Genomic DNA, 54,248 nt, shown 5'->3' on the forward strand with positions numbered 1-54,248 from the left:
CATTTGTATCAACCGCAAGTATAATTGGAAATTTTAGCGGCATATTCTACAGCTTTTTCAATTTATTATGCTAATAAATTTCTTGTCCCCATTTAGGGCTGTTGCTGAGATACATGGAGCGTATCTGAAACCCAACAAATTATAATCCCTAGATAAACATTCCACTGTATTTCTGCCTGAGCTATATGGGATATGGTCAATAAACCTGTGCATCAGGGAGAATTCATATTCTCCCCTAAAGGCAGGTACCATTGCAAGAAATCGATTCCAAATCATCTGTAGGACAAATCATATTAGATTGGGAGCTCAGGCAACTAGCCCATCGATTTGCAACACTATTCTATTGTGAAGGCCTTTTTTTAATGGTTTTGTGAATTTTACAATTTTTTTGTTAACATTTAAGGGAACCTTGAGAATTTTTTGAATTCGCTATATAGAACATAAACGGAGAATGGGAACACAAAACAAGTCGGAATATCGAAAGCTCGGCTATTCGGGTATAAAGATTTTGTGTTCATCTTATGTGAGGAACTCTGTATGCACGTTTTCTCATGCCTTAATAAGAAACTCCAGACACCTCGGTTGTGCGCCGAGGTCCAGCAATTCAATATCCCTAAAAGCTAGCTGCTATCGGTTGTGATTTTCGACCCTAGATAAGAGAAATTTTCAACGGTCTCAAAGTTGTAGTCTCCTATTTTCATTGTTTTCTCGCGCCGCCTGCTTGATCTGGATGAAGGTAGACTCTACATCTCGGGTTGTTCTTCCCATAATGTCAATATCTTCAGCGTAGGCCAGAAGTTGGGCGAACTTGAAGAGGAGAGTGCTTCTCGCATTTACGTCTGCATCGCGAATCACTTTCTCCAGGGCAGGTTGACGAGGACGTATGTTTTTGGACGTTGTTGACGTCCAATGGTCTCGTCAGTGATCCTGCTGCTGCACACCTTGAGCAGCAGTTGATGAACCTCTTGGTTTAGTTGGTCGCCTCCATATTTAACAAATTGGACTGTAATTCCATCGGCTTCTAGCGACTTATGGTTTTTTAAGCTTGGTGGTGGCAGCATTTGTCCGTCGTCTTCAGCTGGCGAGACCTCTAACTCCCCAATATTTTCGTTGTTGAGTTGTTCTTAACTACGGCATCCATTTCCCCCTTATAGGTGTTACGGAAGGCCTCTCGTTCAATCACCACGTGGTAAATTTGGTTAAAAGGGATCTCGTCTAGAGTGGCCCACGTATGATTGTGGACCGCTTTCCGCGCAAACCAGGTACTTCCAATAAGCATTTCGTGCTATATTGGTAACTGAATAATCCACAGTCCATTATCGTTGCCATTCCTATGTAAGTGGAAGCCGACGTACCGCCGCTGGTACTAACGAACGCAAATGTTCATCTTATGGTTCACTACCCGCAAACTTCATTAGCGCAGACATATAAATACACATGTCTGTCTCCAGTAATTGATGCTGATTTACAAATAAATAACAAAAAAAAGTAAGAAAGTAAAACTAAAATGTCTCCAGGGAACCCGCCGTTCATAGAATTTCACTTTATGTGATTATGATGTCATTCACGTCTTAGAGAGCAATAAATTTTAGGTGAAATGCAACACTTTGACCTATTGCTACCAAATTTTGTATTTCTAGGATTAACTTTTGTTTCACATAAAACCTTAAAAAGGTGCCCTACTGCTGCCATGATTCCGGCCGTCCTGATTATGTGATATCAAAACCCCAAACCCCAATTCAATCCTGAGACTTGAGGTTCTACATGGAACTAGAATTAAGTTATAATTCTAAAACAATTTTTTTGTATGCTTTGGGAAAAAAATTTTGCACATTTTTTAGATCTATTTAGCTGATAAAATCGTTAGCTTTCTTAATGATAATTATTTTTGTTCAACCTTTAGTTATGTATGTACTAAAGATGTTGTGTAAATTTGAACATCGTGAAATCGTGTGTGAGCTTTGAAATGAACAAACTGGGTAACAACAAACCCTGAAAAGTCTCGTCTTCTTATTCCACCATAGATATTGCCCTTATAGACTTTCCGGGCTGGATCATCCACATCCATGCGGACTAAATGACCCTCCCACCGCAACCTATTGAGCCGGATTTTATCCACAATCAGACGGTCGTAGTATCGCTCATAGATTTCTTCGAGTCGTCCGGACTCGCAAGATCATTGTCTTGTACAGTAAGAGCTTGGACCCTATGGTGAGACGTTTCGAGCGAAACAGTTTTTGTAAGCTGAAATAGGCATCCTGGTTTTGCACCGAGGTCCACCAATTCGATATCCCTAAAAGCTGTCTGGCGTCCTGACCTACGCCATCGCTCCACCTAAGGGAGGGTCTACCTCGTCTTCTTTATCTACCATAGATATTGCGGATTTCATCGCCATAGCTGTTATCGGTTGTGATTTTCGAGCACAGATAGGAGAAATTTTCAACAGTCTGAAAGTTGTAGTCTCCTATCTTGATTGTTTTCGTTTGACCAGTGCGATTCGATGTTGTTCGTTCATTCGGTTTTGGAATTAATACCTTGACTGATCATCAAAAAAGCCAAAGTAAAAGTTATCGAAAATATATCAGTTTACCCCGTCAAATATCTGTTGACATGATTTTTCAAAACAATTATATATCTAAAAAAATCTTTATTTTTTTCGCCATATAATCACTACATCGGAATGTAAATAATATGTAGAACGAAATAATAATGAAATATTTCAAACAACTTACACTACGTATTGTCGAAAAAAAAAACAAATTGCTTACGAGGAAATGAAGTAAGTTCATTCCAGAATACGTTTCACGATTTAATTTTTGCCTTTCTCTCAAAAAGTCCAATTCGCAGTTGCCGCTATTTTCCAACTTGTTTCTGTGGCTTACAACCGTAAATCTAATTTATTTGCAATTATTCGGAATGATTCTAAATTAAATTCTAGATAGAATGTTCCCCTCATTTTTTTAATCGAACTTGTGACTATAATTAAGTTCTTCTTTGTTATATTATGAGCAGAAATATAGGTCATCTGTTATTTGGTACTCACGGAAAAAATAAAAGTTTTGTATTTCATGGTGTCCAGAATTAATGTACTGTTATATATTTTAATTTGGATGTTTAGATTAATTATACCTGCGGTGAGGTTTTATTCATGCTTGCTTTTTTTATCCAATTAGGTTTCAGAGAAAGCGTCATTAGTGATAATTAAAAACGTGGAAATGTAAATGGAGTTCACATTCGCAAGAAATTTCCTTGAATTCTGAGAAATTTTAGCTTAAGTTGAAATTTAAATGGCTAATTCTTTGATCGTTGGAAGTTCTTTCCTTGCAGTGGAAATGGTGGGACAGCGTTATCGGCAAGCTGAAATTAAGGATAATTAAAATTTATTTATGTATTTATTTGTTATAATAGTTATTAGTCAATAAGGAAAATGTTTTAGTATTATATACATATGTATCTTTGAATACTTTTGAGAGAATTCAGATAAGTTCGGCATATGTTCCTATAACTGGAAAAAGAAGCCGAATCGAGACTAGCTTGCAAAGTGAACAAAGTTCGAAGATAATTGCCACACATATGCACTTATCCATGACCATAAATATGGGCCTCACATTGAAAATTCAGAAAAAGGCTTACAATATAAAACTCTCTCTTAATCTTTCAACTAATATAATAACTCCATTCCCTGCAAAAGACTAGAAAATAAATAGGATTGAAAAAGGTATTACATATATCAAAACGAGCCGTTCAATAAACCACTGAGTGGAAAAATATTAACTTTTTCCATATCCATCGAACTCCTTAAAATTCTGCTGACATTTCCTTTTCAACCTGAAAAAGGACTGCTAACAATAAAATCTTATTAGGAAAAAATTTGAACTCGTTCCTCTTCTGTTGGGTTCGTTTATTTCGCCCTGCTTTGCGTCTTCCAACGTACTCATCCTAAATTTTGATCGTTTTTTCCGTCCGAACGTTTCCACACACGAATGAACTTAGCTGTACTTTTCCAATCTTTTTTCGGAGAAACCGTAGTCAACAGAAGAGATCTAACAAGATTTCTTCAAGAAATGCAAAAGTAAATTAAACGAAGGTCAAGTTAGTGAGCTGCTTCTCAACTCCACGACAGTACTACTACAATGAGAATATCGTATTATCCTTCTTGAAATAAGATAAAGTGTGATAAGAATTCTTATTTTATAGAGAAGAAGACAGGAAAAGGTTTTCGTTTTTCGACTCCTTGAGTTCGAAGTAATTCGTTTAAAGGTGTTTTACTGTTTTCAAATTTCCAGATAAATTTATCCTATTTATCTTTTATTATATCCATATGACCCAGTAGGCAAGGTACAGGTTTATAGAATCCTTATATGTATGCTTCATACGCATAGCACAATAGTTTCATGGGCAAACATATGTACCGAGAAAAGTATTTCAGGACAGGTACAATCACGATATGAGAAAAGAGGTTGAGCAGGGTACTTTTACATATGCAGAAAAAAACTTGATGAAAACGCAAGGAAATTGATTTTCAATCTAAGGGGATAAGTGAAGTGCGCTAGGAAAATAGGTTTTATGTGGAATTAATGCAAATGTTCGGAAGGAAACACATACTGTTGATATGAATTGCAACCAAACCACGCGTAGAGGTTCCATTGTTTTACTGCTTACATATGCAGTATTTAAAGAACCATTAGTCTTCTACTTTAGTAAAGGTAAAAATTAGAAAAATGAGTTAGCAAACTCACTGCATACATGATGGCGATTATATCTCCTAATTCTCTCGTTTATTATATATAAATAACATCAAAATAACTAACTGGAAACTTCAGGAATGAAATCTGCTAAGCATAGAAGTGGATATGTGGAGCGAATTTCCCAGAACAGGAGATAAATGAATGTGATGCTGGTTGCACTCAAAACAAAAACTATTAAAATTCATCACCTGTTGCTCCTGCTCGTCTTTGCTGAGTAATCCTTCCTTGTTGGGCAATTCTCCATCTACCGGTGGTGCCACTGGTATGTCACACTCTTCCGTTGGCGGAACAACACATCTCAACGAGTGTCTGTCGAAAACGAGCTGAGCAGGACACCTCTGTAATCGGGGATAACCGCCTTGACATTGCCAGTATCGGTTACAGGACTTTCCGAGTGGTACATTTCCATTTGGATCATCGTTACATAACGCTACCGGAAACCAATTCAAATTAAAATTTCATTAATCTCAAGTGTCATTGTACATTCAATTTTGCCAACGAGAACTTACGGTGTTTTTGGCAACCTTCAACATTTTCAGGCCAATCACAGCTATGTGTGTCCTCGTTATAGAGCAATCCTCCACCGCATAATTGTTCGGTCGCTGTTCCATTCCAACATGTCCAGTACCGGGTACACGAAGTCTCATGTCCAAAAATGCCATATAGCCAGTCGCAGTGTTCAGTTGAAATTGGTCCATCTGTTCAACAAGATAGTGGACGAATGAGGAAATTAAATTTGGATTTGAACTTATCCTAACCTTATCGACTTTAGCTAACACATTACTAAATCCACTTTAAAATAGGAACAAAAGCCTTTTGTAAAGATCTGAGCGAGAAAGGAACCGTTTCTTACGTTGAATCGCTGTGATTCTAATAAATTTTTGAACTCAACGTGGATTATCAATATTTCTCAGAAACAAAGAAATTTTAATTTGGAAAAAGTGCATTCGTTCGAATCACGCTAGATGTACGCCTTTCATTGCTCTAAATAGCTCAGAGGTCGGTAGTTACTCTGGCAAAGTCGAGAAAGGTTTCAACAAGCGGTCAACCAAATACTAGCTCCATTTTGAGGTTGCATTACACTCACTTGCAAGTTGTTTTCCCTCGCAGTAGTTGGATCTCCATGGATAGTCGCATCCTTCCGTTACGCCATGCCGTTTACCAGCAAACACAAGTCCGTTCGGACAATCGTAAAGTTCAGGCTGATTGTTGACACACTCCCAATATCTATCGCAGTAGACCTCGTCGCCGACGACACGTGATTTAGTTTTACAAGGATCCTCCTGGCCGCCCTTCAATTGTTGAGCTGCTGTTAAACAAGCTGCAAAATTTGAACAGAACATACACATTTTCCGTTAGCTAAATATGTAAGGACATTTGCAGAAAGCTTTGCTGGGAGAAAGGCATAGAATTTAGTTTGTCAGGTGATTAATTAAGGGCCTGAACAAATGAACTAAACGGGGAGGAATCCAGTTCAGACGGCTTGTTCCATTGTATCCCTATATGAAATGCTAAAATGTGTCGAGAGTATGTTAATGTATGTCTTTCGTTTAGTTTACCAATCAAGTTAGAAAGGCTTAATTTGCTAGCGAAATCGTGTGCTGTTAGCAGAGTAAACGTAAATCTAACACAAATGGAGGAAATGGATTTAGCTGATGGTAATTGGATTTACTGATGTTTTCATTTAACCGCAAACATTTCGTGCGCATTTATAGAACGCCTAAATAAAAAATCAATTACAAACACACTCAACCGAAAAATTCCGCGGCCATGAACAATTTTTAAGTAAACATTAGTTTCATGTTATTGATAAAATATTGCATCAAACTGGAATCTCATTTTCCACTCATCCTGGCAAATAAAAACAAGGTAATTAGTTTTCAACTGGATTGATGCTATGAAAATGTTACCTTTTATATCTCAGGTGAACAAACAAATAAAGTAGATTTAGCTGCTTGAATATAGCACAATGAATTAATGATCACGAATGGGCCATGGCCGAGATAATATTCTATATAATCTGAAAATGAAAGACCAATGAAGTTGATTTGAAGTAGAAGTGCATGTGTTTCCATGGCTGAGATTACTTCATTCAGCAGATATGGTCATTACTCTTTAACATATGGACTATTACAATGATTGAAATATTTGCTATAGGCGGACAGAATGGCAGCTGGCAGCTCAGCAGGACGTCTTCTCGATCCCTGATGTTACCGAAGAGGAACTTTGGGAAATCTGCAGACGTATTGAGAACAGCAAGGCTCCGGGTTTGGACGGAATTCCGAACAGGACTCTGAAGGTGGCGGTCAAGGCCAGACCAAGGTGGTTCGCAAGCACATTCGAATCGTGCATGGCGAAAGGAGTGTTTCCCGCCCAGTGGAAGAGGCAGAAGCTGGTCTTGCTACCGAAGCCCCGAAAACCACCCGGCGTGCCCTCTTCATATCGCCCTATTTGCCTCTTAGACATCATGGGGAAGATGTTGGAGAGGGTGATATACAACAGGCTGCTCCCGTTCATCGAGCTTGCGGGTGGTATTTCAGAGCGGCAATATGGGTTTCGGCGAGCCCGTTCTACGGTCGATGCAGTAGCAAAGGTCGTGGAATTGGCTCGAAATGCAATGGTCATGGGCAAATGCTGTGCTCTGGTGACGCTGGACGTCAAAAATGCTTTTAACTCAGCCAACTGGGGCTGGATTAAGGGCGCTTTGGCCAAACTGGGTGTTCCTAGCTACTTGTCTCGGCTCATCGAGAGTTACTTTTCGGACAGACTTCTCTGGTACGATACGGACGACGGGCCGAAGGAGTACATTGTGACAGCAGGTGTGCCTCAAGGTTTTGTATTGGGACCGCTACTGTGGAACATAATGTACGACGGAGTGCTTGACCTTCGCGTGCCGGAGGAGACAACGCTGATTGGTTTTGCGGACGACTTGGCGGTAGTTGCAATTGCAAAGCATCCCGAGGACGTGGAGCTTTATGCAAATGAAGCCATTCATACCATCAAGTCATGGTTACGAATGGTCAAACTGGATCTGGCGGACGAAAAGACGGAGGCGGTCCAAATTACCAACCGTAGGAAGAACAACACGGTTACCATCCGGGTTGGTAATCGTGAGGTCATCTCAAAGTCGGTTGTTAAATACCTGGGGGTGATGATCGATGCCAAGCTGAGTTTCAAGGGACACTTGGATTATGCGCGAGAGAAGGCGGCAAATGCCAGCTCATCCCTTGCAAGGATGATGCCTAACGTGGGAGGGCCGAAGCATAGCCGCAGGCTACTCATCGCGGGAGTGGTGAGGTCGATCCTGCTATACGCGGCCCCTGTCTGGGCGGGAGCGTTGAGCCACGCTGTCAACCAGAGGAAGATATGTTCGGCATACCGGCCAATTGCACTAAGGGTGTGCAGCGCATTTAGGACGGCGTCGACGGAGGCAGTGTGTGTTATCGCAGGAATGATCCCTATAGATCTTCTAGTGAGCGAGGCACACTGGCTCTACGAAAAACGGAAGGCAAATCCAGCCGAGGTGAATGCGAATTTCCGAAAAGCCATCAGGAGAGAATTGTGTGGCAAGTGGCAACAACGATGGGATAACTCCGACAAGGGCAGGTGGACCCATACATTGATCCCGTGTATCGAGGAATGGGTCAACCGAAAGCACGGAGAATTGAACTACCACCTGACACAGTTCATTACGGGACACGGTGGCTATAGGAAGTACTTGCATCGCTTCAAGTTGGACGAGTCTCCCAACTGTCCTGAATGCGGTGCTACTCTTGAGGACCCGGAGCACGTTATGTTCCATTGTCCCAGATTTCTGCAGCAGAAAAGGAGGTTGAACAGCATCTTAGGGGCGGACATCGAGCCCTCCAACCTGGTGGAAGAGATGTTGAAGTCGGAGGAAAACTGGATGGCGGAGTTGGATCGAGCTCGGAAGGCGGCGCGACGGAGACGTGACATGGACGAGCTGGTATAGCGAACCAGAGCCTCCCCCGCGAAGTAATACTTCACGGTGATCCCGCGGGGAGGGGCGGAAGAGTGGGGGTGGTTTTAGTGGGTGTGAATCCCACACACTGCTGCAACCTGGCGCAGCAGCGTCTTTCTAAGATTTCCACCTCCATCCATAAAAAAAAAAAAATATTTGCTATAGGCAATAACAATATGTCAAATTATCGTGGATTGGTATTCCACTAACAATAACCACCATATATAATGTCCAAAATTCGAGGAGGCTTCAGTTATGAAATGTTTTTGGCTTTCTCGTGGAACAGACTCGGCAAACGGCGATTATATTAGTATCGAATTTTTAAAAATTTCGCAATACCTTATTTCAATGTCTAGATTTTATTTACCATACTAATTGTGTGTATATTTGCATAAACTGCTGATTTTCTTCAGGTACCGGAAGAAAATAACCAATCTGGAACAGCACAGACGGGGTATTCCTTACTGAAACTTCAAAGCGCGACAATGTAAACACAATATAGCCATATAGATCAATGAGGAAATCTGGATGCACTTTGAAATCGTAATATTCATTGGAATTGAATGCTGCTTTATTGGGATCGATTGTCAATTTTGATCGATCTTGTCGTAAGGGTTCATGTTCAGGTTATCTGTCTTGCTCTTCGAGAATTCCAGCAGTTCTGAAATTATTCGCTTTTGGTCAACGATTTGTGTAGGTTGTTGCGATGTTTCGGCAGCTCGAAAGCTCAAATTTGCAAGTTGTCAAATCATGCATCGCGGTTGTCTGATTTTTCAGCGGGCCTTAAAGCTCTGATCCGTTCATGTTTTTGTCGTGGGTATCATTCTTCCCATGTTCAAACAGCCGTTGAAGTAAAGGCTTTGATTCGTTTTGTCTCCAGTCGCGAATCTTGTTCTTCAAATATTTCGGCAGCTCTACCTGCCTGCTTGGTTGATCTTCTAACGTTCGATTTTTTGGATGGCATTTTCAATAATTTTCAGAATTTTATGTTTCACCAATAACGAATCACAATCAGTCAATACTTGTTATCACGACTGGCTTAAAGGTTTATAGCGCTACGTAGTGGTGAGCTGCAACTTAGATAGAACCGAAATGTTTTTCATAGGAAAATACATATGCAGTAGGATCCCGATAATTCGTATACTCAAGAGATTGACGATTTGGTACGTAATATTGGGATTAGCAATTATCGGGAGTGCAAAATAAAGGAAATTAACTCTGGCACCGGCAAATTTGTAGGAATTAGTCAGAAGTGTGAATAATCGATGTACGAACTATCGGGATCCCACTGTATACACCTTTTTTCATAACCATCGGGTGAACGGTGTAGAAGTTGATCTGTCACATCCCCATCTACCAGCGAGCTACAACAACGTGGATGGAGCCAAAATATTTTCCACGGTTTCGGAGTCTAACAACGACAAACGGAATATCGAAATCCATTTTTACATAATAAATAAGAAACACCCATCGTCATCAACGATGCAAGAACACTAGACATTTCAATTTTGCGCCAAAGTCCATTAATTCAATATCCCTGAAGGCTGTCGTTGACCTGGCCTACGCCATTATCTATCTGACCCGGGGTCTGGCACGTCTTCTTTTTTACCGTAAATACTGCCCTTAGAAACTTTCCCGGAAGCGTCATTCTCCCCCATATGGATTAAATGATCCGCCCAGCGTAACCTATTGATCCGGATTTTATCCACAACCAAAAAACAGTGGTATCGTTCGTAAATTGCATCCTTGTATAGGTTATGGAATCGCCTGCGTAGGAGTCCAAAAATTCTTTGGAGGATTCTTTTCTCGAACGTGGCTAAGAGTTCATAATTTTTCTTAGTGAGATGCTAATTTTCTGAGGAATACATAAGACTGGCAAGATCATAATTTAACTTGTACAGTGACCTTATGGTGAGACGTTTCAAACGAACAGTTTTTGTAAGCTGAAATATGTTAGGCTCTGTTGGCTACCAATAACCGTTTGCGGATTTCGTCATTATAGCTGTTACCGGTTGTGATTTTTGCTCCTAGAGAAATTATCATCGAATCCAAAGTTGTATTCTCCTTTCTTTATTGTTCTCAGTTGACCAGTGCTATTTGATGTTGTTCTTTCCTTCGTTTTTGATGCTAACCTTGCGCATATATTTTGTCTTACCTTCTTTAGTGTGTAGCCCAAGATTGTGCACCTATTGTCACCTGCCCGATCTGGATGAAAACGGTTTGAAATTTAGTAGCGCAGTTGGGCGGAGTTAAAATGGATGGTGCCTCTCATATTTACATCATCATCACCGATCATTTTTTTTTCAGAGTCAGGATAAAAGGGTGGAATTATAGGGCATCTCCTTGTATTAGATCGTTGTTGATGCAGAATGATCTCGAGAATAATCATGTTGTTGTCTGTTATCTGGCCCGCACATTGGTCAGTATTAGCCTAGTCAGTCTTAACAAATTAGTCGAACTACCGAATTCTCTCATGACGATGTTTTTCCCTGGATACTTGCATTGGGTTTTTTGGGTTGGGTTACTTCTAACCACGTGGCCGGTCTCACTCTGAAGCCTTACAAATACAAATTTTACAATGTTTGCAAGTGCTATTCTCAGACCCCTTGTGTTACCTTGCTGCCTTCTATGTTTTATGACTATGATCGCTCATAGTGTGGTCATGGTTTACTTCTTTCGAAACAAAAGAAAGCGCTTCGCCGATTTGGGCCTGATTTTTTCGTGATTTGATCAGAAGGTACACTTTTAATAATTGTTTGAATTGACACCTTTTTTCATCCTATAACAGGGGCATCTCAAAAGAAATCAAAACAAATATTTGTCATCCGACTTATATGTATTCTTTTAGTATGTGAGGACCAAGAAATCGATCATTGTTTTTTTTTTAATAGACTAATTGGAGCTAAGCTTGGCTTATTGTATAACAAATAAAAAAGATAAATTATATTGGCCTCTATAGTAGCTCCTAGATTTTTGTTGAGGTGACTTCCACCATGAAGTCAGTGGTAATTTCCGTATTAACTTCCACCTCTACTCATACAACATTTAATTATAGGCTAGCGAGTTGATAAGAGTCCATCGAATTGCAAAATCACTTAGCTTAAAGCAGAATTTGCTCCAAAGTGAAATAGAAATACCGGAGTAGATATCTACTACATTTACGAAGCAATTAAATTTATTATTTTAGAAGGCAGCATAAAAAGAGTATTACTAATTACATCTAAGGCGGCAACAATTGAGAGGCACTCTATATTCCGTCATCGTATAAATTAAACACAGCTTGGACTGATCTTATCTATTAGCATAAAGTTCTATACCGTTATTTCCAGCTGAACCTACACCCCTTATTTTTTCTCCCCCAAAGAAACGAAGTTTAGTTCGTTTTCACCTTCACCCGTAGCTATGTATATTTGCCAGCCGCTGCGTCTTTAGGTGAAGTGCTAAAAGAACTTTAAATATGGCTAATCTACTTCTCAAGTATTCAAACCATGTAGGACACTGATAAATCGTGAAGCGAAGTGAAAAAGCGTTTGAATGAAAAATTCAAAAAAAAAAATAGAAAAAGGATAAAATGCTAAAATATCTCTCTGGAGTCCACGAAACTCTTGAATCCAACAATCCAAACAATAGATACAAGTCTGTACGTAGCGAAACGTTTCATAGATACAAGTTAGGTGTTTAAAAGCACACGCAGGGAAATCTGCGACTCATTTAAATTCAAGACAGATCGTCAGTGCTAGGGAGTTTTATTTTTAATGTTCTTTCAACCTGGCCCTGCACTGTGTATTTTTGAGTGAATTGTGACGAGTGCGAGCACCTGAATTGGACAAATTGAACAGTCATGACGTACTTTTATTTCATTATAACTTTCTTATCTGAAAAACCTGAAAAATTTGAATAAATTTAGGAAAGAAAACATTGCTCTATGGATTGCCAATGAGTGTTCGCAGTTGGAAAAAATTACTCAGGTTTTTCTGGGTAATGGGCAAATTTAAATCTGGAATTTACTTTTTATTCATTGGAAGTGTCCATAGTCTCGTCAAATTTACAATTACTCTTCTCATCGAACAAATTTCTGTTCTCTTGTCCCAACATAACTCCTGCCATGCACAAATTAACGATAATCTTCAATATATCAATCCGAATCCTTTTATTGCTTACTTCCAACGAAAAAAAAATTTGAACAAATGCTATTTTTGACACTGCGCTTTTGGTCCTTTCTCCTAGTGTGTTTCCTTTTTTTATTTTGGAAATAATCCTTGGTATTCAACTGCACATCAACTGCTTTTGTGCCAACAAAAACGCATTCTTGCAATAAACGCAGTCATACCGTTCACGACTGAAATTCATCACAGTCTCCGAACGTGTCAAAATGGCCAGCTGAAGCAATTCTTGCTTTTATTTAGCAATTCGTGGTGAACTGACGTTCTTCATTGTGCATATGAATGTGTTTTATTGTGGAGCGTGAAGCTCCAGCTCTATTGCTGTTCGCGCCCATAGGTCGTGTCTGAGCATATGCAAGATAAAGCCCTAGCCCGGAAACAGTTCTCCCCGATTAGTGTAGAACAAGTGCTATGTTTGCATATTTCCTTCTTTGCATCTTTCACGTCCCGTACGTAGGCATATACGTATTTATGTGCTCTGCTGCAGGTCTAGTGTGACAATGGCTGTTTTTATATAGAAGCCTCGGAATACAGGACTGCGCTCTAAACTGTTGTCGCTGCTATTACAATTTCCCTCATCTACAACCGATTTTTCATCCTCACGTGAAAGGCGAAATGAAATCCAAGCATCATGTAGTATGTGTGCTGTTTGGAGGTCTATTTACCAGGTGGCATAGTTTCCGTTCGTTCTACCTCAGAACATCTGTCAGGCGGCAGCTTAGAACATCCATCAGACGATACAGTCTCGAAAGTTCCCCTCATTTTCAATTGTGTACCTCCCTAGGACGCAAAAAATCAAATTCTCAGGATTACATTACTTTGAAAATATTTAAGAGGCATTCATTATATATACATTCATTATATATACATTCATACATATAGACTTTCTGCTATATTCAAAATAATAGAATATAGACCGACAAAAATAAGAAATGAAATGGTCCTTCTGCTAATAAAGCTGATGGAATCCACGATGACAATTCGTAGGAACTTTAAGGTTTGAAAATAGCTGTTTTCCCAATGGATAACATTTTGAATAGTATCAATTTTCTGAGCCATGAATAGAAATCATCCACAAGGATTTTGCTTTCATATCCATGGTTTTTCTTCGTTGTGGGTCTAATAAGTTTTTTTCGTTTTCACTGGAAACCAAATGATGAGCTGACCGTCAGATCAATTCATTATGTGGTATTTAATCTTAATTGTTGTTTTCTAATACTATATTTATTTTACACTATTACTATTTAGAGACAAATAATCGTATAATTTGGCTTGAGTAAATTCAGAATTTGTCTTTGTAAAAACTGACAATTTAGATTTGGAATAAATGCATTCCATACAGAAACATACTTAGGAAAAGAAAACAATCTTTGCAAACATAAACTAGGTTCAGAAACTTGAACGTACATATGTATGCATATGGTTGCCAGATTAACCGAAGAAAGAGAACATCTAAACGAAAGTCTAGAGAAATAATGTACTGGTATTCTCTGGAAATGTAAAAGTGCAAACAAACCAAGGAAGACGAGCTGCTCATTGTTAATACGACCCTGTTAATATCTGACATGCTCTATCTCAAAATTACAAAAAATAGACTCTCCGCCTTATTTTCACTAATGACGAAAATCACTTCTATGTGCAATCTAACAAAACTCTCAAAGAGCGCTTTTGAAAAAAGACTTTTTGAAATTATCAGCATTTTGAATTTCAACCAAGTCGCGTCAAGAAAATTCAGGAGACCGGCACCTGTCAGTTACTCATCAAAATATGAAAGGGTCCAAATTAATTTCATGTATGAAATGTCAAAGGGACGGTGAAATATGATTTCGTGTCTTGCCACACAAATAACTCCACGAAAACCCCGCTGAAAGGAAGATAAAGGAGATATTCAAAAGAAGTCGATTGCCATCGCCCGGCGAAATCCGGTTTCTTTACCGTCAGGTTTATATTGTTGGGCAGATCATTTCAATGTGAGTTACCATTTAATAAACAATCTTAATAATATACATATGACTGAATTTTAGAATTAGAATTTAGAATTTTGTATCATTATTATTCAAATATGAAAAATATTTGAATTGAAAGAAGATCTTGGGGATTTTATGCAGTTCTCATTAGATCCCACTTTCAAAACCTCAGAACGGCTCAACCTGAGAAAATTCGACCTGCAGCTGCGAGATGGCAAGGGAAGCAGAAGATAAATGAGCCTAATTCAAATTAAGTCACAGAAAAAGGTCCCACAGAATATTCAACCGACCCAAGGTCGGAATCCCGCTCAGCGCAAATCCACTTTTTTGCGGCCAATGAATCTTTCAGAAACGTTCATTTCATGGCCGTCCAGGCAGAAATGCCAGTGAAATTTCTTGTACCTCTGTATTCGGGCATGATTTCCAAGAAAGGCTTGCAAGCATTGTCTGTTTTTTGGCTATTTTTAAATCAGACACAGTTATATAGATAATGTGGGGAATATCCAATTCAGATGCATATACATATATCTGCGTTCTTAATATGTAGCGATATTCAATTTCAATGTAAACATATATAAGTACGCTGCGTATGATGTGGAGCAGAAATATCCAGATGCGCATATATGCCCGTGTAAAGAAAACCGGGTGCTCTGAGATTACGAGGAAGACGGGACAGCTGTCGACCTGTCGACCAGACAAATACCAAGTGGTCGAGGAGATCTTCCACGCAGTGACAACAGGAGACGCTGTATTCACTTTGACTTGCTGGCCGTGATCCAGTAAGGGAATGTCCCAAGGTTCATTTAAGACCATCACACTCGAGTCTATACAGGGACTCATCTGAAGTGGCTTTGGTCACAAAACCTTAACAGGGATATACTGGTACCATGGGAATCAGGGTAGCCCGCTAAACTTACATGTCTCAGGAGAATTCGAGGCTCATGTACTTTCAACTCTGTTGCAACCCCTTAGTAGGAGTTTCATGGGGGTTGTTGTTACGTCCTAGTGGATGAAAATACCTTGGAAGCTCAAACGTGTATTTGTGTTTCAACTCGAATGCCGTACTCCTTAGTTCGGTAGAGATTTAGGTATGTCATGCATTTTCCAATAAGAATGCAGAGCCATACACTGAGTATAGACTGGTGCCGTTGTTGCTTGTCACAGCGTAGCTGTGATTGTGATCACATAATCAATTTGTGGCTTAAGAAGACGTGAGGTTAAGTCAATTTGGCAGGTACTCACCTTAAACCATCAAGCACGTAACTGTGCAGAAACCTGCGATGTTCAATTTAGATGAGTATATATAATGACTTGTGCTATAACCGATAATGTGCAACGTTGGTTCTGCATGTATACCGGGGAATTTAGAAATAAAGGAAGAAATATTTTGAATTTTTAGCTAAGTATAAGTAGGAAAATATCAATCTAAAGTTCCTTGCATAAGAAAAACACTATTGGATTACTATAGAGAAGTCATATATTAGTTTGAAGGCATTGCATTGCTCTATGAACAGTTTGAATATGTTAAATTCATATTTTATCAGAAAGTTCCCTTACATTGTTTCTGATAAATATATCGAAAAAAAAAAAAACAGGAAAAGAAACTGCAAATACAATCAGAGATGATCCTTTGTAAAATTCAGGAAAAATAAGTTTATAAGTTTTGGAGAAAAAGGAAGGGCAAGAGAAAATGCTCGAGTTCATTGTCATTTCGACTCATTTATTTCCGTAAACTAAACAGCAGACCCCCTTACTCAAATCCAATTTAATCTTTTTTCGTGAGGTATTTATTGTCCAACATGCACTTGAAGTTACGGTATGCCCATGTACAATCATCTTCATCGTCATGTTTGTCATCGATACACTTCTTAAGATCATCTTTGTTCGTTGCAACTACGTCTCTAATGACAATTTGATCATAGAGTCGGTCGACATCAAATCCCTTAGCATTATTCCAAACTCCGATCTTTTCCGTTGTACATTTGATATGGCAACGGACAGATTCTTCATCTTCATATTCGAATTTTTTGATTTTCTCAACCAACGGTGCTGGAACGTTATTCAACTTGAAACATTCGTCACGGATTTGAAAAGCTTCTTCTTTGGGTTTTGGTTTCCAGTCATCTGCACTACCCTATTTATTTATAAATAAGTAATTTATAATTAATTATTCTTATATCCCTACGATGAAGACTTATTTTCTACTTACGAGAATGATGCAAGCGAACAGGACGATGAAAACTTTCATTTTGATATATGTGCTCGTTAGTACTTGCGTTGATACCTTCTGTATCTCTAACAATTTCTGAATTTAAACTGTTGCACTTCTTCTAAAGTATCTAACTTTTATAGGTAACTGGCGCATTATTGGGATTATTCATAAAAGAAGTGCTGTCAATCAAAATATGAGAAATTGTACCAGAAGATTGTTAGGAAAAAAATGAATTCTTAGCCACTATTGATAATGACATAAATGCGCGTCTTGAAGAAAATACACTATACTCGTATATGTGGAGGTACATATATTACATATACTATAAATTCTAAACAGAGGTAAGAACGGATTATGGAAAATTTTTCGACGGATCTTTAACTACTTTGAACGGTTACTGACCAGTATTTTCAAGGTAGTACACTGCATGATATAATAACCTATCCGATGTGCATACGCATGGCGGCTACCCGTTAAAACGAATAATCCGTTTTCGTTTTTAACTACAATACTTCTTTGTCTATGTTTACAATGGGTCTGCTTTTGAAACGCAAGCTTATATAGTATTTAAAACAAATAAATAATGCTTTTAATTTGCATCCGTGTGACATTGATGAATTCATAATCCTCAGTTCTCTTCTTAACTTGCTAAAGTGGGTTCGGTGGAAATATACTTTTAACTCATATTGTATCCCCACAAGAGTTGAAATACGATGGACGAGAACACAGACTCTACATGCAATTATTCAAAGCTGCTCAATACGATAGAATGTAGCTTGGAAGGAAAAAAAGTAATCATTTTGATCATTCCACTTGTATGCGTCTCCCAAGTTTAAAAAAATTGATTTTTCTATAGAATCGCCTTCCCAAAATAACCTCAAGCGCTTTAAAAGTAAAACTCGTGTTAGAGACATGAGGTCCAGAGGTTACTTTTGTTGGAAAGTGCAAAAAATATTCAGAAATGGCATATGAATAGATTAAACATAAAGTGGCCAAGGCCCGTGATGTATAAGGAACTAATCGGGGGATCAGGAATCAACGTTTTTCAAAAGTCATCACTTGATTTCATGAGCATTTGTTCCAGTACACCTCTGTTTACAAGAGGCTTAAGTTTTTCTCATTAGTTATTTGCATGTCATGTTATGCAATAAAACCCAGAAAAAAAATCGAATGTAAATTAGCCGTTACAGTCTTTCTTAGAGCAACTCTAGATTCTGCAGAAGTCATGCAAAGAAAATCAATTTTAACTTTAAAATCCTGGGAAATATTCTGCTAGCAACTTGCCATATGTTGCTGTTAGTGAATATACACAGTGCATGTCTCCCACATATTCATCATCGCCAGGGTGAAAATCTGTTCAAAGATACTCATTTTCACTTTATTGAAAAATTATTAATGAAAAGCTTGATTATTTTCGCACCTTTTCTCGTTGAAAAAAAAAAAAACAATAAAAGCAGAGCAAGTTAATATATAGATTAAAGCCCTTTGTTCCTTCTCACATTCGATGCAAAGAATCCTTTGTTTTCATTAAAGAAAAATGAAAATGAAGGAAAACCTAAGCATTTTCCTTTTTGCGTGACTTGAATTCACAGCATAATTTCTTCAACACGAGAAGCAATGACATCCCAACTTGCTTCAATGCCCTAAGACTGCTTTGTTACATTTACCTTGGGCTGATTTCGCACCGTAATAACGAAAAGGTTGTACCACCCTTGCTGGATCCATTAAGAAAACGAAATTCAAGTAATGTGCCCCTAATTTCAACTCGCTGAGGATTTCTTGCAATTCTGAATTTTAAAGTGGCAAGGACAAGATCCCACGGCATTTCGTTCCGATGTAGATGACACGTAGGAATTGTGGTCGCAAATTATTTCGAAATGTGTTAATTGAAAATTCTTTTGAAGATGAATTTGAGCAAAATGGGAATTCAGAATGTTAAAAATTAGAAAAATAAATTTACAATTTTTATTATTTTGAATAAGACTTAACTGAATCTAGTCTGAGTTAGGATCAGCGCATTATACAAATGTAGAAATTTCAATAGGCAAATTTACATTATATTAGATACTCGTATATTTCTTTCTAAAGTTTTATATACAACAAAACCAGGAGGTGGTCTTGATTGAAATATTGTCAGAACATCAAAAACACAAGCGAATCCGCATGGCTCAGTAAGATTCTATTCCAGGAATATAAGAGCCCATCCTTTTTTAAAAAGTCGGAAGGCTCCTGGGCGGCATCTTCTTGGAGCTGCTGTTTCAGATGTACTTTCTCGCCAGCGAGGAGAACTATGAGTCAGATCTTTTCTTGGAGGGTCTGCGGTCACCCCAGCCGTGCGAGAAATCAGCAATTACTGAGGATAAGATCGGCTGGGCTATAAGCAGCTTCTCCGCATATAAATCTCTGGGCCCAGATGGCATAATGCCAAAGACAAATCCACAGAAGCCGCTCTCCACGAATTAATTGGCAAGGTTGAGCACTGCACTCACTGCAGTACAAGCAGTATACCCTAGCTGCCTTCTTGAATGTAGAGGGAGCATTCAACAACGTTAGTACCACCGCCAATAAGGAAACCTTGATTAGTATTGGATTGGAAAGACATCTAACCCATTGGAGGCGCTTACTTGACCAGAATTGTGAACAAAGGCACGCCTCAGGGTGGCGCGGTGGAGGTAGTGGCTTATGTCGACGAATTGGTGATATTAGTGTCCAATATGAGTGACATCATGGAAGGAGCTTTGCAAAAGGTATGCCTGTGTGTCGCAAGATTTGGCTCGGCATAAACCCTACCAAAACTATTTTGATGCAATTCACCACCAAGACAAGAGTACCTGGATTCCATCTACCACGGCTGAATGAACAAAGATTAGTTGCGCGAACTCCTACGGCCCCAGTAACATCCTAGATGAAGTACCTCGGGAAATCTGTGCACTCCGCACGGACTATGCCAGGCGCAAGTTGAACTTGACGAAAAACTTTGCTGTGGGTTTTTCAACTAGGAAGACCGGCGGCCTGTTATAAGGTTTTCACAGATTATGCTTCACCGATGGATCAAAGATGGTCTGTTGAGTTAATGCGGGGGTTTTCTCGATTACAAACAGAGTATCCGAGTCGTATAGTTGTATGGAAGTTTGTCAAAGGCTGGAGCATGATCCGAACCCCAAGCGTAACATAGCCATTCCGACCGACAGTCAAGCGGCCATTAAGGCCTTGTACTCAGCGACGCAGCAGTGCAGAAACGCGCTGAATAGTCTGGGCGGCACGCTCAAGGTCACCCTCCTCTGGGTTCCCGAAAAGTTTGCAGATAATTCTCAGTGTTTGCTTTCCGATTTATTCTACTTTCTTCCATTTAACGGAGAAAGTTATTGATTTAATAAAGAGATGCGAATCTATACGTTTTTTTATCGGTTGAATTTTTTTTATTAAATTCGTCTTCTACTAATGAACAGTATGGTTGAATAATGATACCAATAACTATACAGACGCGCTTTTATGCCTTTATTTAAACCTAGTTATGTTCGATCCAACATACCACTGAAGAAATTTTTATATATTATGATGGCATTGTATGTATTCCATCGAAAATTGTATCTATCATCACATATTAAGCTTGATATCAGAAACTCAAATGTTCAAGTTGTTAGATATATTTTTACTTATATATCATTATGAAACTGTTGTCGTAGAATGTTTATTCTAATCATCATATCATAATGGAATTATGTTTCATATAGCTAACCTGACGCCTAGTTAATAAAACGTGAAAATAATAGCCCAATTTATGGCCACAAGACTGCCACTTTGGTTTCGATAAAATTTTCATTGCCTGTCATGACATATATACTCGTATATTCGGGAGAAGAAAATCCATTGCTATACTCGTTCGTACATAAATTCCTACACATATCTTCTACATACAGGAAGTAAGGATAATCATATATAACATCGGCGCCATATGTTCAAAGACTGGACAATGAAACGCTGTCACGCATAAAATGTTTAAATCACAGACAGGAGTTTCTACACATATTCCATGAACCTTTGGGCTTTCGGCCGACCCACAGTAAACATGCATTCCAACTATGTCTTCACAAAAACTTATTCAAATGATTCAGTAGTCTGAAAATACCGTACCCTTTTGATTGGTTTTATAGCCTGACCCGAGAGTTTAGCCTTATAAACGAGCACTTGTATGAGTATACCATATTTCCCAGTCCGCATGTTAACTGAAGAAAGGAAAACTGAAGTGTTCGGATGGACGTCATAAGAATCGGTACTTATTCTACAGCTTGGGATGGACAAAGTATATTCTTTATGCAGATATTTTATCTTGGTAAAATGTGTACATAGACCATCTTAAAGATAATAGCGTTCAAGCGACCTACATGCATCACAACACATCACATTTTTTACGGTCTATGTCGAAACATCGAACCGGAAAACGTTTTTAGGCCTCTAGGTAACTTCCCGTTTTCACTACGTCCTAATCTAATCTATAGAAAAAAAGCATCGGCCGCCAAATTACTGTATAAAATTTTGTATATATATATATATAATATATTACTATTTTGAACTTATGTTGATGATAGAAATCTTTCAATTGTCATTTCAGGTGATTTCTTCAATACATAAAAATATATTGTGAAGCAAATTGGTAAGTGACTTATCACTTGATTATTTAATTTAAAGCGATTTTCCCAAATGTTGAGAATAATAACAAAATACAATGTATCACTATTTATCTCGCGGTGTGATGGGTTATACGTATAACCAATGGTGATTTTCAAATTAAAAAGGAGGTACCTCGAGTTCCAATATATAGTGAAATCTACAGGGAACTAGAGTGCCTCAATTTGCTAAATGTAGTTCTAAATAACAAATAACTGCCAAATTGTCTCCCTTCAGCCTCTTTATTCAAACTTCAGTACAGCGTTTTCATTACCTAATGGATTTTGTGTATTTCAAGTGGAACCCACCCAGCTTTTCCGAATTAATACAAACAATAATGAAAATTTGAAATTTTAGACACTTGTTCAAGTAGGTGAAGAAAAACATCAAAAGTTATGCAAATTTCTCTCGTTTTGAGTTTTGTTTAATAAATACCACTATCATCATTAGAATCCCTTCATCGTTTATCAAAAACGTCGCAGCTACGTTCAACATGATATTTCAAGGCAGCTAAGTTTAATTAATCGTGAAATATTTGCAATCCTCGAAAGGAGAGCTTTTTGCCGAGAAAGGAAACTAAAGAATAATTTTAGCTCTGGGGGAAAGTAAGGAAGCTATTTGGTAAATAGAGTCTTGAAAAATTAACTCACTGTTGACTTCATTTGTCCAAACCGCAATAGCATGTAAAGTAAACCCTTCAAATAGATACATGTATTCATGCGAGGCAACCTTTTTTTATTAAATCAATTACTGGATATTCCTTTCCTGTGACACATTTTATTTAATTTAAGTCTCTTTTGAAAGATACGAAAATATAGTAGAAGTTTGTAGCCATTTTTCAACACAAATGACTTTGACAAATCACTTTATACCCTATGTTGACATTTCCACATGTCCTTTCTGCAACCAGCCTCGCAAAAAAAAGTGAGAAATAAAAATAAACCTATCCGTCCCACCATCTATTTTCGATACGTATCTCAACTGAATTGCTTGACTTAAAATTTTACTCAATACTTAAATATTAAAGTTCTGTCCCGCTAAAATATCAGATAGCAACCCCGCTTGAGCTCCAAAGCAAATGTATCAACCCTAGGCCAAAAGAAGGGAAAGAAGGAGAGAATCATGAGTTGAAAAAAGGATATGGATGATCCGAGCATAACTTGATTATAAAGTATGCCAAAAGCATCCTTCCTAGCGAAGGAAGACCAAATAATAAATAGCCAGAAGGAACAATGTCCGAAATGAAAGACGCTATGTCAAGAGAGGACAGGAGCGAAAGATGGAAGTATAACTCCCACTTGTTTTTTAAAGAGAATAATAGGCTAACTTCATTTCATGATTTGAAATTCGAGATGAAATTCTTCCAGTGTACACCGTGGGACTTGGAGAGAATTTCGCGCGAATCATCTCTCTTCCTCATGAAAGTTTCAAATTGTAACCAATTTGTAATCTTTGCATTTGCTTTCGTAAAACGATAATTGATTACATTGAATCATAAATATAAATCACCGGAGAAAAAGGTAGACTAATGTGATAAATTCGGATGCGAATACAATGGCACATAGTGCAGCTAAAATAATCAAACTACGAACCATTGTGGCCTTTTTTCCAAGTTTGAAGCGTATTTATGAATAGAAACTATACAACGCTTTTCAATCGACCCGAAGAAAATGTAAAGAGAAGAATTCCACAAGGAAAGGAGGATCTGCATGTAGATGAAAGTTCTTCGAACAGCATGAGATAAGATTACTACGTATAGAATAGAAACTCTACTTGCAAGTCACGTCTGTTTCATAAATTATAATATTCGAATGTAATCCATGATGGGAAAAATGTATAGTGTGATTAATGGATTGAAGTACATTAGTGAAGGATTATTCAGATTTTTTAGGCTTATACACACAAGCTTCCACACCCAGATGTGAGTGAAATAAATTGAAATTTTCATGATGCAGTGTATTTTTGTCAACCGTAAAATAAGGATAAGATTTCGGAGTAGTGTTAAGTTTCGAATGATCTTGCAATTTAATATGTCAGATTTCACGGCATATAAAGGAAATTGATCGAATAGTCAATAAGGTTCATATGATTAATCTTAACGACGGAAACATCGAACGATTTAGGTTGATCTGCTTCTACACGAAATTTGTTTCAAAAGGAATGCGTATCTTCACTGCTGCATCACAAGTAAAAAAAAGGTTTTGTACCAGGACAAAGGCTGCATCACCTTTGCCTGGGAGCAGCGTTTTTTACGGTTGACAGGTGGTATCCATCCTTTTTTAATTCGCAAAACACAACGTGAGTGCGAATTATATCGAAACCTAAATTGGTCAGGTGATATTGCTGGTGCTGCTTCAGCCAACAGTAATTATCTAACCCTAGATTACTAAATTATCGTTAAATTTGACAGGACAAAATTACGATTCCCAGAAAACAAAGTTTGTATCACTCCCGCGTCGTCCCCTTCAGAGGGAGTCAGAAGAATTCAGATGTTCCTTTATCTCAGTTTCGAAAAGGACAGTGGCAGATAAGGTTTTATCCTTCGAGCTTGCTAGCTAGTTAAAACACTACAATATGACCTTGGAGTGGTTATAATAAAAGAAAAATAATTATTCGAGCAAAAAAATGGACTATGAAAGTTAGCAACCAGGAATGCGACCTACTTCCAGAAATATCTTATATTTCACCAAGGGTCTTCAAGAAGAAACTCGTAATAACTCTAAAGTGTCTAAAGTGTATATTGATGAGCAATTAGTTGAATCTAGAGGTCGTTGTTCCTTTGTTGTTCTACATGCTATTAGGCATGTAGGCTCAAAAAATACAATATCAAAATTATAATGGCAACTGATGTAAACCTTTCTTGGGCAAAGAAAATTCGCTATGAAAGAAGCTTACTTTTCGGTTTGGGATATCTTAGACACTGATTTCTTATAAACCAAGAAAAAATAACACCGTATTTTATCCATTGTTTTAACAATATTGCGATAAATACTACTAATTCAGAAAGCTAGAAAGGAAGCATAAATACTTCGACATTGCGACAAAATTTCAAAGAGCTTTTAAAAGGTATCTAACGTATTGAATCAGTAATTTTCCAAGAACGAAATCAACCTACCCTTGTTACATGGAAAAATTCCACATCATCCACAAGAACTGGAACTTCATCAGATGTTATACGATTCAGAATCGTGGTGAAGTGTTCCTTCCACCTTCTCAGCTGCTCATCATCATGAAAAAATTGTTGCTATTCGCGACAGCTTCTGCTTACCGCACTAACGCAATGTACAAACTCTTTTTGTCAAGGCGTACGTTACACAGCATTTTTCGTACTTCATCACTTTTTTGGAGTTCCAGAGCGTCGTATTCGCCCTCATTTTCAGTCAGCCAAGTTTTGTGGCGTTCTTTTGAAGCATAGCCGAAAACTTCACCCACACCGCTAGTAAAGGCACTTTTAATGGTGGTCTTGTGTTTATCAATATTTCCAAGCAGGGGTTCAAAACTATTGTTGTTTAACCTTGCAAAAAAGTTTTCCCACTATTGAATGACATCCGCATCACATTGACTGGTCGCCTTCCATTTGAGACTGAGATGATGGTCCCTTCCAAGGCCGAGGTCAACAACCCTTTTATTGTGCACATGCGAAAGACAACTTCTAAATTTACTGCACATCGCGATATGACCCAGCTGGTTACGTATTCGTTGTCAATCATTCAAAAGCCCAACCGATCTTATGGCAGACCCTGTGCTCGACCATCGACCGATGATGAAGCGGTAAAAGTTGCAAAAGTCTGCAAACCGTTTATAGCAGTTATCCGTTCAACCAAGATAATGTGTCCTTCGTGCCAAAATAATTTGTTGTCGTACCCAATCAGCCAGTCAAGACTATGAGAAATCAGCTCCCAGGTCGTAAGAGAGCGTCTCGCAACAACATTCACTATTAGATTGACGCTTACTATCACTAGAGTTTCCAGAATACAAAAGGGAGAATAGCACTCTTAAAATTCCCACGATCTAACTTTGCTTAGACGCAGGCTGGCCAGCTTACGCTGCCGGAATTTTCGTTCGAATTAAGGAAGGGTTTTCAATTCCGTAAACGAAAAACCGATCAATAGCCAAGGCTAGTAGCTATGAGATAAGTCCCAATCGGAGGCATTGTTGACGTTTCGATAGCAAGACAGTTTCGAAATTTGCAGGTTGTCAGTCCACAAATTTATATCCCTTCTTGTCACCTTGCAGAAAGTACTTTGAGTGTATGCTTAGACCCTAACCCAATAGGGGAAGCATGCAATAATACCCATAATCCCGCTTCTTCATTTCACTATTCCTACTAGAATCTTGAGGATACAATCAGTCTAGTGGAATGGTTTCCACTTTCTACAAATGTGTGGCGAAAGATGACTTCAGTGGAGAAGAGGTTTTAAATTATATTATTTCTTCTGTAAACTTAATTCCAAGGATAACATTTTCGATTTTTGAGTGGACTCAGATGCCCTGATGAAAACTGTTCCAAAACTAACTGCGCTTAAACTTTAGGAATATCATTCAATGATTTAATGGTGTCCAGATATACTGAGTGATGGAGCACAAGGCTATCATACGGACGATCGCGGTTCAAATCTCACTGGTGGTAGTGGGATTTGTATCGTGATTTAACTTTGGATACCAGTCGACTCAGCTGTGAATGAGTACCTGAGTCAAATCAGGGTAATAATCTCGGGCGAGCGCAATGCTGACCACATTGCCTCCTACAATGTACTGTAGTGTACCGTTACAGTCTTAAATGAAGTGCTCTAACACACTTCAAAGCTCTGATCCAATATGGATTGTTGCACCAACGATTATTATTATTATTCAATGATTTCCTCAGACATAGATTTAAAATGATAAAGCCTGTCAAATCTTCGAAATACTTCAAGGGGTCGGATGTGCAATGACTTTAATTATTCACATAATCATAAACAATTATGTACTGCTCGGAAATCTAAATACTTAGAAATCCACTTGTCAGCTAGCGAAAAATCTTAATTCAACCTATTTACTTTCATTTAACGATCATTATAACAATCTCAATGCTACTAAGCAAATTAATTTTCGACTTGCTGGAAAGTAGATAAAAAAGGTGCTCTAAAGCAAATTGAAAGGTGAAAGATCCAGGAAAAATGTTTAGTCATCAGAAACAACCAACCAAGTCTACCAGAATGGCTGGTACATCAAACAAAAGTAAATTACAACCTCCTTTTTTCCTTATCGATAAAGAGGACGAATTTACTCTACTTCAAACAAAACGAAGGGAAATTACAACCCATAGATATCTCCCTATTGTACATATATTTTACTTGCTGTGTCCTTTTAACTTTTAATGAGCTTAAGCAGTGGAAACTTTTAATTATCTTCAAGAGTAATATCCTTGACCTTCTTGTCTCTGTCTGGAACTAACAAATTTTCTGTTGAAAATGAGGGAATCCGCCTGTCACTGAATGGATAGGTATCTTGTTGTTGTTTTTATATCGGTGTCATTAAGGTACTTCTATCATTAGTTTCTAATAGGAAGCAATCTTCCCCTATTTAGACTGTACAAACAATGTAAGTGGCATTATTAAAATAAGGCCCAACACTGATTTTCATTATTTTAGATGATGATTATTTTTGTTGTGAGCCAAACGAGGCTCAGATGCAGCTAGGTTGGTTTGATGTTAAGTCTGTTTTGTTGTAATAATTCCTGGATTTATTGTTCTACCTCGGATGCGTAACAGAAACTGAATGTTGTAAATTCAAACAAATTTAGGCTTTCTTGCCTAATCAAGTTCGCAAAACTGATGATATGCGCCCAACCATGTAATGTATGTATGTAAATTATGAACTCAAACCAACTAGTAATACCTGCCATGCGATTTGAAACGGTTATAATGTTTTAATAGAATAAACTACGATGGCTCGATAACTGAACTTTGCAAGTTGATATTCAGGAGCCGTAAAAATTTCTCATAGGTAAATGACCGCTTTTCTCATTTCTATGTGCGGCACGTAAGTATGTGATGTGCGTACTTTTAATTTTGCACAAATTCCACTTTGTTTTCAAGTATGTAGCCAGCTAACAGTATTCGTGAAATTTTTATTGATGTTTATAAACAATCGCAATGTAAAACTACTTCATTTGGGGAGTTATATTAAAAATGTACACAGATGGAAGTAGCCAACTGTCCTATAGATAAGAACAGAGAATTGCAAAAGCTGTTCCAGCTCCCGAATTGAGCGTCAACTGCAGATAAGTGGGTACTTCGTTAATTAACCAATTTGAAATTCTAATGGGATCGGAAAAGGAAAACAATCACAACTGAAACTAAAAGTCTCATGTGAGCAAACATTTGTTTAAGAAATTTTTCACATCAGAGATCCACATTCTCATTCTGCTTTGTCATATTTTTGTTATTCAGTTAAGTATGGCCAAGTAAAAAGGGTTATATTCATCCTCTTGTTAAACGGACTCTGGCTTGTCATCAAAAATTTAATGAGGGCTACGGGCTATCATCATCTCGATATAATGAACCTAGACGGTGCCTAAACGTAAAAAATGCTTCTATACTTTGTACTTACCCCTAGTACGAGTTCTAATGGTACTTTTTCGTAATTTTCCGGTGGTAAGCATTGGAAAATATGAACAAGAGAGGAATATGGAAGGCTTGCTCCTCGTATTCGGAATTCTACCAGATGGTACTGAACAGAGCCCGCTTTCAATTCGTGTTATCCTCTGGAAAGCATATGCCATTACACAGAGCCGATTATAGCCGTCAATGATGCCGGCATTTCTTCGTGCTCTACATGCAATATGCAGAGTATTTTAAATCTGTTGTCTGGGATTGTAGATTGGCCAGATAACCTTTCTAATCCAGGTTCTTTGTGCCCGTTCTAACAAGTTCAAGAGACATAAACCAATCAGTCTTTCTGTCGGCTCAATTTGAGAAGATATTACAAATTCATGAAGGTCATGTGTAATTTAACGCTTTCAACGGAATCACTGCACAATTGCCAATAGATACCTTATTTCCCACAGGACAGTACAGATTCTCCCCATAAGTACCCCTGAAGAACGATTTACCCAAATATAATTACTACATATGCACATACCGGTATGCACAGGTACGTTACCTTTTATGAAAGTTTTTAGACGAGCCACTTGTTTGACTAGGAGCATTTCCACTTTTATGAAATGTCTAGTGTTCACTGGAAAATGAAAACGACTGAAAATTTTGAAACATTAATCGTTTGTACGTTTTTCATACCAACCCGGTCGACAAATTGAATGAAAGGCAGACGCTTCGAAAGCAACAGACATTTAAATATTGTTAACTTTACCCGTACAATCGAGCAGCAGCTCAAATATTTCATTTATGCAATCAAAATTGTAATTGTAACTTAATTTAAATTATTTACAGAGTTGATTTTCAAGTGTCTTATAAAACGAGCAGCAGAATATTCGCATAAGCTTTCGTTACACATAAAATGGAACTTGTAGTGAGTTATTTTCCGAGTTATCACAATCTCGGCAGATGCCGGATTTTACCTAATACTAGCACTAAGTGCCAAGCATTTAGGCTCGGACGATCCTACCTACTTAAAAACTAAAGGGGCGCTGGTGGTGGTGGCCGGTGGTAGGTCAGTGGGAGAATCCGTCGAGTACTCCCCGCAACATCGAGCACGTATGCAGAATGGTGTACTTCTGCATGGTTTGAACCAGACTGTGTGAAAGTCCCAGGACATCAAGGGAAGCCGTCAGGGATTTAGGTACAATACCTATAGCTGACAATATTATGGGAACTACAACCACCCGCTCGAGACGCCAAATTTCTTTGATTTCCCGAGCCAATGGCTCATAGTTCACCTTCTTCTCCACGTATTTCCGTTCAATGTTGCTATTATGGAGGATAGCAACATCAATAATATACAATAAATGGCTGCCAAAGACAATTCACGTGTTTACCGTGCATTGCCTTCGACTTCCATTCATCGATCCGCTCTTGGTCCGACTTCACCCCACTCAGAGGATTGAAGGATCGATCCTTCAAGTTAAGTGGAGTCAGTCCACAGTCTGCCTTACAGACAGCCGCATGCAAGGGACTCGTCTGCTCTTTGCTGTAAAAATAAGCGCGCAGCGAGTCGACTTGGCGATGATGTTGTGCCGCCACGTCAACCACGCCCCTACCTCCGATGTCACGAGGCAGGTTCATCCGCTCCACGGCAGACTTTGGGTGATGCATTCGGAATTTGGACATAGTTGTTCGTATCCGCCGCTGGACGTTTTCCAGGTCGGTCTTCGTCCACGGCAATATTCCGAATGCATAAGCCAGTGAAGGGATAGCGAATACATTCAACGCGCTTATTTTATTCTTCCCCGAGAGATGCGATTTCAGCACCAGCTTTACACGTCGCAGGAATTCGGACAGCAGAGCTTCCTTCAGATCACCAACTCGAGCATGGGTTCCTTGCAGAATTCCTAGGTACTTGTAGAAGTCTGTCTCGGTCATAGCTTCGATGTGGAGGTCACCAATGCTATGTCCGGCATGCGGCTCGTGATGACCTTTGCGGATGGCTTGGATTCGACATTTGTCTAATCCAAACTCCATCTGAATATCACGGCTGAACATGTCTATTATTCGCAACAGACTTCTAAGATGGTCGTCAGTATCAGCATACAGCTTGATATCATCTAAATACATCAAGTGTGTCAGTTCGAACTTAGCACGTAGGCCATACTTTAACCATGCCCTCTAGCATCATTCAGTAGCCATGAAAGGGGGTTCAGTGCCATACAAAACCAAAGAGGACTCAATGAATCCCCCTGGAAGATGCCCCGCCGTATACGGATGGGCTCTGAGGTATTAGCACCCTCAGATGTACGGACTGATAAGGTGGTATGCCACCCTTCCATGACTGTCGCCAAAAACTTTATTAGTTTCGGATCAATGCGATACAGATGTAGGATGTAGATTAGCCAGGTGTGCGGAACGCTATCAAAAACCTTGGCATAATCGATATAGCAACTGAAGAGGTTTCTTTGGCCTCTAGTTGTTTGTCCTACAACTACCGAGTCGATAATGAGTTGCTCTTTGCAACCCCTTGACCCAACTCGGCAGCCCTTCTGCTCCTCGGACAGAATGTAGTTGGTGTCGAAGTGCGCATTGATCCTTCCACTAATAATGGACGTGATGAATTTGTAGAGGGTTGGTAAGCAAATGATCGGTCTTGTGTCTGCGGGGTCCTGCACCGTGTCCTTCTTAGGGATAAAGTAGGTAATCCCTGCAGTGAGGAAAGGTGGAAATTCCTCCGGCCGACTCATGACCTCATTTATACTGCGTGCCAACCGACTGTGTACGCTGGTAAATTTCTTATACCAGAAATTCTGCACCCGATCCAGACCTGAGCCCCTCCAGTTCTTCGAGTTGTTTATGGCTCGTCGAACTTCCTCTTCGGTAACATCCGCGAAATTCATGCCAGGTGTATTGCCATGGCGGGTGCCTTCGGCGGTGATCCACTCAGCATGCTCAGCATGGTGGGCAGGTAACCCCCAAAGTTCACTTGTAGTGAGTGATTATTATTGTTTTTTTTTTATTTTCACTTTGAGTAAAGTTCAACCTGTTTATCTAAAAAGGGTTCTGTCCAGGCAAAAAACTGTAATGTATTAGCGTTTACTCCCACTTTTGGGGTGCCACAAGTAAAAGTAATAAATTTTCTCTTAAGTAACAACAAATCTATATTGAAGTTGGGTACATGTGTGTATCCACTAAACTCCACATAGGCCTTCAATGCATTTTTTACTGTCATTGAAGAGAATCCCAGACTTAATGTCTTCCGTTATATTCCACCAAAGAGGAAAAAAAGATATCATTGGCACCTTGTACAAAGGAAATCCACGGAAAGTATTGCAAGTTCATGTTGTAGTCAATCACTTTCACTTTACAACATCACAACTTTAGTACATTATACATTACATTTATAGCCGAGGCCATCATCTCTTCGAATTCCGAACATTGCCAAGGAAGTTTCCTCTGTCTTTTCTCTCTTGTAGTCAGTCAGCAAGTCAATGATCGAATAGCAGTCGCTACAAGCAAGCCTTAAGGCTTATATATGAAGTTTGTGGAACTTTTATTATATCACGACGGAATTTGTCGATAGCTTAAAGAAAATTTCACATCTATAGCACCATCTTCCAATTTTATCATAAATCTTAAGGTCTATCGTACAAAGTATGGTTAAGCGGAAAAAAGTAACGTACCAAAAATTTGTCTTGCCATATTTTAGAGCTGCCAGCTTTTTAGAGAAATATGTACATATATCTATCTTTTTATTGGGGGTAGCCCTGGCCAGGAAGATACTATATAAATATTCAACTGTCGGGCAACAAAAACTTTTCTCTTTTACTCGAAAAAATGGTATTTATTTCTGTTGAACTCCGAGCTGCAGCATATGTATGTTATAGACTTGAATGTTCTGACCACGGGGAATTCCAATTTTCCTTGCAGCTTGACCACTTTTCGCAGAAAAGAGGTATTGTCCTTTATAAAGACAACTGTCGTCAACTCATCTAATCGTGAAGTTAGTCTAAATTTACATATCTGATTCTATAAATCTACCTATATATATATATGTCTGAGCCTAGCGGGGGGCAAATCTTAATACTCAAAAGTAGCTTTCTGAAAAGATGCTTTAAATATTATAGATTAATACTTGCATAATTGAAATACCAGAAATGGAACCGAAGAAATCTGAAATGGCAATCCGTTTCCCACCATTATACAATATTTTTCACTCAAGAAGTCTTCGGCTTCTAGAAACGTGAACGGCATCATAAAAACCATGCGAACTTACGGACATCATAAAAAGTACCTATAAAAATTGTTGCGTGATTTTTTTCTCTCTACCTTGATGCGTTATTACGATTACAGGTAAATTGTTAAGACATAATGTTCATTTTACTTTCATTTAAGTAGACCAGTTTGGTAACTGCTGTGCAATGCCTTCAATTGGAATCTTAGTTATATTTGTGAATTTGGATGTTACGAAATTTCGGTAGAGGTATTATCTGCATTGAAATCGACTCAAAGCAGCGAAGCTGCGTCTGGGGAGATGTGATGAAATTTGAAAGTTATTCAAGAAATGTGGCTGCATTCCACCGGCAGACTTTTGGGTGTTCAGCATTCTACATACATAGATATATTACATATTATGATTCTTCATCACAGTTTCGTTATTTTTTTTTCCGGATGTGATAATCTACATTGGACATAGTTGGATACTTTTATTACTTTGTATTTCAGATTTCATAGGCCTAATGGAATCCTTATTCATCCGCAAAGTTCATTATTGGAAGGTTCAATTAATACATATATATATATGTATGTTTATTTTTAAAAACATATCAAAAATTACGAGAAGGTCCCCTTTTCCAAATTTCAATACACTGTTAACGGGCGCTCTTCAACTACATCATTGAATTCCACTTATACTTTATTAGCTTCCCAGTTTCGAATCGCCCATAATCCTTTTCCTACCCTGACGGAAGGGCATGAAGGTTATTGATAGACATTATCTCATGGCATTCTTTGCCTGTTTTCCCAACCAATAGCAATATTTTTTTCGTCGTATTGAATTTAGCATTTAAGCTTATGAGTGAGAATAGCACCAAAGAGTATAATAGAAAGGTTCATAATCCCAAAAAAGGCCAGGCCATGCGTGACAATCATGTTTATTTATATTTGTTTAGTCTTTTAGATTATGTGTGTAATCCCATTAAAATCATCATTTTTGTGATTCTATGAATTTATAATTTCATATGGTAAATGATAAAAACTTTCTGATGATGGCCACATTGGTTCTTATAACTGTAATTAATTTAATTTAATAATTTATTTAACTTTAGGTTGAACACAATCTAATTCTTACAAGGTAAGGCGCGCTTCATCTGCAAAAAAGGAAAGCACACCAACATTAAATTTTCAATTAAGTGCAGTGATATTTGATTGTCAAATACAATATTGACGGCGCGATAGTTGAGGGGGTAGGGCGACAGTCCCTTAATCTCACTGCTCTGGGTCCGAATCCTAGTAGTCATGGATGCCTGTGTTCGTCTCGCTGCTGAAAGCTTGTCACTTGGATAGTGTTAAGTGTGGTGTGCATGTGTGTGTGTGTTCGATATGGGGGAGAGGCAAAGCGTGTGAGCACTCAGACCCTAGTCATTTTTTTGTACTCGATTCCCCCGTCTAACGAAATATCCCGGATTCGTTTATGTATCGCAATATTTCCGTGAGTGAAACTGATGCTACCCGCTGCAGTTGTAGGCGCGGCACTCACATAGAAAATATTCTGTGAATTCCGACACGTATCATCTTGGAGAATTCCTATTCTGAACATATGCCTAACTAGTGAATCAGAATGCCCACAATACTTTTGTAGGTCACCCTGCTTTTCGCCAGGATAAACTTTGCATTATGTTTGCTTGGTTTTGATAGGAAAAGTTTGGTGTGTCTAGTAGCATCAAGACTCAGCCAACTGTTCCTATGGGAAGCTCGTTCCTAGTTTTTGATAACACCCCAATTGCTGGTTCTGGTCCGGGCATGAAGGAAATTGAACTCTCTTTTTCTAAAGCACCCGAGATTTCATTTCCTTCTACATAACAATGGCCGGGTACCCAGATTAGTTCCATCGTATTGAACCTAGAAACAGAGTTCAATCGATTTCTAAATTTCCGACGGTTTTTAAAGTGATCAAAGGACTGCTCAACGCTCAACGCAATGCAGCTTGACCATCGCTGCAGATTGCGATGCTTTTGCCGTTAAACCACTCATCAATCATCTAGGTTGCCGCTCTTAGGATCGCATACACTTCAGAGTGAAAAACTGTTGTATACTGCCCCAAGGGAAAGCCCACTTCTCGTTTTTATTCGAGAGGTAGACTCCTGCTCCAGAACCCTGTTCTGTTTTCGAGCCATCGGCGTAGAAGACGTCAGTATATCCTGACACGCATTCTTCTGGTTCGTCCCAGTTTCCTCTTCGTTTCAAGATAACTTCATATCTTCTACCAAACAGATGTATGGCGATCGGAGAGACAGAACGCATTGCGAAAACTGTATTCGGTTCTCCCAAAAACTCTTCCAATGCTTTGTGCCCACAACGTCCATTGTTTCTCCATAGATCTAATCGAATAAGTCTATGAGCTGATCTCATGGCAGTGCTCTGAATAACCAAATCCAAGGGCTACCTCTTGTGTAATCCATTCAGCGCTGCGCCGGATATTGTGCTTATGGCACCGATGGTGCAGCGAAAGCCCTTTTGTTTCACCTTAACGCACCACACTACGGATGCATAAGCGAACATCGGGCTACTGCATAGCAACATACATATATCCGCATTAGTACCTGAGACCTATGTCGAGGAAAAGTTCCGCCTACATAGCCTATAAGTTGAGAGCGCTCTTTTCATCTTTATCTCTACATGTTTATTCCAAAGAAGCTTCTCATCCCTGGAAGGCAAACACTATTCGGTTTTCTCCTTTTTGTAAAGTCCTTGCCTGAGAGATCAACTGTCAATCAAATCAACAGTGCGTTGTTTATTGCTAGACAGCGTTCCGAAATCTCGACCAGCAACTAGCCCAGCCACGTCCTCCGCATAAGCTTGAGTGTGTATTGGCAAATTTTGCAATTCGCATACTAAAGAGTCGATCAACACACTCCACAAAAGTGGCGACCCTTGCTTGTGGGCAGCCTTTCATCACTTTCGTTGTTAGGTAGTGTTCAACACCCTCTTCAGTACACAGGAATTTCTGCGTTAGCATACCATAGATCCACTTTATTAAAGTCTCATCAACACCATGCTCCCTGGTGGTATCACAGAGCTTTTGGAAAAGCGCACAGTCAAATGCCCCTTCAATGTCCACGAACATTCCCATGGCGTATTCGCCTTTCCGAGTTGCATCCTCTATGTTTGAAACCAAAGAGGGAAGAGCAGAGTCACAGGACTTTCCACAATAAAGGATGAGAGCATGCATGTCGTAAAGTGAAGAATTTTATAATACTTTCGCTACATAAGTACTAATACACGCGCCAAGCCCAAATAGAAACAAGTCGGAATACCGGAAACACGCGCTTCGGGTATAAAGGTTTTGTGTTCATTTCTCTGTCCGTATATAGCTACAAATCCAACATAATCCTTCATATTTTTCCAAACTACGAGACATACGTACATATTAGAGCCATAGATATCACGCTCACCCTAAACAAACAAACTGCCTATTACCTGCTGTACACATATATGCACGTATCTAAATTTATCGTACCCATATTTCCGATTTACGTCTTATATCTATCTGAATTAGGCACTAGCCGCAAAGTTCATTAGCACGCATATATTATATACCTACATATACACATGTCTGGTTGACAAATAACTAAAAAACTAAAACAAAATAATTGTCTGCGACCCAATTCATAAGAATTCATTTCGTTGTGGTATTGACGAATTGATATGTGATGATGACGTCATGCGGGTTGTAGAGTGCACGAAATTCACAAAAAATTGTAAAGTTTCACCCCCAATAACTTTGTTAATAATAGTTGGATTTTCTTCAAACTTGACCAAACTGTGCATTATATTCTTCGTTACACTCATGCCAAATTTTGTATTTCTGGGATGAACATAAGGGGGGGTGCCGGGTAAATTTCTAAAATGTGGAAATATACTATTATTAACTTTATTTGTGCAGATATCGGAACCGGATATATTTTGAGGCCTAGATTTCGTAGAGATGCACCACTGCGATTTTTTCCAGATTTTTCGGTTGGATAGGTTCTGAGAACAAGACCTGTTACACTTTTTGTGGGTCATATTTTCAACCCTTACTCTCCTATGTTTCATCTAATATCAAATATTGAACCAGATTCGAAAAGTACTAATTGAGACCTTTCATTTGATACCCTACTTGACTACATTCTGTGAAAAAAAAATTTGCACCCTCCAGTCACATGTACGGAGAGCCCCCCCTTAAACTTAACGCAAGATGGCGCCACTTACTGCATGTAAAGGGATCACCAGATTACATACTCTCACCAATTTTCGTGACAATCGGTCTAGCCGTTTCCGAATAAATCGGGTGTGACAGACAGACAGACAGACAGACAGACGGACAGACAGACACCGTCACCATTCTAATAAGGTTTTGTTTCACACAAAACCTTAAAAAGTAGGGAAGGTAGTCTTCTAGTTCAAATTCTATTTTTCCTGGTACGAAATGAACAGTATGTATGGAAATCAAAGTTACGACAAATATTCACCTTCAAGTAACTTATCTTTTTTTGCAAGTGTACTCTTCGTATCATAGTTTATAATGTTGCTGCCTTTGTTTGTACTCCAAACTTAGTACTTAAAGTCTTTGTTCTATGAAGGACTTCATTAAAGTGATATGAATTGAGATCAGTGCTGATGAATCTTTCTGAAATTATAAGCGTATGATCTACCATTCGTTTGAATGCCCCTAGTCATTTTCTGCAGCATTGTGATACACAAACTTTCAACAGTTACTACGTGATCATCTCGATTTTTACATTGTGAATTCATGAAAATTTTGAACCGGTTTTCATGCATTACAAGAAATAAACGAGATTTCAACTCAGGTTTGGTTACATACAAATATTGATGAATACCCGTTGATATAGCAAACACCTGATATATAGTTATCAACATATGTATGTATCTATGCAAAATTGTAAATAAAATGCCGGGTGTATCATGAGATTTTAGTGACTACATGCATGATAGACTGCATGGAAAGAGGAAAGCCCATTTAGTAGTTTTTAACAGGTTAACGTAACCACCTTAAAGAGATGAGTCGCTGGTAAACATTTGCACAGCAAATACATAAATATGTATACATACATAGATATATATGATAGTAGCACATGTGTCCTAATCGCATTGCAAATACTTTTGCCATTTCAGTGACTTGCCCTGTGTCATAATTAGACGGAAAGAATGCGCTCAAAGTGTTGCCTATGTTGTTATTCAATAGTTTGATTTTGGGTTCATTTACATAACGAACCATTTCTCTCTATGGAATTTCGGTTAGCTAGCAGGATAGCTGCGTTGAAACATCTTTTTGTAGTTGTAGTGAAAGCGATTTTGTGTTGTTGATTTAATGCGATTAAATCTATGTAAACCTGCTTATCTGCATTACATATGCTAAGCACTCAGATCAGTAACATTTTAAAAACTAGCTTGGATATTGTTTTACTCAATTTGTTTGGATTAGTTTATTTCTGCAATTAATCAGTTAACGTAGAGGAGATATTCGCAACTATTAACTTACTTTGCTCTAGCGAAGATGACACTTTCTGAGAAGTAGCTTAGATTGAAAGGCGGTCAGTTGATGATAAATCAACATGGTCACATTTCTAAAGATAGTACTTTTCCTGTTATACCTTGATCTTTCAACGAATAAAAATGTATGTGTAGAAATGTGATAATTTAAACGGCCTCCTCTCCTCTTTTTGACGTTCTTTTTTAATCTTACCCTTTCAGTAACATTGACTAACGATTCTTTGTTTATAATGTTGATTGTTTCTTTCAAACAGGAAATTTATAACTGACCAAGTGATGTCAAGTAAAGTGATTTGACACTAACTAATAGCCCGCGCCATGATGGAATTTATTGTAAAGTTTTGTTTACGTTAAGACAATATATATCCAAAATAAGGCGTGTGCTTCGGAATGACACGCATAAGTCTTAAGGGAATTTTCCTATCTGACACCCGATATTTCAACCTTTTCTGGATTTTTTTCTTTTTGCAATGGAAACAAGTCGTGAAACCGAAAGCTAGACCCTTCAAGTATTTATGTATTTCTTATATAAAAAGATTAGAGCGGACATTGGTATCTAGTATGTAATGTATATGGATATATTATGTCAGAATACTCACTTTAACGTGATACTGACATTCAAAGTCTTAGAATTTACACTGATGCAACCTACTATAACTTTGTTAATAATAGTACTATTTCCACCAAATTTGGTAGAATCTTGCTTTATATGTATTGCAGTAATATAGGCTATACTATATTCTGCAACACTTCATGATTCTTGGATGATCTTAGGGGTAGTTTTGCAGTCAATTAGTAAAAATTGCAGTAATATACCCTTGTATATATGCATAATATTAACTTTATTTGAACAGATATCGGTTCCGACGACATTTCGGGGCCTGGGCTCCGTATAGTCGCAGATTCGTGATTTTTTCAGATTTTTCCACTGAGTAGGTACTGAAAATTTTTTCATCCAAAATCTAGTAAAAAAATGAGAAATTATTAATGAAAATAAATACTAGTGGCTGGGACCATAACTACTGAGAAGAATGTGTAAAAATTTGAGTCTGATCGGTTCGACAGAATTTTAGTTGTGTTTCGCACCAATTTAAAAAATGGACGTTTCAAGAAAAACGCGTTTAAAGTTTTCATTTCGCAGGCACGTTAACATGACGCGGGCTCGCTTATTCGCTATAACGTGGTAAATATTATCAACTTTGGTCTAAAATGTCTACAGTTTACTCTCAATATATTCTGCTTTATAAATATCTATAAAAAATCGATTTTTGGAAACCGTCACCCTCTTAGCAGACTGTAGCACACATTTTTGTATTTAAAAATCCGACAATGGACGTCTTTAGCGTTCTATGCAAATCTCGCCTGAATATCTCCTTCGTCACTCAAATGGCAGGATAAACGACGGAATTTTAGATTTTATGCGTTCATTGATGCGTCGATCACAAAGGACGCATATCGCGTAGCGTCTTTTATCCAGGTTGTTCTGGTACGTAAAGCTATTTCATGACGCAAGTCATCATTGGTTAAGAGCACCAATCTAAGGTTAAGAATACCGATGTATTATATAATACTTAGAACGAGAGAGTTCCGTTCTTATTATCAACACAAAAGTAGTGTTCTATTTCTTGGGTGCATTGGTATCAACATTTGATAAGTCGGTACAAATCTCTACCTCTGTCCTGAGTGTAAAATGGAATCCATATTTCCACAAAAACGAAAAATAAACCAGTTCCTTTTTTTAGCATCTTCCCTCTGCTCATTAAATTTGATTTCGAAACATTTTTTTAAGAATTTGTATTTTTCCACATTACTGTATTTGGGTTAAATTTAATTCAATCTATATACATATGTACTTCCGTAATAATCAAGGCAATTATGAAGAGAACGACCTATGCTCTCATAAATTATTAAAAATAATCCAGTAATTTCTACGTTTATGAACTCAACAAAGCGAAAAAACAGAATTTTCCTTAATATGTTTACGGAGGTATTAATTAAAACACATTTTGGTTGGTTACTTTTCCTCGTACATATTAAACGTTCTATGTAGAAAATTTTGAAGTAGGGGCGAGTTCTAATGTACATACGATGAACGACTGAGCTCGACTTCAAAGAAAAAATACCCTCTTCATTTTTATTTTCCGAAAAGTTCGGTAATTTCCTAAGCAAATTTTCCGAATGGAAAAATATCTTATATTCATATCAAAGATGGAATGAAGGAATAAAGTCGAAATCGCATGAAAGAGAAAAGACGAGAATGTTATCCTCTTAATTACAAGCAAAATCCTCTTAAATTTGCCTAAGTACTTCGAAACACTCCCTGGCACATTGTCTACGGTCGGTTTTCAAAGAGGGAACTTCATTATTCATAAATTGACTTTTTTTATTAAAATAGATAATATATTCCTAGAGATTTTCTGCCATTTTCTGTTTTTGTAAAGCTTTTTGCTTGGCTTATGTATTTATAGTCACTATCGCTGGGTGAATGTATTAAAAATGAGTTCAAAACTGCTAGCAATTGCCATGTTTCTGGCGGTTATAAACTCAAATTATCTCGGTAGGAATATTTGAATTTACTTAATTAATCAAGTATAGAAAAAACGCTGACCTAAGAAATTGCTGATATTGCTCAGAAAACTATCAAATGTGAAAACCTACTTGAAATTCCTATTGCATGTTAGTCGTAGATATCTTAGATGAAAAGAAGTCCATTTAGCGACAGACTCGCTTGCCCACTTCACATGCCAGAAATCATTGTACCGGAAATTGTCCACTTTATGCTCACTTGCAAGGACTCTGATAGCCATACTCTACTTCACTTATCCAGCACACATAGTTCTTTTCTGCTCTTTAAGCTACAAATTCATGTTATAGTTCCACTCGATTTGAAATTCAGAAGATGTAACCTATTCGCTGCACCCAAACCAATCGGTAACTCCTTTCACAAATATCCCAACAAGATGCATGTAGAAGTAGCATGGAATCTCCACGGATATTATGGTGGTCGTCTAGATTGGTCCTGTGAGTAGCAGCATCTCAAACGTAAATAGGATCACGTTCAATTGATCTGTGATGGCCCACATATTAATTCTGACCCCAAATGAAACGTTCGTCTTAGGAGTTAGAGAGCGAATCATCGCTACGGTTGCAGTTGGAAGCCTTCACTATAGAGACGGCGGTGTTTTTGGAAACGTTTCTTTCTTTCCTTCCATTATCCCGACGATTATTTTATTGATATGGGCATTATGGGGAATGTAATATAATATTTTCATTGCGCTATTTCAAACGAAAACGAAGATATCATAAATTTAGTTTCAGCAATCAATGTTTATTAATTCATCCCTAATATAATATTTTTATTGAAGCAATGGGAATTAATTTATCCATTCCAATTGAAATATTAATATATACGAATTAAAGTCTGAATTTATGTTATCACCTTTGAACATTCGTGTGTGTGTATGTATAATTACAGAGAAATTGCTAGAATAATATTTGAAATGTTTGAAATAATAAAAACTTCTTTCTCCTATCCGCTAGTGTTGATTATAGATTGATGATAGGAGAACCAATTCTTGTTGGTACTGATGAGGGGAACAAGTGGTTTCCGAAATATCGATTTTTGTAAATAAAAATCAACACTCTATTCGCTAGTTTTTATTATTTCAAATAATTAATCTCTAGGAATACCGCGTAATTACACTCAGATTTGAAATGTTATTTTTTAGAGTTCCAATGCTCTAACAGAAAATAATTTACAACCCTCTCAGAAAAAACGGGTTTGTCATTTTCTTATATCAGATGTTTTGGGTATACAACTGTTCTATTTGTAAATTCATTATGGAGGGTACTATACGTTAAAATAAATATGAGTTTCGGAAAGTACTAACTGAGACCTTTCATTTGATACCGCACACGACTATATCCGGTGAAAAAAAAATGTTAAATCCCCCCTTTATGTGTATGGGGAGCCCCCCTTTAAATTTCACATAAATTTATGTTACTCGCTATATGCGTGGAATTTCAAAGTTCTCATCTGTCCACCAAATTTCATTCGGATCGGTTCAGCAGTTTTGTTTTATACAAAACCTTAAAAAAGTTTCTGATTTTATCCCTGCACCACCTGTTTTTCATCGATTTAGAGAAGGATTTGAACTGCATCAGCAGGAAATGTATCGGGAATGTTCTACACAGAAGCCGCATTCCAGAGAAACTAAAAGGTGTTATCTAAATGAAATATGATACAGAAAGCATAGAATATCACGCACTACAATGAGGTAAAATCTCAGAAGAATTTAAAGTCCAAAGTGGAATCCGCGTCTTGTTATCGATACTTGTTCTTCTCGTTGTCGGTGAAGTTCTTCATGCTGCCTAGTTGGACGATGTGGGCGGATTTAATGGACTATGTCATATTTCTCCAGGCATATAGCATACGCTGATGACTGGTGATCTCTCACCGAGCTAAAAACCTTGTCCAGATCGCTCTGGTTTTGGTGTAAGAGGCAAATAAGGTCGAACTGAAGATTAACAACAAAACCAAGGTTTTCAGTCTGTATGGTCATTACGTTCTTGCTATTAGCATTAATGAGTAGAACAGTAAGGCCTTCAGTTTGTATATCAAGAAAGTGTTGTTTCTGCCAGTGATGCCACCGAAGTTGATGATGCTCGACGTCTGGAATTGTAGCTATCAAGTGGATGCTTTTTTTATATGAGTTGTCCTTTATAATTTATTAAGGAGTCTGGAGTTTTGGGTAGGTAACCAATGTTTTAATCAATTCTGCGATTTCTACAAAACCTTCAAAGCGAAAATTGAATTTGATTCGAAGAGAAATTATAACTTTAGGCTATTGACTTATGAATATGTTCCGTCTACAAACACTTTTCGTTATGATTGTATCATTAGTCGACAGATCTTAAAGTTCTACTGAAAGACAAGGTTGAATTGAAGGTAGAAATAGTGTATTATAGATATAACTTGGTTGAAATAGGAGGATTCGACTTCGAATCATGGTATACCTAATTCACTTTATGAATTTTTAGGCAATTGTAGTAAAGAAAATTTTAGATCTTCAGCGCATGCAAATTAAGGTTTTGTATATCAGAAATCCGCGCACGGTTGTTGTCAGCCAACAGAGCCTATTTCAGTCTACAAAGACTGTTCCGCTCGAAACGTCTCACCATAGGGTCAAAGCTCTTACTGTACAAGACTATGATCTTGAGAGTCCTCATGTATTCCTCGGAAACTTGGGTTCTTAGCAAGAAAAATTGCGAACTCTTGGCCGCGTTCGAGAGAAGAATCCTCCGGAGAATTTGTGGCCCCCTACATGAGGATGGACGATTCCGTAGCATACTCAATGACGAAATCTATGAGCGATACCATGACCGTCCGGTTGTGGATAAAATCCGGCTCAATAGGTTACGGTGGGCGGGTCACTTAATCCGTATGGATGAGGATGATCCCGCCCGGAAAGTCTATAAGGGCAATATCTATGGTAGAAAAAGAAAAAGAAGACGAGGCAGACCCTGCCTAAGATGGAGCGATGGCGTGGGTCAGGACGCCAGACAGCTTTTAGGGATATCGAATTGGTGGACCTCGGCGCAAAACCGGGATGTCTGGAGTTCCTTATTAAGGCAGGCCTAGACCGGATACCGGTTGTTGCGCCGTTGATGATGATGATGATGATATCAGATTTCCCGAATCTTCTTCCTTCATTTTATGAGGCAGGTCCTACCAGTTTGCTTCCAGCTTTGATATCGTGGGGGTTGTACCGATTCAAATAATTACTAGTGTATTCAAGTTATCCTCGAGCGTTCATAAAAAAGGCTTTTACTAGCGAGTAGAGACGCCAGTCAACAGGCCAAATATGAAGGTATGATTTATGACCTGATTACCATTTCCCATTTTTAATATTCACTTCAACCCTAACCTCGTAAAGATCTCTCTAAGCATTATTATTATATTCATTATTATCACGAATAATTTGTTGACGATTAAATCAAATTATTTTCTTTCCAGAAATGAATTGAATGTGCCAAACGTTTTTTAAATCAAATACTACACCAGTAAACACTGACCTCCCCGGCAGAAAACATCTAGGATAAAATAGGGATTATTCTCCAGACAATATGAATACATAAAGATAATTTGAAAACATGTCATTATGTGACTCTCTGACTTTTCCATAGGCAGCTAAGCCCATTGATACCATTTATAATTCCACAGAAAATCTCATTCCTAACCCATACATAATATCCACAATGCAAGACACACGAATCCCATAAAAATTTATGCGTTTCCATATAAAGTTCCTTCACATTTGGAATACGTAAACAGCCTGTGGACTGGTTTGATTTCTTTTACAATACAAAGAACGAACGAAGAGGCTTTCGGTTTGGCTTTATGCTCTCTTCAATCATATTCATCGCGCATACTACGTATAAAGGCGATCTAGCAGGGGTAATCAAAACTTTCCCACTAGACTCGAAATTTCGAAATTCTACTCAGATATAAAAAATCAGCGAGAGCAACCGCTAAATATGTATGTTCTTTGGGAAGACTCTGGTGACATTTTCAAGTCAGTCATTCATTCCGAAATAGTAAATCCATTTGAGCCGAGGTTGGAGAAGTAATCCAAGCAAGGAAATGCTTTTACGTCTTGCTGGGCCACAAAAGGTTTATGTGCCATTAGAGTGTTCTTTGAATGAAGGCATCAGGGATTTATCAAATAAAGATATCATAATCTTTTGGAATGATTCTGGGTCATGTCTGCACTTGCGACATGTACATAATAATTGCTATATCAAAAACTGGACACTATAGCTTGACTGATTTTAATATCATTCTTTAATAACATGTAGAAGAATTTTAACATGGTAAGCATAGATTCTTCCACTTCAAATTAGAACATATGTACTGGTTTTTTGTTCCTTCCATATCAAACTTTATTTTCACCTAAATTTGTAATGTGTTCTTTTTGATTTTGCTTATTCTTAAACAGTTCCATTGATACTTGTCGGTCTTTTTGATTTCGTTTTCACTTTATAAACTTTCACAAAAGAACTCGTGCACAATAAAGTCCAAGAACAAAGCAAGAAATTACTCTGTCATCACCATTCATCTGCTTTCAGAAAAGAACCCCGCTATCCTGTTAGTCCCTTTCCTTAATCGCGAAACAAAAAACCAAAAGACTAAATCAAAGATAAGGAGATTTTTTTAGGACTTCGTCGGTGAAACCTTTTTATGTCCTTGCAAGGACGTTTTCGTCCTGCGTTGTCGATGTTGCAGAGGCTTTTTGCTATACATCTCCCACTACGTGGCCAATTTATTCCTGCTCTTCCTAAGATAAAAGCAAAGTCGTCTTTTTCAGCAATTCTATCTCTTTGTCCTGCCACAAAAACGAGATGATAGCTAACATGGCGGTAGGACGTTGTGTGGTTTGGTGTAACGGTAGTAGCTTTGTTTAGCACGAAATTTCTTTTCTGTATGCACAAGTACAGCAACACTAAAAATGCAGGATGAAACGGAAAAGAAGTTGAGGAAGGTGAAAGAAAACACCTTGTGCTGCTAAACAATTAAAGTGAGCTATTTGCTGTCGTCAACATCACTACCAACCCCCACTTTCCATAGTGACTTCTTTTCACGAAAATTAAAATTCCTGAAGAGAAAAATGGCTTTTGTACAGATTTTGTGTAGCAGATTCGAATTGAAAGGCTCTGAATAGGATGGCGGAGAAATATTGTTTGGCAAGCAGTATAACCAGCGTCATTGGAAAATGCTCAAAACAACAAAATGACGCATACTATCAGTAGTGCTGATGAACATATTACTCAAAGGTTTCTTTTATATATTCAACCATATTCCATTCAAAAGAATGGGAATACGATATTCCATTCAAAGCTGTGCCGCTTTGCAGTTTAGTTGTTAATTGTATTTTTTGGATTCCATTCGGCAATACTGGTAATAATAGTTGACTACTTGATTATACAGACAAGTATGAAAACAACATATCTCTTGTGTCCACTCTAGCTTCGACGGACTGGAAAAGGCGGAAAAGTGGGCACATACCTCCGATACTAAGTTGAGAACCTCTCCGCTTCTTATTCTGCGAAAATTTAATTAATTTCCTAGGTTGTGTTGTTCTTTATATTTAGTGCGGCTGTCAACCACTACCTTTTTCTTCAAAGACTAATCACAGAGACAATACTTACTAATACTAAACAACGCAGTTGCCATGCCTCCATCAATTAGAACACCCGCAAAAGGGAAAGAAGAGAATAATGCTTTGAAGTTTTCAGGCATAAGAGGTTATCGCGTCACATTGCCCTTTATATACAAATGAGGGGCTCCAGGATTGAGAAAAACCATCTCTCGTTAACTCCTGCGAGATAATAATGAAACTAAATTTAACATTCTTTGATGTTGTTGACTAAGAAAATAATACTCAATTTGATCAAATTAGTGTAATTTATTTATAATTAAATTTGGGTACAGAGCGAATGACGCCATAATACACCCACGAAGGGACGGTTTAAGTGGGAGAAAAATCCACTGACAAATAAAAAAAAGGAAATTCAAATATATAATCATATTACTTTGATACAGGTTTGCAATGTAAATAATAGAAATATCCCGTATATATGATTACTATTAAACTGAAGTAAATATGGGCAAAAATAAACCCAACTACTTAAATTGGCCTCTATGTTAATGGCTAAATTGATACTCTTGTAATAATAATCATAATCGTTTGCTCAACAATCCATATTGGATCAGGGCTTTGTAGTGTGTTAGAGCACTTCATTGAAGACCGTAACGGTATTCTACGGAATAGCCTGTATGAGTCAATGTAGTCAGAATTGCGCTCGCCCGAGATTATTACCCTGATTTAACTCGGGTACTCATTCACCGCTGAGTCGACTGGTATCCGACGTCAAATCACGATACCAATGAGATTTGAACCGCGACCTTCCGTATGACAGCCGTATTGAGAATTGCAAATTTTACTTTTCACAATCAACTAGAATATGCATATACGTTAGAATGACTGAACTCAAATCCAATGAAATTTTAGACTCACTCCCTACAGTAGTTTGAAAGGATTTGTCTTTATTTTAATATCATGGACTTTTCCAAAGAGGCTATGACTACAGATCGGCAACAGTACACTTAAGAAGTCAACTGCGGCTCCCCTCTTATCCTACCCCTTTCCTCCCCCACTTTTCAAGCCTGGTCAGCTGTGGGTTTTTCGGTTCGAGTAAATATATATATAATTGCTTCACCCCTTGGTAGGGTGCAGCGCGTCAACCACACCTACGCGGTTACTTGAAGTGCGTTTCAGATTCCCCCACGACTTCCCGGGATACTCACACTCGTCGTCTACTGTTTTGCCCTAAGTTTCTTTCCACTCGTCGGTCATCTTGGGAAAGTGCACTCCACTACATGGCATAGCCCGCAATGGAATTGTCACCCCTCTTTAAAAGCTTATGCGCCAACCAAGCTGTTCGTTTGAGATAGTGTTAAGCCAGCATACTTCGATAATACGACGCAGACAGGTATTGACGAAAGCTTGGAACTTTTAAATAGCAATAGAGTATACTTTTCATTTGCTAATCCCGTATAGCGACACAGAAAGAACACTAGCACAAAAAACAATCTCAGTTTGCTGCCATAACTCCTTTCCAGATTTTAGACAGTGCCGCGAAAGCGGATCTAGCGCTGTTAATGCGTGATGCAACATCTAGTTTGGTGCCGCCGTTGGCAGGAATCAAGCTTCCCAGATATACAAATTGATGGACGCCTTCCATTCTCTGCCCATTAATGCAGATGGGGAGAGCGCGATGATCTGTCAGAGTCAGAACGTTGGTTTTGCTGGTCTTTATCTTTAGTCCAACTCTACTTACCTCTGATTCCAAATCCGGAGCCATTTGGCTAAGGTCCATGACTCGGTGAGAGCGATGAATGAGCAAACAGATTTCATCAGCGTAGTCGAGGTCTTTGAGGAAAGATGCCATCGTCCATTGAATTCCTTCACGTCCTCCGGGCAAGGCAGTATGAAGAACATCACCGATTACAAAAATAAATAATATTGGTAACAGAATGCAACTCTTGCGGACTCCGCTTTGGACCTTAAAATCCTCCGAGGTTTGGCATTTTGCCCCATATTTCGGTCTGATAAAAACTATTAGTTTCTCCGAAATGTCTCTGTTACGTAGAGTACTCCATATACACTCCCTGTTGACGCTATCTAAAGCTTTCTTGAAATCGATGAAGAACAGGTGCAGCAAATATCTAAACCTTGCGATCTGTTCCAAAATGCTCCGTTGGATGTCGATGTGGTCAATGCAGGAGGATTCGGAGCGGAAACCAGTGTACTCTCCGTCGACCAAGCTTTCGAGATGTTCTTTGATTCGTTCCAGAATTATTTTAGTTATTATCTTTTCGACGACAGAGAGCACACAGATACTCCAATTATCACACTCAAATAGAGATCGTGCGTTAAAGGTGAAAAATGATAAAAACCTCAATCTCATCTCTTCGCCAAAAATGGACCTAAGCCCCTTTGCAAAAGAACAAGGGAGCCACTATCGTATGAATTGTTGAGAAGCATCTAGTTACTTCAGGGGGTTAGTGCAGACACTGTCAACGTTTTGAATGATCTAAGCCCCAAAGTGATCTCTGACAGCGCCATACTCGGACATGCAATTGGAAATCACTGTCTTGGGAACTGAACCGACAACAGCGATTGTCGTGTTTGCTTCATATAAAATACTATCTTCTTCTAAATGCTTCGAAGCGCACTCTCAGTTTTCAATGAGATTGTGCTTCAGTTCTATTATCATTACACTGAATGATGGGCAAGTGATAACTCTAAAGCAACGGGGCATCTCAAAGGTTAACACAAATATCTATGACGACCAGGATTCGAACCGGGGGCAACGAGACCGAGAAATTGTCGTTCAACCATCGCACTCCTCATGTCATATAACCAATATCTGCACTCGGAATCGTTAATATTAAAATTGTGTTCAATGCAAATTTGAAACTACCTACGAAAAGGATTTATTGAAGTACCTATTGACACTTCAGGAATATGAAGTATTCAAGCAAAAATTATTATTTAGACAAAATATTTTTGGCTGAATTTTGAATTTTTTTAGTCCAAATTTATGTATAATGGTGGGCAAATATTGATCTGGGTCAGTCGAGGAATAAAACAATGAAGCAAAAAATGTCACGTCAACCACGTACTTGTCTCTTCTGTGGTTTGTAGCTAAATGCAACTAGTTTTTATTAACTTACAATATGCCAAAGGCATACGACCCAAAAACTGGCCGGAGTTTCCAATATTGACTTTTCTCATTCCACGTTAGGTTTTCCCGGGCCAACGTTTAAATGTTTGTTTTTTTTTGTCGCATTTTCATAACAAATTTACAGATAATTGGTTTTGGTGTGGCAGTCACGAAATGTACATATATCAGCTGTTTGAATGGTTGCAATATACTAAATTCCATAGTAATTAAACTTGTATTTTTGTTTGTTAATAACAATACAAGAAAGGGGAATCCAGCCTCCACTGTGGAATGTCATCTTTTAATTCTATTAAACCACGGAAGCATTACTATTATATATAATTCAAGAGGAAACTGCAAACATCGTCAATTTCTCAAGCAGTATTATATAACGACATCATTTAGATTCTAATCTCCCGGTTTTTTTCAAAAAAGGTATGCAGGCGTACGAATACCAGAAACAAGACTCTCCAGGTCTCTGAGTACTTACCAATAATTAAAATCACCAATACTTGCAACGTACACTTTTCGCCCGTCATATTTAATGGTAAATTCTCTTCCTTCTTGCTTCGGTAAGCGTGCACTTCGTATGTAATGGAAGTTAGCAAAAAACCGATGAAAACTGCAAACTGGTCAGGTAAGTAGATCCAAAAAAAGCACCGATTCGTTTCGAAGAAAAATGATCAGTGAAACTTAGTTAAGCATGTAACGCCTTGAGATAGATAGTCCATTCACATATGTACGTACATATATTTCACTTAACGCATTCACGATTTCCAACCGAAACTGTGAGCAGTCACTTAAATAAGGAATAATTTGTAAACTTTTAACACATTTCGTACAATTTATCACAAGAGTTTCTTGGCAATGATTCTGCTTAATCTACTAGATAATACTTTACGGATCTTTGTATTTTTTTATAAGAAGAAGTGTCGCGGCATCTTCAGTTAAATTGAAGAAGTGAACTGCACAGGTAAAAGTCTTGTATGTCCACCTCAATAAAGATACCGCTCCAGCCGCACGTAATGTTCCCCACTTACTTTCGCTTTCCCGCTACTGAAGAATTAAGTATATTGTATCTTATACATGACTGTAGACAATCAAGGTACCCACTATGTTGTATTGTGAGATGCAATCTTTTTCATTTACCTTGCCGTTTTATTCGTTGCAGTGGAAGAACCACGGATAAGCCCCACAGTAACGCGGGAGTGTGTATTATTTTCTAAGCTGAACAAGCGCAAGCATTTTCCAGCCATCCAAGATAACTGTGGTGAGCAGAATAAAGAAATGTAGTGTTTCTTTCTAGATCAACTGCTCAAGCGAGTTTTTGTTCTAGTGCTTGCACATATATTGTCAAGCAATAGCCGTAGGAAATCAAACTCAAGGTAGACTCTCATTTCATAGAATTCATTAGTTGTACTTAGGAAGCTATGTGATCTTGCCAGAGACCAGTCTGGTCGAGCGGAGACAGTCAAATGCAATTAGAAATAAAAGTTCAAGAATAACTAATTCAGTTTTGTCTATTTGCCAGAAGATACCATATGAGGATGTCGCTATCAATAGTTTGCAAAAATCATAGTATTACGAGGAAAGTGGAAATCGCATTACTTTAAGGGTCTAATTGAAATTAATTCTGGGAGATGCATTTCAATCCCCACCCAATGCAAAATACGCGTGAACGCATTAATATACTCATGAGCCCTTTTTACAATTGATATATTTTGAAGCAGCACTTCCGCTAACTGCAACTCGTTTTACATCCATCATACGTCTACGGGAATTTACTCCTGTCGCTTTGCTCCATAGTGTTTCCAAGGAACTACTCGTATATTGCTCCAGTAAAAAGATAAAACTTTTCAACTTGGAAAAATGTTCCCCCTCTAAAATGCTTTTTGGTGTCCTTTACACTCAAAGGACTCTTCCACTCACACTCCAAGCAATACTATTCTCACGGTAGCTTAGCTAGAAGAAATGGCATTGTCTAAGAATGTAAAGCTTCCATTTACGGTTTCGTATTCGTACTTGTCCATGTATAGAACAGGTGGAAACGTAAAGGGCCATGGAGTCATCTTTACAACGGTTAAGGGTATAGGAATTAAAAAACACACAAAATCTCTAAAGGTACAGGATACCTATGGGAAACCAGCTGGGGAGCTTTTAATTTGTTTGCGTTCATTACATTTAATTGAATCGCTTGAGGATTATGGTCCGACTACAATGGACTGATGCTAAACATCCTTCATTTTGGGCTATACTTATTTTCTTTTGCTATTGCTACGCCTGTACTACTCGCGACTAATGGGGTACTTCAAACAAGAAAAAGAAAATATATTTTTAATCATATTTTGTATACGTTGGGTATGTTCTATCAAATAATGGCGAAGTTAGTTTTCATTGGAAATGAAAGTAGGGATGAATTGTGATTTATTCAATGCAAGAAGGCATCATTTCGTGGAGAAAACTCTAGATTTGATTTCTTCGTAATGGGTAAATTGAAATGAGAATACGCGCTATCTCATTTTTATTTCGACTTGGCTTAATAACTTCAATAAAAAAGTAACGAATTGAAACGTTCCCCGAACCGGCCTACCAAAGGAATAACAAAAAAAATCCTGAGACATGTAAATTGTAGACTTTATTATAGCCTACCCTTGGACTTATAGCACATCCTTTAATAGTGGATACATATCACTGGTTTACATAGTGTGCTAAGAGAAACCCATTCTAGAGCCTTTATGTAACCCTTTATTTGCAATTAATTGAATTACATTTAATTCGATTGGTGTTTAGAACCCGATGCGTACTGTTCTGCTTCTAAAACTGGACTGCTACCCAAGACGGACCTCGGGCCCTTTATACCCCGCCAAATCTTCCATCCATTCCAACGAGATATCTATATGTACTCAACACGGAATTTGGTTGGGTGCTGCTTGGGCCAACATCCACTACAAACTGTCTAACAAGGATTGTAACTCTTATTGGTACCGATGTGCAGATGGACCGAATAATACAACGATTCTAAGAACTCACGGAATCACCAATCAGCCACCAGAAGAGACAGCGGCAGAAGAAAGATGCAAAAGAACCACGTCGTCCGGCTACCATTCAAAGAAGACGTAGAGCCTGCAAAAAACTTATGCAATTCCCAGCAAAGGGCACACCTTCGGTTTTCTCAGTTAGAGAAAAAATTGAGTAACAACGAAGACTTGAGGCAACAAAATACACATACACATGAAAGTCCTGGGGGGGTTTAACGTGAGTACCTGCCGTGAAGGCATAATCCCACACAGTGGTCCTGGTGTATACTGAGTGCAGGCTCAACGTTCATACTAGTGAATGCGAGGCCTATCTAACACCTCTGCCGCAACTAAGGAGTACGGCACCCGAGTTGTACAGCGCAACTCCACGCTCGAGCTCCGAGGAGCTCTGCCCGCGATGTAGGCATAACCACAACCACCATGAAACTCCCACTAGGGGCCAACCGCAAATAACCGGGCCCAGAACACATCCTCCAGGAATTCTCCTGGAGCATATGCTCTCAGAGGGCCATCCCGGTTCCCATGGTACCAGATAACCTCCGGTGAGGCTTCATGGCAGAGCACTTCAGATGAGTCCCTTGCAGACTCGGGTCTGATCGCCCTCCTCGAGTACGTGGAGACGAATACACAGTTCATGGAAGAATACATACAGTTGGGTCATATGGTTGAAATATCAGAGCAGAACAGACATTCAAAGTATAATTACTATTTACCACACCATGGGTCATATGGTTGAAATATCAGAACAGAATAGACATTCAAAGTATAATTACTATTTACCACACCATGCCGTGTGCAAGGAAGAGAGTTCAACGACAAAATTGAGAGTGCTGTTCAACGCATTCCAACCAACGAGCTTTGAGAAATCACTTAACGATACACTTCTAATCGGCTCGAAAATTCAAAACAACTTAATCCATATCCTGATGAAATGGAGAACCTATAGATATGTCATAGCTGCAGACATAGAGAAAATGTTCAGACAAATACTCATGGCCCCGCAAAATCAGGATTACCAGTGGATTCTCTGGCGAAGTCATCCTTCACAACCGATCAAACACTATAGATTGAAGACAGTTACGTACGGAACCACAGTGTTCCATTTTTGGCAATACAGACCTTGCATCAAAAGGATGAGGATGAAAAGTTATATTTTCCTCAGGCGTGTGAATCAATAAAACACGACTTTTTGTGGACGATGTACTAATCAGAGGAGATCATTCATGTCAAAACTATCAATCATGTCAAAACTCTCCAGCAAGACGTAATTGCGAGTCTCTGTTGGCATCTTGTGAGCGGGAAGCTAAAACAACACTCAACATTCATGAGGATGACCATACAAAAACACTTGGGTTATGATGGCTTCCTGCCAGAGATTCATTTTCCTCCAAGATCTGTCTCGAGCCGCTGAATAACAACGCTCTAACTAAATGGCTCATTGATCCAGTGGGGTGGTTACAGCCTTGTATTGTTGTGGGCAAAATCACAACAATTATGGCTAAAAAAGACAGATGTCCCACCCATAAAAACGGAAATATCAAGCTGTGTAGCAATTATAGAAGTATCACGTTGCTGAGAACCATCTATAAGATATTCCCCACTATCTTGCTAGGTCGGATAGCCCCTGCGCCGAGAACATCATTGGCCCATACCAAAGAAGCTTCACTCCAGGTAAATCAGCATCAGATCAGATTTTCTCTCTGCCGCCAGCGATGGGAAAACTGTTGGAATATGAACATCAGTTGTACCACCTTTTCATCGACTTTAAGCCCCCTATGATACCATAACCAGGGTAAAACTTTAGACAGCCATGAAAGTAT

The 54,248-nt window shown here is 38.4% G+C and overlaps 2 protein-coding genes across 2 annotated transcripts; both read right to left on the bottom strand.

Annotated features, from left to right (window-relative positions):
* Positions 1-2,632: 2,632 nt before the first annotated feature.
* LOC119655161 (protein obstructor-E-like) lies at positions 2,633-50,351 on the bottom strand. Its single transcript, XM_038060909.1, has 5 exons — positions 49,881-50,351; positions 5,836-6,069; positions 5,258-5,446; positions 4,937-5,178; positions 2,633-3,357 (listed from the first exon to the last, which is right to left on the bottom strand). The coding sequence occupies exons 1-5, from the start codon at positions 49,927-49,929 to the stop codon at positions 3,292-3,294; spliced, it is 780 nt and encodes a 259-aa protein (XP_037916837.1). The 5' UTR covers positions 49,930-50,351; the 3' UTR covers positions 2,633-3,291.
* On the bottom strand, positions 16,560-17,228 carry LOC119655162 (general odorant-binding protein 99a-like). The gene is made up of 2 exons (XM_038060910.1): positions 17,070-17,228; positions 16,560-16,994 (listed from the first exon to the last, which is right to left on the bottom strand). Exons 1-2 carry the CDS (start codon positions 17,106-17,108, stop codon positions 16,626-16,628), a joined length of 408 nt encoding a protein of 135 aa, XP_037916838.1. The 5' UTR covers positions 17,109-17,228; the 3' UTR covers positions 16,560-16,625.
* Positions 50,352-54,248: the final 3,897 nt, after the last annotated feature.

This window comes from Hermetia illucens, chromosome 4, assembly GCF_905115235.1.
Source record: "Hermetia illucens chromosome 4, iHerIll2.2.curated.20191125, whole genome shotgun sequence".
Classification (NCBI taxonomy): domain Eukaryota; kingdom Metazoa; phylum Arthropoda; class Insecta; order Diptera; family Stratiomyidae; genus Hermetia; species Hermetia illucens.

Excerpts from the sequence above, each read along its gene's own strand:
- LOC119655162 (XM_038060910.1), bottom strand. The coding sequence starts at position 17,108 with ATGAAAGTTTTCATCGTCCTGTTCGCTTGCATCATTCTC. Across the intron at positions 16,995-17,069 it reads TGTTCGCTTGCATCATTCTC|GGTAGTGCAGATGACTGGAA; the intron begins GTAAGTAGAAAA and ends ATAAATAAATAG.
- LOC119655161 (XM_038060909.1), bottom strand. The coding sequence starts at position 49,929 with ATGACGGGCGAAAAGTGTACGTTGCAAGTATTGGTGATTTTAATTATT. Across the intron at positions 6,070-49,880 it reads ATTGGTGATTTTAATTATTG|CTTGTTTAACAGCAGCTCAA; the intron begins GTAAGTACTCAG and ends CAAATTTTGCAG. Across the intron at positions 5,447-5,835 it reads CGAGGGAAAACAACTTGCAA|ATGGACCAATTTCAACTGAA; the intron begins GTGAGTGTAATG and ends CTTGTTGAACAG.